The sequence below is a fragment of the Leptopilina boulardi genome, unplaced genomic scaffold (genome assembly GCF_019393585.1).
Source record: "Leptopilina boulardi isolate dan_hultmark-lab unplaced genomic scaffold, ZJU_Lbou_2.1 LbouV2_341, whole genome shotgun sequence".
Taxonomy (NCBI): Eukaryota; Metazoa; Arthropoda; class Insecta; order Hymenoptera; family Figitidae; genus Leptopilina; species Leptopilina boulardi.
This window is the reverse complement of record NW_026137909.1, coordinates 4,200,279-4,253,273: the sequence shown is the minus strand read 5'-3', so window position 1 is coordinate 4,253,273 and position 52,995 is coordinate 4,200,279. Positions and strand designations below refer to the sequence as shown.

The 52,995-nt window shown below is 23.4% G+C and overlaps 2 protein-coding genes and 1 non-coding gene across 5 annotated transcripts in view; 1 reads left to right on the top strand and 2 right to left on the bottom strand.

The window, feature by feature from the left end:
* The window catches only part of LOC127285780 (uncharacterized), a 5,410-nt gene extending 1,786 nt beyond the window's left edge, over positions 1-3,624 (top strand). The window contains exon 2 of the mRNA XM_051311960.1: positions 2,163-3,624. Within this exon, the coding sequence (XP_051167917.1) occupies positions 2,201-2,512 (312 nt within the window). The 5' untranslated portion in view covers positions 2,163-2,200 and the 3' untranslated portion in view covers positions 2,513-3,624. The remainder of the gene's footprint in view (positions 1-2,162) is intronic.
* An 884-nt stretch (positions 3,625-4,508) lies between these two features.
* Positions 4,509-52,414, bottom strand: LOC127285737 (uncharacterized). 3 transcript variants are annotated; one of them, XM_051311876.1, is made up of 16 exons: positions 52,264-52,414; positions 31,597-31,754; positions 31,412-31,525; positions 31,163-31,279; positions 30,811-30,991; positions 26,766-30,613; positions 26,299-26,459; positions 23,738-23,949; positions 21,088-21,615; positions 13,998-14,143; positions 13,766-13,891; positions 13,556-13,683; positions 13,309-13,453; positions 7,269-7,654; positions 6,980-7,199; positions 4,509-4,814 (listed from the first exon to the last, which is right to left on the bottom strand). In XM_051311876.1, the coding sequence occupies exons 2-16, from the start codon at positions 31,672-31,674 to the stop codon at positions 4,713-4,715; spliced, it is 6,492 nt and encodes a 2,163-aa protein (XP_051167833.1). In that variant the 5' UTR covers positions 31,675-31,754; positions 52,264-52,414; the 3' UTR covers positions 4,509-4,712. The 3 variants fall into 3 exon arrangements, with proteins under 3 accessions (XP_051167833.1, XP_051167834.1, XP_051167835.1); XM_051311877.1 differs by lacking the exon at positions 52,264-52,414 and adding an exon at positions 43,418-43,504; XM_051311878.1 differs by lacking the exon at positions 52,264-52,414 and adding an exon at positions 37,022-37,206.
* Positions 14,460-14,578, bottom strand: LOC127285869 (5S ribosomal RNA). The gene has a single exon (XR_007843659.1). It is a non-coding gene; the product is annotated as a 5S ribosomal RNA (ribosomal RNA).
* Positions 52,415-52,995: the final 581 nt, after the last annotated feature.

The window sequence follows — 52,995 nt, the reverse complement described above, 5'->3', positions numbered from 1 at the left end:
AATTTTTTAACTAATTGAATTTCAGATTTTAATTAAAATTTTCGTAAATTAGAATTTTTGTAGATATTTTATAAGCTTAATAGAATAATTAAACTTTGGAGAATTTTGAATTGGAAATTTTTTTAAATAATTGAATTTTCGAAAATCTTTATTAAAATTATTAAAATTAAATTATTCAACAATTTCAATTTTAGTTAGAAAATTTAGAAATAACTGTATTTTAGAAGAGTTCGAGTTAAATTTTGTAGAAATAATAATTGACATTTTCAAGAAATTATAAATTGAAACTTTCATTTGGAATTGGTGAAATTTTTTTAAAAAGCTTCAGACAATAATTGAATTTCAGTGAATTTTCAATTAAAAACTGTTTTAAAGCATATGTAATTTTCGAAGAATTTTTTTGAAATTATTGAAAATAATTGATTTTGCAAATAATTCAAGTTAATATATTCTCAGGCCTCGGATCGACTTAAAGGCACAAAAAAAGTCGTTTTAGTCGATTTATATTCTAAAAAAAAGTCGAAAAAGTCGATTTTTTTTTATTTTAATAAAAATATTTTACAGATTTTTAAATCAAATTTTTTTAAAAATAATAATACTTTTGGAAGGGTGTAAAGTTGAAATTTTTAGAAATAATTGAATTTTAAAAGATTTTGTTAATTTTCAGACAATAATTAAATTTTACGAAACTAAAAATAATTTATCAAATAATTTCAGATAACATTTTTTAAATGTAATTGAATTTTCAAAGATTTACAATTGAGATTTTAAAAAATTAATTGAACTTCAAGTGATTGTTAATTAACAATTTTTGATGATTACACTAAACAATTTATTAGAAATTGCGAACAAAAATACAATAATTTGAAAACCATTTTTAATTGAAAAATGGTTTCAGATTTTCATAGAGTTATAATTGAAATTATTAAATTTCAAAAAATTTTCGAAGGTAAATTTTAGAATTAATTAAAGTTTAGAAGCTTTTAAATTCAAATTTTTGAAAATAATTGAATTTTAATTGCAAAATGGTTTCAGAAAGTTGAATTTTTAAAGAATATTATAAAAATAATTAATTTACCGGAGAGTTATAATTGAAATTATTAAATTTCAAAAATTTTTCGATTGAAAATTTTAGAAGTTTTTAAATTCAAATTTTTGAAAATAATTGAATTTCAATGGAAATTTTGAATAATAATTTAATTTTAGTTAATTTATGGTTAAAAATTTTGATAATAATTAATTATGAATTGAAATTTTGGATAATTATTGAATTTTTAATTGATTTTGAATTGAAATTTAGGGTAATTTTTGAATTTTAGTTGATTTTGAATTGAAATTTTTGAAAATAATTGAACTTTATTTGATTTTGAATTAAAAATTTTAGGTAATTTTATTTGATATTTTTTTTAAATTATAAACAATTGTTAAATTTCATAAAAATTTTAATTGAAAAATAATTTGAAATAATTGAATTTGTGATGAATTTCATTAAAATTATTAAAAATAATTAATTTAGTGAAGAATTTTAGTTAAAAATTTGTTAAATAATTGAAATAAAGAAGATCTGAAGAAGATCTACATTTTATACTAAAAAAAAATATATTTTATTTAAAAATTTGTTTAAAAAATGTAAAAAAAAAAGTCGAAATAGTCGCATTTTATTAAAATAAGTCGAAAAAAGTCGTATTATTGAAAAAAAGTCGAAAATAGTCGAAAAAGTCGTATAATCCGAGGCCTGTATTCTTTTTAATAATTCAATTTGAAAAAAAGTGGAAATAGTTGTACAATCCGAGGCCTGTTATTGAAAACCACTTCAAATATTTTCATTTGCGTCAGGGAAAAAATTTTCATTTTGAAAAAAAGTCATAGTTTTAAATTTCATTATCAGTTCTAAAAGGAAGAAATAAACAATTTATATTAAAGAAAAGAGACATGGTTTAGATAAAATAGATATTTTTCTTTTTAGAATCGATATGAAATTTTCAAATAAAAATGAAGATAAAAAAGAAAATAACGATAAAAATCTAATGAAATATAAAGCAGGACGTTACAAAATTTTAATAACTTTTCTTTTAAATGTTTTAAAAATCTTTTTAATTTTATTATTTTTGAACTTCACATTATTTTTTTATGACTATTAAAAAGAAAAATTAATATTTCAGAGGGATCTTCCAACTAATAAATAAGCAATTGATTGAATATGGAACAGAACAAACAAATTCAACCTATCATTGTTACATTAGAGGCAGTGAAGCCAAATTTAATTCCATATTTACCAGAAAATGATGTATTTAACAAGGAGCAAGAAACATCGATAAGAAAATATTTACAGTCCTTTTTGTCAAATACAGGTCATGGTTTAGACGATGTGGGAACTAGAAAATTAATCTACGAGATTGCCGTATTAAATAATTTACCAATTCCTCCTTCATGGAAACAAATAGAAATGGCGTCGCGCGATTGGCTTTTAGGATATCAATTACGACAACATTCTTTAGTGACGATTGAATAAACTATTTTTTAAGTAGAAAATTTTAAACGTAAATATTTTTCTTAATTTATCGCTTTTCAATTCTAAATTTTAATCACGTCGTTGAGTAAAAAAAATTGTGTTTTTGTGGGTATAATTGAAGGGTAGAATGACAAAAGGGGTCAAGCGCCAATTTATCGAAAATGAGGTTTTTGCATAAAAAAATCAAGAAAATTCATTTACACATTTCTGTAGAAGGATTTCCTTTTTTATTGCGTATTTAAATCAGTTTTTCATAAAAATTAAATTAATAAAATAGCCTCAAATTTACTTTATTGCAACCTGATTGAAAAACAAAAGAAAGTGGGGAGTCAATAATATTATCAAAATAAAAAAAAATATTATTTTTTTAGGTTTTATTTTAATATTTTATTTTAATTTTATTTTAATAATATTTTAATTAATAAAATTAATAATAATAATAATGTATTTTCAATTTTAAACAATTTTAAAATCATTTTGTTATTAATTTTTAAATATTTTTATGGTTATACTAAATGAACAATTGAATTTAAAGATGAAAGTATTGCTCAATTCCAAAGCAAGCAATTAATTCTTAATTTTCTTGAAAACAAACAATTTTTTAAAGGAATTTTTTTTTCTATTCTTTTCGTCGATTCCATAGAAAGAAACTAATTTTCCAGTTTTTCTTTAAACTGTATATTTTTTTTATAATTAATGTTTAAAGAAAATGTGCGCAGTTGATATAACCTCAAGGAACCACAGTTTTTTTTAATTTTATCGTTAATATGTAGGTTTATTTCAACAAATTGTTGTTTATTTATTAAAACATACTAATATATCGAAACGGTTTTCTCAGTTTTTTTTTAAATGACCTGCAAAATTTTTAAAAATGTTTTTTTTACTTCCTGTAAAAACAGTGAATTGGCGCTTGACCCCTTTTGTCATTCTACCCTTCAATTATACCTCGTATTTTCAAAATTCAAAATGGCGGATCCAATATGGCGGACGCCTTTTGTAAAAATGATCAATTTGCCTTAAAACAAGTTTCACAGTGAATATAATCAATTTTACAAAAGTCGTCTGACATATTGGATCTGCCATTTTGAATTTTGAAAATCTGACCTCAGATTTGTAATCAGCGATCCCAAAAACCCTCGAGTAACAATTTTCAAGCCAAATTGATCTTTTTTTTGTTCTCAGGGTTTCGTATACCCTACTATGAATTTGTAAAAAAAAAAATCTATTTAAGCGCCATTTTGCGGCCGTCATTTTTAAATAAAATAAAATAAATACTTCTACCTTGAAGCTTGAAAAAATCGTGTTTTTTATTAAAAAAGTGCCTGCCATTTGTTTATTTATAAACATACGTTAATTTTCAATGCGGAATTCGAAAGAGCGATTCTTAAACTATAAGAAATGGATATTGCAAATTTTTTTTTCTTTATCTTTTATCATTAAAAACAAGAGTCAAATTTCATGGACAAATTATGTACATTTAGTCCTTAATTTAAAAAAAATAAAGACGAATAGATTTACAAATTTTATTTTGTTGAATTAAAAAATATATATATATATTCACAATTTTTTGTAAATATTTGACTATTTCCAAATATTGAACAATCAGTGAACAATAAAATAATTTACATTTTACAAATTACATATTGTTATTTAGAGAGAAACGAATAATCACAGAAAGAACAATAGAAATACTGAAAACTTAACATCTGAAATTACAATTATATACTTATTATAACTGCGAATAAATATAAATTAATGTTAATATACTTAATTTTAATTTTAACAAAATATAAAGTACTTATTAGACAAAACTGAGATCGAATAAATAACTTCTAAAGTAATATAGAAAAACTTTAGTATTTATTAAGTATTTATTCCGAAAAAAAACAAAAATTTATTTTTTATATCAAATGCAGACATTGGTTTCAGTTTCTACATTTTTTCTCTTTCTAAAATATTATTAAAAGCGAACATCGTAAAAATTAATCTCACTGTATCGGAAATATATAACATATATTTCTATATATAGACTTTCTATACTTAAAATCTATATTTACATAAAAAGAACCGTATGTTATTAACAATTATATTGGCTTTTAGGTGTCGCGTAAGTACAATTTCTTCGGGGAGAAAAAAAAATATATATATATAAATAATACTTAAAAAATGAAATAATTCTTGGTATTTAAACTAAACTTATTTATTTAAGAAGGTATCTTCTCAATTGTTCTTTTTCTTCATAAACACTGATGTGAGCGATATTTTTCGTATTATCGATTAAATCGTGCCATTCGCAGTCGCCCTGAAAAATAATAAAAATTCCAAATCTTTAGTAACTCCATTTTACACATTTTTTTGCATTAACCCATTAACAACCGCCAGGACGAAAAATTTACCTTCACTTAGCAGCTGTTATTTTATATGAAAAAATAATTCAAAAAATACAGGATAGCCCATTTCTAACGTAAAATTTATCGCTCTTTTCGATTCTGAAGTCCAAATTTAATTATAATTAAAACCTTAATATTTATAACAATTTTATTGCAAAAAAAACATGATTTTCTGCAAAAAAATTTTTATTAAAAAAATATTTTGACATGGAAAAGGACAGTTAATTTGCTCCGATAACCAAAATATCGCGTCCTCGAATACCCAGCTACAAAACTATGTAGTTGTGAATTTCAAAATTTAAGATGGCGGACGACAAAATGGCGATTTTCCACTAAAAAAGATTTAAAAAATACTATTTTGCAAAAAGTAATATATTGATTAATTATTTTTATTTCTGCACTATATACTTATGTTTTTGGGTCACTAAACACGAATACGGTATAAGTTTTCAATAATTCAAAATGGCGGACAATTTTTTCAAAAACTCAATGGATTTATCTGAAATTTGTTACTCGGGGGTTTTTGGAGTCGCCGGTTACGAATCTGAAGTTACTTTTCAATAATTCAACATGGCGGATTTGAAATAGCCTACAAATTTTTAAATTCACCGAATTTGCTTGAAAATCAATACTTATTGAGTTTTTGGGGTCGTTGATTTCGAATTACTTCACTTTATATTGAAATCGAACACATTTTTTATTACTGATCTACTATTTTATTACTGTAATTCGAAATCAACGACCCCAAAAACTCAATAAGTATATTGATTTTCAAGCAAATTCGGTGAATTTTAAAATTTGTAGGCTATTTCGGATCCGCCATATTGAATTATTGAAAAGTAACTTCAGATTCGTAACCGGCGACCCCAAAAACCCCCGAGTAACAAATTTCAGATAAATCCATTGAGTTTTTGAAATAATTGTCCGCCATATTGGATCCGCCATTTTGAATTATTGAAAAGTAACGTCAGATTCGTAACCGGCGACCCCAAAATCCCCCGAGTAACAAATTTCAGATAAATCCATTGAGTTTTTGAAAAAATTGTCCGCCATATTGGATCTGCCATTTTGAATTTTTGAAAACTTATACCGTATTCGTGTTTAGTGACCCAAAAACATAAGTATATAGTGCAGAAATAAAAATAATTCATCAATATATTATTTTTTGCAAAATAGTATTTTTTAAATCTTTTTTAGTGGAAAATCGCCATTTTGTCGTCCGCCATCTTAAATTTTGAAATTCACAACTACATAGTTTTGTAGCTGGGTATTCGAGGACGCGATATTTTGGTTATCGGAGCAAATTAACTGTCGTTTTTCATGTCAAAATATTTTTTGAATAAAAATTTATTTCCAGAAAATCATGTTTTTTTGCAATAAAATTGTTATAAATATTAAGGATTTAATTATAATTAAATTTGGACTTCAGAATCGAAAAGAGCGATAAATTTTACGTTAGAAATGGGCTACCCTGAATTTTTTGAATTATTTTTTCATATATAATAACAGCTGCAAAGTGAAGGTAAATTTTTCGTCCTGGCGGTCGTTAATGGATTAACGGGGCACTCGCAGTTGTAACTTTCAAAAAATTGATTCTTTTTTTCTTGCATTTTCTTAGAGTATATAATATGTAGTTAGAAATATGTCTACAAAATTTTAAGATGATGTGATGAAAATGAAGCAGCTTCATCTGCGGAAGAACTATTATATGGACACGGAATTGATGATTCTATCTGATTTCCAAAAAAAATACCGATCAAGAAAATTTTTATGTTTACATGTTTGTAAATTGTTTTTTATTAATAAAATTTCTACTTATCTTTTTTTTTACTTTATTCATATATCTACTTTAGCTAATTTTTATTTAACCCTAAAATAAAAATATAATTTATTTTAAACTCTAGTTTTTTTCTTTCAATGATTACTATTCTATAAATTTTCATTTAAATTACTTTTGAAATTTTTTAATTTATTTATTGCTGAAATAAAGTTCAATTAATAATATTCATAATAAATAATAATAATAATAATAATCACTTTTCTAAATAAAAAAAGATGAATTTAAAAATTAATTTACCTTATACTTTCCAATTCTTGCAAATCGACCAAAAATAATTAAACAATGTTTTGCTCTTGTTACAGTTGAATACAATCTTTGCATTCCTACATAACTAACAAGATTTTTATTTCTCACACAAGATGCAAGAACAATATCTGCTTCATAATTTTGAAACTTATCAATAGTTCCCACTTCAATTTTCATAAGTTGCCTTTTGCCAGGTAAAACATTCTCTAATCTAAAAAAAAATAAAATTTTAAACTTCAGAGGCAAAAAAAAAAACAAAACAAAAAAAAAGAATTCTCACTTATTTTCAATTTCTCTCTCGACAAGTTCTTGAACATCAGCGTCACAAATAATTATTGCAATAGAAATAATTCTAGACAATCTTCGCAAATCACCATAATGTGCAATACAATGCATTAAAGTTGCAGCGAAAGTTGCCTCGTCCATGGCCAAATCTTCAGTGTGATTTAAATTAAAAACCGAAATTGGATTCAATGGAAATTTTATTTTCTCCTCCACTGTATTTTTTAATGTATTTAATTTAAAAATTTGACTATTTATTAACCATCGTTCTATTATGGGTGTTATTCTGTACTGTGTTTTTAAATTTATTACGGGATGTAAATAATCACAGTTACTTAATAGGCGATGAAATAAAGAATTTTCCCATCCACATCTTTTTAGACGCTGCAATTAAAATTAAAATTTCACATAATAATAATAATATTTCACGAATGCCTTTAATTTTTCATTTTGGAAAAAAATGTTCTTTTTTTAATGCAAAATTAATAATTATTATTAATTGCTTTTTGTTTTACAAATAATTATACAGTGTTTCCATGTATCAGGAAATTTCAATTATTTTAATTTTATTATTTCAATTTATTTTCAATTAAAACTTTTGCTTCTATTTATTGATAGAAATAATAATAATATAATAATAATTAATTATTTCTATTATTATTAACAATTTATTATTAGAAATTAAATAAAATTTATTAATTCCTTAATAAAGAATGTTTCACATAAATATTTTCAATAATTTGTCTTTTTAAACCACCCGAATTAAACTGAGACAAATATTCAATATTTCAATTCAGTTTTAGAACAAATTTTGAAAAATAATTTAGTTACATTAACAAAAAAAGAAAATTTTTCAACTCTGATTTACGAACATTTTTCGAATTCAGAATTTTGGAAAATGTTTTAAATAATTAAATTTTCCAAGAATTTCATTAAAATATTATTGAAAAAAAAAAATTTTAAATGCAAATTTGTGAAATAATTGAATTTCAGAAGATTTTTAATTAAAATTTTAAAAATAATTAAAATTGGAAAAGTTTGATTTAAAATTTTTATAAATAATTGAATTTTAGGAGATTTTCAATTAAAACTTTTATAAATTTAAATTAATTAAATTATTTTACAAACTAGCAAAGTTAAACGTGCGCCAAATTGAGTATTTAATTGTTTGTTATAAAGAAATTAAAGATTAATATTATCAAAAATAATTTAATTTATTAGAATATTATTACATATTAAATGATAATAATGAAAATTATATGTTTATAGGCCTCAATTATACGACTTTTTCCGACTTTTTTCAAAAATACGACTTTTATCGACTTATTTTAATAAAAAGCGACATTTTTTTTTAAATTTGAAAAAAAATGTAAATAAAATACATTTTTTTAGTATAAAATTTATATCTTCTTCAGATCTTCTTCTATTCAATTATTTAATAAATTTTGAACTAAAATGATTCTTGACTAAATTAATTATTTTTAAAAATTTTAATGAAATACATCAGAAATTCAATTATATCAAAATTATTTTTCAATTTAAATTTTTATGAAATTTAATAATTGTTTATAATTTAAAAAAAAATATCACAATAAAATTGAATTATTTTTTAAAAATTTCAATTCAAAATAAACTTAAATTCAATTATTACCCGAAATTTTAATTCAAAATCAATTAAAATTCAATAATTATCCAAAATTTTCAATTTAAAATTTAATTATTTACCAAGTTTTTAATTTAAAATGAAATAAAATCCAATTATTTTCTAAAATTTCTATTCAAAATTAATTATCCAAATTTTCAATCAAAAATGAACTTAAATTAAATTATTATCCAAAATTTCAATTAAAATTCAATTATTTTCCAAAATTTTCAATTCAAAATGAACTGAAATTCAATTATTTTCCAAATTTAAAATCAAATAAAATTTCATTATTCTCAAAAATTTGAATTCAAAATTAATTGAATTTTCAATAATTTGAATTTAAAAGCACCCGTGTGGAAAAAGCCACGATCTTGCCCTCAAGAGTTCGGGGCCCCCGGCGGGGGCCCATGAGGGCTGATCCATATGGCGAATCCATGAGGGGCACCGTAGGGGCCCCGCATGGATCGCCCTCATGATCGATTAACAAAATTTTCTAAGTCCAAAAATCAAATATTTTTTTATCACCAAAAAATTAATGTTTATAATGATTCAGAACAACGAAAAACGCGTTTTTAATAAAAATATATTTACACTTTTTTTGAAAATAACACTCACACTTATGGCAAAATAGATGAGGGCCACCGTAGGGGCCCGCATGGATCGCCCTCATGATCGATTAGCAAAATTTTCTAAGTCCAAAAATCAAATATTTTTTTATCACCAAAACATTAATGTTTATAATGATTCAGAACAACGAAAAACGCGTTTTTAATAAAAATATATTTACACTTTTTTGAAAATAACACTCACACTTATGGCAAAATAGATGAGGGCCACCGTAGGGGCCCGCATGGATCGCCCTCATGATCGATTAGCAAAATTTTCTAAGTCCAAAAATCAAATATTTTTTTATCACCAAAACATTAATGTTTATAATGATTCAGAACAACGAAAAACGCGTTTTTAATAAAAATATATTTACACTTTTTTGAAAATAACACTCACACTTATGGCAAAATAGATGAGGGCCACCGTAGGGGCCCGCATGGATCGCCCTCATGATCGATTAGCAAAATTTTCTAAGTCCAAAAATCAAATATTTTTTTATCAACAAAAAATGAATGTTTCCAATGATTCAAAACAACGAAAAACGCGTTTTTAATAAAAATATATTTACATTTTTTTTGAAAATTCACCTGAGATGATTCATGATAATAATCATAAAGCATATAATTAATTATATTTTATAAATTGCATTTGATTGGAAAATATAATTTAATATCTTAACTTTAACTAAATGATGTTAAGCACTTTTCTTTGTTAGGTATTTTTCAAGTTTAAATAGCATCAAGAAGTTAGCATTCGTTTTGAAGTAGCGTGCGTAGCGTAGTTGGTAAAGCGTTAGACTCATAGTCCGTAGGTCGTAGGTTCGATTCCCCCCATGCGTTAGATTTATTTATTTCTCAGGTTTGCGTTTAATCATTAATTCTATGTATGAATTAATTGAAAAATGAAAATATCGGTTAATAGTATGCATAAATTACATATTTTTTTATTTTTTAATTAATTAATTTATTATTACTTTTAATTATATCCGACAGTTAATTAATTAGAACGTTAATTAATAAATTCAATTTGAGTAAGAATTTAATTTAAAATTGAATAATTATTAAATAAATATGTTATTTATTCATAACTTAAGCTTATTTATTATTAATTAACTTTTATTATTAATATTATTGATTAAAAAACTTTATGGCAAACTTGAGGGCAAGATGAGGGCAAACGTGAGGGCCCATAAGGGCGCCCGTAGGGGCACCCTCATGGATCGCCCATGCGGGCGCCCTCATCGATGAGCATGTCGTTTCCATGAGGGGCCCCTATGGATCATCCATATGCGGCCCTCATGGCATGAGGGCGATCCATAAGGGCCCCCGCTGGGGGCCCACATCACTTTTCCACACGGGCATCTAAAATTTTATTATTTCTAAAATTTTCCATCGAAAAATTTTTTTTTTGAAATTTAATAATTTCAATTATAACTCTAAGGAAATTTAATTATTTTTAACTATTTTAATATTATTCTTTGAAAATTCAACTATCTGAAACCATTTTTCAATTAAAAATGATTTTCAAATTATTGTATTTTGTCCGCATTTTCTAATAAATTTTTAGTGAAATCATCAAAAATTGTTAATTAACAATCACTTGAAGTTCAATTAATTTTAAAAATCTCAATTGTAAATCTTTGAAAATTCAATTACATTTAAAAAATGTTATCTGAAATTATTTGATAAATTATTTTTAGTTTCGTAAAATTTAATTATTGTCTGAAAATTAACAAAATCTTTTAAAATTCAATTATTTCTAAAAATTTTCAACTTTACATCCTTCGGCAAGGATTATTATTAAAAAAAAATTTTTTTATTTAAAAATCTGTAAAATATTTTTGTTAAAATAAAAAACAAATCCACTTTTTTTTGGAATAAAAATCAACTAAAACGACTTTTTGTGTCTTTAAGTTGATTCGAGGCCTGTGTTTTTATAATTAATATTTAATAGGTATTCGTTTGCCCCTGGTACCTTAAAAATTAATTTTGAAAAATAAATATTTTTTTCAAATCACTATTTTGTACGAAATTTCCTGGCGCATTTTTTTTCTCATCATAAATTTTTTGTATTTGTATAGAATTTTTGAATGAATATACAACTTTAAAAAAAATTTCGTTGGTAAACGTTGTGTACTTGAGCTTCGTGAATTGAATTTTCGAATTTGGAATTTTAAAGAAACTTATTCCGAAATTTGGAAACACAATTATACAACTTTGGCAAAAAGGAGAAAAAGAATTGTCAAAATTTGATTTGTCATAAGATTACTATTAAAAAAAACACGTAAAATCAGAAAAGTTTAAATAATTGAATTTTTATGGAGTTACTGTTAAGATTTTTAGAAATAATCAACCAAGAGCAGAGAAACAGATCTAGTAATCCGTTATATCAAGGGTATCCCCACTATCACCAAGAAACAACATCCAATGTAACATCTTGGACTATAAAATTTGTTCTCAACTTTTACTACCAGAATGTTCGGAGCCTTAATACATAAATATCTCAAATTTAAGCTTTTCCATAATTTTTGTTTTTCAAGATATTTTTATTTTAACTGATACATGTCTCTCCAAGTCTTTCTGTTTTATTTTAACAACCATTCCCTTAATTTTATTTTTTGAGATTTTAAATATTATAATTTTGTTGTATAAACATTAATTAAAAAACGATTTAAATAATTTAATATTTAAAAAATTAGATATTAAAACTGTTGAAATAATTAATTAAACAAATTATTATAAAGATAAAAATTTGAGAAAAAAATGTTTAATTGAATGAACAATTCACTTAATTATTCAATTATTAATTGAACTTAGAAGAGTTCGAGTTAAAAATTTGAGAAATAATAATTAAATTTCCGAAGATTTTAAATAAAAACTTTCATAAATTTTAATTGGTAAAAATTATTGTTTTCACTAACTTTAAAGAATAATAGAATTTTAGAGTATTTTTAATTAAAAAAACTTTTATTTCCCTGAATTGTCGAAAAAATTTATTAAAATAATTATAAAAATTAATTTAGCAAAGAATTTTAAATAAAATTTTTAGAAATAATTGAATTATAGAAATTTTCAGAGAATTTTCAATTGAAAAATGTTTTAAAAAATTGAATTTACGATTTTTGAAATTTTAAATTAAAATTTTAATAAACTTGAATTATTGGAATTTTTTAAAAATTATATAAACAAAAAATTTAATTTTAAAGAATTAATAATTAAAAATGGTATTATGTATTTTTTGCAAAAACTTGAATAAAGTTATTGGAAATAATTAATTGTAAAAGAAATTAAAGTTAAAAATTTGGGAAATAATTAAATTTTGGAAGAGTAAGAGTTAAAATTTTTGCAACTAATTGAATTATAGGAGATTTTTAATTAAAATTTTCATAAATTAGAATTTCTGTAGATATTTTATAAGCTTTAAACAATAATTATACTTTGGAGAATTTTTAATTGGAAAATGTTTTAAATAATTGAATTACACAAAAAAAAAAATCGTGATTAAAATTATTAAAATTAAATTATTCAACAATTTCAATTTTAGATATAAAATTTAGAAATAATTTTATTTTAGGTGTTAAAATTTTGAGAAATAATAATTGAATTTCAGGAGATTATTAATTGAAACTTTCATTTTGAATTTGTGAATTTTTTTTGAAAAACTTTAGACAATAATCAGGAAAAAAATTTTAATTTTGACTGGAAATCAGGGAAAAACAAAATAATATTTTTGTATCAACCCTGATTATTATTATTATTATTATTATTCAATACTGAAAACTTACCAAGGGAATGTCTAATGCCGGAAATTTATACTTATCACCCATTAATACTAACGTATTTCCTTTGAATGCAACAACTTTTAAAGTATCTAATTCTTGAATTTGTGCTGCTTCATCAACAATACAAACAGGAATATTATAATTTCTCCTAGAAAAAATGAAAAAACCAATTATTTTATTTTTCACATTCTTGTGTAAATTTTTAATTTTTAGTAAAAAAAAAAGGAAAAAAGTATTTTTCAATAATTACTGAAAATTTTCCATTACTGTGCCAGACAGATTTTGAATAGTTGAAAAAATTAAATTTGCCCCAGCTAAAAATGTAATTTCCGCATCGTCAATCAATTCTTTTTTTTCCATAGGAGTCATATTTTTCACCTTTGAATAAAGAGAAGAAAAGAAAAATTATAAATTTCTTTCAAGAGTGATTTTTTTTTTACTCTTAATAAAAACAAATTACCATTCTGCCACTTTTTCCAATATGATAGTACTTATTGAGAAGTCTCATTTGTAAATATACACTCGAACAACTTTTTTCTTCGAATCTTACCCTTAAATTTTTAACTTGTTCTTCAATAAATATTGCCTAGAAGAATGTTCAATTTTTTTGAATTATTCATTAAATCTTTTTCATTTTTATTCAAAATTATTTAAATTATTTTTTATGTCTTAATTTTTTTTTTTAAACATACCTGTTCCTGTAAGGACTTGTGACCCATTGATTCCTGATATTTATGAACATCTGATTCAACATGATGTTTAGCAAATCGACTTAGACTCGATTCTTTTGTTCGTTCACGTTTTCCCTCGTCAGGACCAATTACAACCATTCTAATTACTGTAAATTTTAATTTCATTAAAATAAAACATAAGATGTTGAAAAAAAAATTTAAACAACTAAAAATCTGTGAGTTTATTTCCAAGTTAATTTGCAATTAACAAATAATGCAAATTATATAAAAATATATAAAATTAAGAGCGAGAATTCAAATCTAATTAAATAAAATCATACTTTTTGTCTGATTTTGAATTCTTTTTTTTTAATTTTCAATCAAATGCGAAATTGCATTGTGTAAAAAATAATTAATGAGAAATTTAAAAATTTTTTATTTAATAAAAATAAAAAACTTTAAAAGAAGGAAAAGAAAAAAAAATGTCAACATTACGCGGTATTCCCAAGCGGTCACCCATCCAAGTACTAACCGCGCTCAACGTTGTTTAACTTAAGTGATCGGACGAGAACTTGTTTTTTCAACGTGAAATGAACGTTGACGAATATTATGGTTTAAGACTCACTGTAATTGAGAATTGACAATTGGGGCGTGGTTTAATTCAGTGACGATAAAAAAATCCCACAATATCGAAAAATACAAACGTGATATCTAACATATTTCCAATAGCGTCACCGACACCGAAAAATTTATTTACACTTATTTTCAAAAAAAAAAATCAGAATCCTTTTTAATATTCCTTTAGAAAATCTTATATATTTTACCGTTTCAACATGTTTTTGCAATTTTAACCCAAAAAAGGACTATTTGGCAATTTTATTTATTTATTTACACAATTTCCCAGAGTCCGATATGTATGGACTATGACGGGTAACGAAATACAATAGCAGTTGAAAAGTATTAAATTAAACAATAATTTTATGCAATTTTTTCGTATTTTTGAATAAACACCTATAAAATTATACTCTTCTTTTGAAAATTTACACAAAACAATTTTCTTTTTAAATCAAAAAATTTTATTTTACGATTTTTAATAAAAAATATTTTTTAGCCATTTTTTAAAATGATTTTTTGAAAAATTGTTGTTTATCTTAATTTAATAAATACAAGAAATTGACATTAAATATTACATTTTTATAATTTTAAGATTTAACAGGCTTCACAGTATTTCCACTATTGTTCCTTTATTTAAAAAAATTTTCCCTTTTTTTGACTCATTTCCTCTATTTTATAGAAAAATGTGATATTTCATAAAAATCCAAATTTTAACCAAAAAAATTACAAGCCTCGAATTGCACGACATTTTTTGACTTTTTTCAATGAATGCGACTATTTCGACTTATTTTTTAAAAATATTACTTTTTCGATTTTTTTCAACAAAATATATTTTTATAAAAAATTTTTTCTGAAAATTTTATTATTTAAAACACTTTCTGAATACAAATTTTTCTAAAATTCAATTATAGTCTCAATCTTATAAAAAAATATTCAGCAATTTAAATTTATGAAAATTTTGATTAAAAATCTCCTGAAATTCAATTATTGTTTTCAACAATTGTGATTGCAACTATTTTAACAATTTTTAATTAGGGTCAGCCGGGGTAAATCCGAACGCTTTTAGTAAGTTTCAACAATAACATAAGTTTTTTCTTTTAAAAGACAATACTTCCGGTATTCTGATGCATGAAGTTGTTACTTTACTTCCATAGAACAATTTTATGGGGTAGCCAAAATTTTTGATAAATTACAATCGCAGGAAACTTAGCGTTCGTATTTACCTCGATACTTTGCAACTTTCCTAAAATACCGGGGTAAATACGAACGCCACTGTATTTCAGAAAAATCTTAGGGAAAATAAATTTAAAGTATTGCAATTGTTAAACTTACATAAAAACTCAAAAAAATACGATAATAAACCTATTATGTAATAATGCATCATATATAAATACAAAAATCAAACAGGTTAAAAATTAAAATGCATTACACAATTAAAACCTTCACTAACTTTATCAAATCATAACGGATTTTTGCAAAACTTGGTACAGAAAGTATTTTGGAGTGATTGAATGTAAATACAAAAATAAAAGTCAAATTTTTTAAATTCAAAATGGCGGACTTTCCTAAAAGTTATTTTTAAAAATGATCAAATTTGCTAACTCCAAATTCGTAATCAGCGACCCTGAAACCCCCCAAGTAACAATTTTCGAGCGAATCCAATGAATTTTTTAATTCTCGTCCGCCATTTTGAATTTTGAAAAACTGACTTTAAATGGGTAATCAGCGACCCCAAAAACCCTAGAATACCAAATTTTATTAAGATCCTGAAAAACTTTTATCAACAAACCATTTGGCAAAAAAAAGTGGAACACTCCTTCGAGAGAACAGAGATTAAGTTTCTGCTTATTAATTACTAACGAGGATACATATAGAAAGAAAAACTTTTTTCTATGTACTTTTATAATGTTAAAATAATAGTGTAATCAAATAAAAACAAAATTATTGAAAATACCGTTCGGATTTACCCCGGTTTTCCAATTTTCCGGGGTAAATACGAACGGTCTGATATTATTAATAAAATTTTACAGAAGGCAAAAATCAAAAATAGCTTCTGTTCTAGTATTCATAACAAACAATTATAAATAATAAAATGAATTTTTAGCTTCTTTTTCTTCAAATACGAGACAAAATACTGAAAAGAGTGTCATCTTTGATTTTCAATCTTTTTTGCAATACTCGTTATCTTTGTTTTTTTGTTGCTAATTAACAAATGAAAAATGGGATAATACTTAGAATCTCTTGAAGAGGATCTGAGGCTGACCCTATTTCAAATTTTTAACTTAAATTATTTGTTGAATTAATTTTTTCTGATAACTTTAATCAAAGTCTTCAAAAATTCCAATAATAAATACATTTCTGAATTAATTTTTTTTTTAAATTCAATTATCTTCTGAACTTTGCAATAATCCAAAATCGATTACTTCGAAAATTTTTTGTTTTAAATTCTTCGCTAAATTAATTATTTCAATTATTTTAATTCAATTTTTCAAAATTCAAATTTTTTTATTAAAAATTCTTTAAAATTCAATTACTGTTTAAAATTTTGTCAATAATTTTCAGCAATTCAAATTATTGATAACAATTTCAATTAATAAATTAATTTTTTTCAATAATATTTTAATCAATATCTTTCAAAAATTTAATTATTTAAAACATTTGCTAAAATTCTGAATTCGAATAATTTGTACAATGACTTGGAATTTTTTTTCCTTTAAAGTAAATTTAAATCATTATTTTTCAAAATTTGTCCTACTTAATTGAAATCTTGAAAATTTGTCATAGTTTAATTCTGAAGTTTAACAAAAAAAGTTGATGGAAATGTTCCTGTGAAACATTCTTATTATAGAATTAGAAAAAATTTATTTAATTTCTAATAATTAATGTAAATAATAATGAAATATTTATTAACTAATAAAATTTATTAAAAATAAAAAATATCGACTTATTCGATTTTTGTTGTATTGAAAATCGACTAAAACGACTTTTTTCTCTTTCTAAAGTCAATCCGAGGCCTGAATTAGGAAAATTGGAATTCTTTTTTTAAAGAGAAAATTAATTCTAAAATTTAATTTAATAAATTTAATTTAAATTAATCAGATTTGTATAAAACATTAAAAATGATATTAAAAAAAAAATTAATTACTATACTAGGGAAAATCTCTCCTTTAATTCTTACTTTTCTCTATGAATTTATCATCTTTTAAAAAATTTGGAAAAAAATGTTGTGAACTGGTATTTCAATAGTCAAAAATTTTATTACAAAATAATTATAAATTGTTTAAAAACTATGAATGAATAAATATTAAAAATTAAATTATACAAAGTAATGAAATTAAAACTAGATAAATTGAATTTCTGAAAATAATAGAAAGAGAGAGAAGATATCTTTAGATTACACAATGAAAACATAAACAGGAAAAATAATAGAAAGAGAAGGTAGATATAAATACGAATTAAGAGAATTATTAATTTAATTTAAATTTAAAGTTTCTTTTTTATAAATAAATAATTTATATGGATTATTATTTAAAGAATAAATTTATTTTATATTTTTTCTTTAAATTATTTGGAAAATAAAATAATAAAAATTATTTTATAAATTGCTGAAATTAATAATAATTGAATAAAATTTTATGTTGCATTAAAGTAAAAATTATTTAAAAATTAATGGTAAAAGTTAAATAATTTTAGAATTATTATTTTTTGAGAAATTAAAGTTTTTAGAAAATGAAAATCAGTTAGAGAAAAATGATTGACAGGTAGACAATGGCATTGTTCTTGGCGAACGTTAGAAACGGAATTAGAGAGAGAAAAATATCTCTGTCCTTTGAAAATAATTTAAATGTAATTGGCTATTCGAAAATAGACGCCGCGAAAAATCCAAATAGAAGGAGAAATTGGCGGTAAGAAATACATGGGAGAAGCGCCTTGCGTAAAGTGGTGAAGGAAACTCGCGGATTTTCGCTCAATCAATTTGAAATTCCTTACTCACACACTTGCACATTTTGAATTTTACTTACCCCAGAAAATTAAGGGTAGGGACGCAACTATATAAGCCGAGTAAATGCACGTTTCTGTCTCTTTTGATCTGAACAGTTTATACTGGTAAGAGCTTTCTTTTATATTTTAATATAAGGAAATTTCAGAGTAACAAATCTACAAAGTCAAGTCTTTCAAACTTGAGAGTTGCAGATTGTTGGGGGCTTTCTAACGATCTCTACCTAAGCGATCTGCATCTCTGGGCGAGAAAGATTTCAAAGATTAAATCGTAATTAAAAATAAAATTTATTTTGAATTGTTATATTTGAGAGACCAATTGTTAGGGGCTCTCTAACGATTTCTACCAATACGATTGGTTCTTCTCAAATTAACAATTAACAATTGTCGAGGAGGAAAGTCTATTGTCAGGGGCTTTCGAAAGATTTCTACCAACACAACTGACTTTCCAAATCTTCAATCAAATAAATTATTATTTAACAAAACAACAACAATATCAACAAACAATTCTTCTAAGTCAAGCCACGGAAAATCAATGGTCAGGGGCTTTCTAACGATCTCTACCAACACTATTGATTGTCCAAGAGTGGTATCAAAGATTAAATCGTAATTCTTGTTTAATATTCTTATATGCCATGTGCATTGCAATAGGCGATCCACATGACAATTTGAAAGATTAAACTATAGAGATGACCCTGACAACCCAAAGAAATAGCTAGAATAGGATATAATTAATTTATTTAAATTAATTATCTAGTAGGGTTTTTCAGTGATAAATCCATTGAAATTGAATGTATACGTCATAGTTTGACAATATATTGTTGAATTATGATAGGTCATTAAAGTTTAATCTTTTTATACCAACAATAGAAAATTTAAAAATAGAGTTAGGAGAAACTAACCCTAAAAGTTTTGTTAGGTAAAGTTTATAATATCTTTAAATAATTTATTTCATATTTTTTTTGTAGATTTTTCAAAGCTATAAAACCAATATACAAACTTCATTAACAAGTGATATAATCACTAAACCAAGGTGTGTTAATATTTATTTTTATTTGTTTATAAATATTAAATTAAATCCAAGTAAATTTTATTCTATTCAGAATTGAGAGAAGTAATAAGGAAAGACCCACAGTCGTTTTTATAAACAAAGCAGCAATATTATCAGATTGATTGTTATTTTCAGAATTTAAATAAAAATAATTAATTCTTTATTTATTATTTATTATTATTTTCTTTAGCATAAAATTCTTTGAAACAATAAACAGTCAATTGTTTAAACAAGTAAAAGAATTTTAAAAGTTAATAACAAAAGCTAAAAAAACTAAATAATTATTGGAAAGATTCCTCTAATTTAGTTTGAAAAGCGACAAATAACTTAAAAATAAAAGAGAAGAATATAAAAATATAGATATAGAATTTGGTAAAGCAAAAAAAAAAGAATAAGATAAATACTAGCGTATTTCCATTCATAAATTTTACTACGTGTTTACAATCTTATCTGGTAATATAGTTAGCACGTGTCTCATTATATTGAATAATAGAAATTAAGAATATAATGTCCCTTTAAATTTTGACAATACCATTGTTTCTTTTGTATTAAAGATAATAGAATGTGGGTGATACTTCCCTAAACATTTATGTTTACCATTTATCGACCACATGTTTGAACTCATTTGCTTCTCAGAATCGATGTATCACGTAAATTTAATTAAATAAGAATAAGAAATTACATAATATATTAATAATCCCCGGACTGAGAGCTTATGAATGCTTCAGTTGGTTTCCATACTTTCTATGTTTTAAGATGTTTTTTATTCATCAAGAAAATGGATGGTCTCAAAATTTTCACCGGTAGTGTAATTTAAAATAACTTTAAAGCATTTTGGTTAAGGAAAATATACATTTAGATTTTACCCTATTTTTCCCTTTTTTTCAAATAAAATTTCCCCTATTCCCTTTTTTTTTTAGTAAATTTTATGCTGTGAAGCCTGATTTAAAGGACTTAATTTTTTTAAAAAGAATTTTGAATAAAATCTTTGAAAATTGAATTATTTGAAAAAAAAATTTGTTAATGAAAACAATTTTAAAATTGATCATTCACAATTTTGTTGATATTTCTGATTGATCCACTTTAAAATTTTCGCCCAAATCTTTTTTTTAAAAAAGTTCTTTGAAAAAGACAATTTGATTAAAAAGAAAATTATATCATTTGTAAATTTGCCTAATTAGAAATGTTAAATAATTATTTGTTCGAATGAAAATTCTCTTGAATGAAAATTCGGTTAAATAAGAGTTCTGTTTAGTAAGAATTTTGTGAAAAATTAATTCAGTTGAATAAAATACTGTTAAATGAATATTCGGATAAATAGAAATTAAATTTGATTAAATATAAATTCGATAATTTTTAATTGAACACCTCAAAAATTCTAATAAATTCAATGTTGAGAATATTCATATGTTTCGAAAAATGAAGTAAATTAAAAAATATTCTCACCTTCCTTCTCCAGTTGTAATTCTTCAATTCCTTTACTAACTTGAGTTAAAAGCCAATCAATATCAGCGTCAGACGCTGCACAGACCAAAAGTCGAAAATTTGCTTTTTCTTCTTCAGTCCTAAGTGCGGCAAAAAGTTGAAAAATAATATTGACAATAGCATTTGATTTTCCAGTGCCAGCAGATCCTTGAACGAGGCATACATCGGGTTCATTATTCAAATATGAATTCATTACTTTTGCAACCACTTTCAATTGTTGATTATCGAGTGTGTCTTGATAGACTAAATCAGTTTTATTGAAAAAATCCGATGCCAATGGTTTTTGTGTTGTAAATTGCATTTTTGGTTGTAATATAAATGGAAGTAGTGGCGATGATTCTAAATGTGAAATTGCTCTAACTTTCTCAAGAAAAGATCGAATATTTACAATTATTTTTACCTCAGAAATAGTGCTATTGTGTATATTAAAATCTTGTTCTTTAACTGACACTAAATATGTTACATATTTCCATAAACTGCAATCTGGTTCTGTTAGTTAAAAGAAGAAAAAAATGTATTATTACATCATATTTTATCTAAAGTTGTACCTACCACTCAAACGGGACTAATATGGTACAAAAATCACAATTTTTTTGGTTCTATGCTTAAACAAAATTTTAATCTTTATAGTAAAATGTTCTGAACTAGTTTTTCTATTATAGAATTTTTCAATTTTTTTTTTATTTTGTAAAATTGAAAAATTTAATTTTAATAATTTTAATAAAGATTTTCGAAAATTCAATTATTTAAAAAAATGTCCAATTCAAAATTCTCCAAAGTTTAATTATTCTATCAAGCTTATAAAATATCGAAATTCTAATTTACGAAAGTTTTAATTAAAAATCTTCTGAAATTCAATTAGTTGCAAAAATTATTTGGATAATATTTCTCAAATTTTTAACTTCAATTTCTATTTAAATTAATTATTTCTAATAACTTTAATCAAGTTTTTCAAAAATTCAATTACATAAAACATTTTCAGACCTCAGATCGTCTTTAAGGCACAAAAAAAATCGTTTTAGTCGATTTTTTTCTTTTAACAAAATTGAATTGGTTAATAAATATTTTACTTCAAATAACTAAGGTTATTAGATATTAAATTCATTTTATTAATTCTGTAACGAGAATAATTCTATAAAAATATTATCAAGAAAATTTATTTCGAATATTTCAGAATCGAACTAAGATAAATTGATTTAAGCAATTTATTCTAATTTAAAATTTTGTCATAGTTTTTAGTTTTGATTTTTAAATAAAAATTATTTTTAATTAATAATTTTGGAAAATTTAAAGTTGAAATTTTTATAAATAATTGAATTTAAAAAGATTTTGTTAATTTTCAGACATTAATATTAAATTTTACAGAACAAAAAAAATAATTAATCAAATAATTTTAGATAACAATTTTTTTAAAATAATTGAATTTTCAAAGATTTCCAATTTAGATTTTTGAAATTAATTGAACTTCAAGTGATTTTTAATTAAATTTTTTTAATGAATTCACTAAAAACAATTTATTAAAAATTGCAGATAAAAATACAATAATTTAAAAAATTTTAAATGAAAAACGGTTTCAGATAGTTGAATTTTTTAAGAATATATTATAAAAATCATTAAAAATAATTGAATTTTGAGTTATAATTAAAATTATTAAATTTCAAAAAAAAAATGTTAGATGGAAAATTTTAGAAATTATTAAATTGTAGAAACTTTTAAATTGAAATTTTTGATAATAATTGAATTTTAAAAGATTTTGTTAAATTTCAGGCAATAATTATAATAAGAGAATTTTTTTTTAGTAATTTCTGTTGATGAAGAATTTATTAAAAATCACATACAAAAATTGAATTGCAAAATTGTTTTCAATTGAAAAATGCTTTAAGATAATTTAATTATCGAAGAATATTATAAAAATCATTAAAAATAATTGAAATTTTTGTAAATAATTAAATTTCATATGATTTTGAATTAAAATTTTTTTGTTAATTTTATTTGTTAATTTTTTAAAAATTATAAACTATTAAATTTCATAAAAATTTTAATTGAAAAATTGTTTTGAGATAATTGAATTTGTTGAAGAATTTCATTACAATTATTAAAAATAATTAATTTAGTGAAGAATTTTAGTTAAAAATTTGTTAAATAATTGAAATAAAGAAGATATAATAAATATCTGCATTGTATACTAAAAAAAAATGTATTTTGTTTAAAAATTGAAAAAAATGTAAAAAAAAGTCGCATTTTATTAATGCTTTTGTTAATGATAAATTGTTGTTAATTAATGTTTAATTATGTTAATTTAATTTTTTTCCCATGCTACTCATCTTTAAATTTCAAATTCCAAGGTAAATATTTAAAATTTTATAAAAAATTGCCAAAAATTGTACGGTTAACAAAAATCATAAAATTTTTTCAAAAAAATAGTTCGTAACAATTTTTGGTGAAATATAATAAGCATTAGTATTTTTTTTGTTTTTTTTTTTTGAAATAAATAATTTAAAATAATATTGCCAAGCAAAATTTACCAAAAAATTGAAAATAAAAAATTAATGTTTGTAAGTAATAAATATTAAATAATAATTATAAATAATTGTTTTATTTAAATATTTACCTTCAATAACTATTTTCTCCATATAACCAAAAATTTCCAATTTCTTAGAATTATTGCTTATCGTTATTAAGAGTAAATCTCCAACAGCCGGAGGGATAACATCTGTTGTGATTGGTACATTAATTTTTAAATATAAAGGCACTAGGTAGAATTTTGAATCTTTGATTTTTATTTTCTGACCAATATCCGGAAGCATGCGGCATTTATAAAAACTAGAAAATAAATTTTATTTTCAAAAGTTTATAAATCGATGTAAAAAGAAAAAAAATATATATGTACGTTTCTGTAATAATATTATAAAGAAAATTTATTTCGAATATTTTAGAATCTAAGACAAATTTTCAAAAAATATTAATAAATTTCTAAAAAAAAAAATCCAAGTTCCATTTAAAAATTTTTTAAATACAGGCCTCGGATCGACTTAAAGGAACAAAAAAAGTCGTTTTAGTCGATTTATATTCTAAAAAAAGTCGATTTTTTTTTATTTTAATAAAAATATTTTACAGAATTTAAAATCAAAATTTTTTTTAAATAATAATACTTTTGGAAGGTTGTAAAGCTGAAATTTTTAGAAATAATTGAATTTTAAAAGATTTTGTTAATTTTCAGACAATAATTAAATTTTACAAAACTAAAAATACAAATAATTTCAGATAACATTTTTTAAATGTAATTGAATTTTCAAAGATTTACAATTGAGATTTTTAAAATTAATTTGAACTTCAAGTGATTTTTAATTAACAATTTTTGATGATTTCACTAAAAAATTTATTAGAAATTGCGAACAAAAATACAATAATTTGAAAACCATTTTGAATTGAAAAATGGTTTTAGATTTCCATAGAGTTATAATTGAAATTATTAAATTTCAAAAAATTTTCGATGGAAAATTTTAGAATTAATTAAAGTTTAGAAGCTTTTAAATTCAAATTTTTGAAAATAATTGAATTTTAATTGCAAAATGGTTTCAGAAAGTTGAATTTTTAAAAAATATTATAAAAAATAATTAAATTACCGGAGAGTTATAATATTGAAATTATTAAATTTCAAAAATTTTTCGATAGAAAATTTTAGAAACTTTTAAATTCAAATTTTTGAAAATAATTGAATTTCAATGGAAATTTTGAATAATAATTTAATTTTAGTTGATTTTTGGTTAAAAATTTTGATAATGATTAATTTTGAATTGAAATTTTGGATAATTATTGAATTTTTAATTGATTTTGAATTGAAATTTTGGGTAATTTTTGAATTTTAGTTGATTTTAAGGTCAGGTCCAAGTGAGGCAGCGCCATCTACATTGAAACTAAAATTTTAGAAAATTTTCAACAGCCGTTTCTTGAAAACAAGATGGTAAAATGCTTTTTCCTGTATGGATAATTGATTATTGGGAAGATATACACCAGCTAAAACTTTTTTTGAGTTAAAATAATAAAAAAAATGTCATGTCAATAAATTAAATATGAGCACTTTTTTCACAAAAACTGTAACAGTACTTTCTCAGAAATTACAATCAAAAATGCAATTTCCATTTGGAAAATTAATAAACGCTAAAAAATACACGACCTAAGATTTACCAATCACGAAAATAACAAAAAAAGTATTTTAACATAACATATTTTACTCATTATGACAGCCGTTTGGCAGGTTATATATGTCACCAGACGTTTCGCAGTTTTGCCGAAAGGAGGAGATTGGCGCTGTTGCTAACCACCTGAAATACATAATCTACCAAAGGGCTGTCACAATCAGTAAAGCAGTATCAATATGTTAAATATTTAATAAAATTTTTTTTTCTTATTTTCGTGATTGGTAAATCTTAGGTCGTGTATTTTTTAGCGTTTATTAATTTTCCAAATGGAAATTGCATTTTTGATTGTAATTTCTGAGAAAGTACTGTTACAGTTTTTGTGAAAAAAGTGCTCATATTTAATTTATTGACATGAAATTTTTTTATTATTTTAACTCAAAAAAAGTTTTAGCTGGTGTATATCTTGCCAATAATCAATTATCCATAAAGGAAAAAGCATTTTACCATCTTATTTTCAAGAAAAGGCTGTTGAAAATTTTCCAAAATTTTAGTATTAATGTAGATGGCGCTGCCTCACTTGGACCTGGCCTTAAATTGAAATTTTTGAAAATAATTGAACTTTATTTGATTTTGAATTAAAAATTTTTGGTAATTTTATTTGATATTTTTTTAAAATTATAAAAACAATTGTTAAATTTCATAAAAGTTTTAATTGAAAAATAATTTAAAATAATTGAATTTCTGATGAATTTCATTAAAATTATTAAAAAATAATTAATTTAGTGAAGAATTTTAGTTAAAAATTTGTTAAATAATTGAATTGAAGAAGATCAGAAGAAGATCTACATTTTATACTAAAAAAAAATATATTTTATTTAAAAATTTGTTTAAAAAATGTAAAAAAAAGTCGAATTAGTCGCATTTTATTAAAATAAGTCGAAAATAGTCGAAAAAGTCGTATAATCCGAGGCCTGTTAAATACTACTGAATTATTATTTTAACATTTTTTTTTGACATTGACACCACGTACCTTCCAACATCTGCCGCCATTGCATTGAATGATTCTTGCATTTGTGAAGTAAGTACATAAAGAATTAATTTAAAAAACATTGTTTTATATTCCATATATTCCTCATAATTTAATAGAAGTTGTTTCCTAAGATACAATTCAGGAATATCAAGCGCATTATTCTGAAAAAAACATAAATCATACATAATTATTGTTTTTAAACATTAATATTAATTTTAGATAATAAAAATTAACTTAAGATGTTTTAATTAATTTAATCGATATTAAAAAATTGTATTTTTTCAAAATTATACTTTTTTGTTTTTGTAAATATTTTTCTTAATTAATATACTGAATACAGATTTAAAAAGTACAGAAAATTTTTAAAATTTATACATTAAAATTCCTGTCTTCATAGATAAGTGAGAAATCTACATTTTTTAAAAATAAATTTCGTTTTTTCTTTTATTAGAACAATAATAATTTACCTTAAAAAAAACTTGTGGACCCCATGAGAAAATTTTCATCAACACCTGATCACCCAAATCCTCTGATTCAAATTCCGTTGGTAATTTCTTTTCAATTTTTATTGTTGGTTCATTAATTTTTTCATTATTTCTATGTTCTTTTCTTTTATCATTTTCTCCTTTATCTCTATTCATTTCTCCTTTATCACGTTTTCTTGATCTATCGTCACGTGATTTATGAATAGGATTTTTAATAATATCAGGTTTAGCTTTCATTGTTTCCTTAATCCACGTTGCAGTTCGTTTATTTTTCTCCTTAATATCAACAATTTCCTTGCTTAATTTCACTCGATTTTCATTATTACCGCTTTGTATTTCATCATTTTTGCCCAAAATTTTATCATTAGGCGATAATTCTGTATCTAAATTATTATCATTGCTAGTACCGGCAGTAGGATTAGTTTCCGTTGACGATACTCCTGGCATATTCATTGGAAATGCCATTGGAAATGATGAATTTATTCTCGGATCCAATGATTGTTGAGTGCCATAGGGAAATTGATACATACCAGGAAAATATCCACCAGGCATGAAGAAATAATTCATCATTCCACCTGCTCCAATATATGGATACGCTGTCGCGCCTGCTGTTGGTATTTGATTTGGAATCATCGATGGAACCGAACCGGGAATCATTGCATTTGGAATTTGATTTGGAATCATCGATGGAACAGATCCTTGCATCATCGGTGAAATTGTACCGGGAATTAATGGAGGAACTGAACCGGGAATTAGTGGAGGAACCGAACCGGGAATTAATGGAGGAACAGAACCGGGAATTAATGGAGGAACCGAACCGGGAATTAATGGCGGAATTGTTCCTGGAATTAAGGGTGGAATCGTACCGGGAATTAACGAAGTTTTATCAAATTGTCTCGCTAATCGAGGATCAGACGGAGCTGTTGTTTGCGTTCTAATTCCCTGAGGTTGTGTTCTTAATTCATTGAAAATTGGATTCACAACATTGGCATTGGATTCTTGTGTTCTTAAAGGGGGTTCGGTTCTAAAATTTTGTACTCGATTTCCATATTGTCTGAATGTTGTAAGTGGAACAGTTTCATCGCCGTGATTCGTTGATTTTTCATTATTTGATGATGATGATGATGGTGGTCTTGTGTCCAAATCCTTTTTTTTGTTTCTATATTCTGCTAATCCAATTTTTTTCTTTTCAATTGGTTTATTCGTTCTAATATCGTCTGATGGAAATCTTTCTCGGGAAATATTTTCCGAGGGTTTATTTTTTGTGATATTCGATCTGTAAGCAGAAGGTGGTGGTGGTGGTGGTGGAAATCTTTTTCCTGTATCAATTGTTCTGGTAAATCTCTCTCTTGATTCGGGAAATTCATCATCGACGAGAACTCTTCCTCCAGTGTAATTACGAAATCTTGAATCAATTCTTAACGTGTCTTTTTCCATTGATTTTGAATTTTCGTTATTAAAATTAGAACACGTTGCTTCTTGATGATTTATTGGAAATTCATTTGTAATTGATTCCGTGGATTTTTTTGAATGTTCTTTATTAATTTGCCTCTCTTTTTCATAATTTTCTCGTCTTGAATCTTTTTTCTCGTCTTTTTTTCTTCTCTCATCTTCTTTTCTTACTTTTTCTTCATCGTACTTTCTTCCTTTTCCTTCGGATTCTTTTCTTCTTTTTCCTTCGTCTTCTTTTTTTCTTCTCCCTTCTCTTTCCGATTTCTCTCCATTTCTATAATCTTTTCTTCTTCCTCCTCGTTCTGAATAACTACTACTTCTTCTTCTTCTTCTACTTTCCGTTTCTTTATCCCTTTCTTTTCTATTTCTTTCCTTTTCTTTTTCCCTACTGTCTTTTTTTCTACCATCACTTTTTTTTTCATTTGATAAATCATTACTTAATTTTCCACTCATAGAATGTAATTCACTATTAATATTATTTACAGAATTTGTTTCAGGTACTTTCACAGCCGTTTGAGAAGATTTGGAAGTGTTGAGATTTTTATTTGTTAACATCGTATCGTCATAATCATCAGTTGAACAATCACTAAAATCTGAATCGTATGATGTATTTAAATTTCTATTCTCATTGAAAATAACAGATTTCTCTTCATTTATTTCAAAAGAATTGGAATAATTTCTTATTTCATGATCAATTGGTTCTTGTTTAACATTATCGAAATTTAATAATGAAGAATAATTTTCAATTGTTTCCGTTGAATCATTTCTTTCTCTTTTAATTGGCCTTGTGAAATTTTCATCAATTTCAATATTTTCTTGCTTTATTCTAAAATCACTGATATTCTCATTGGAATCACGTCGTCTTTTTTTCCTAATTTCATCGTGATTTTTATTTCTTATTTCAATATTATTATCTTTGGTTTGATGATTATTATTATCAGTCTCAATATTAAATGACGAATCAATTATTTCATCTTTTATTCTTATTTCTGTATTTGAATTTTCCGTTTCTTGTTGAAATCCAATAAGATCGTTACGTATTCGAAGAATTGACGTTGTTAAATTATTTATTTCTGATTCATTATTTTCAATAAATGGTTTTATTTCGTGTTCCTCGATTTCAATTTCCATTTCATCTTCCAATAATTGAGGAACACAATTTTCTGTATTAATAAATAATTGTTTCTCTAATTCCAAATTTTTGTCAACTTGTAAATTTTCATTTGATTCCAATTCAATTGTAGATAATAAATTTGTTGATTGATTATCGGAATTTTCTTGTTTTATTCTATCGAGTGGAATTTTATTTAAATTCAATTGAAATGGAGGATTTTCATCGAAAAGTGTTAAATTCGTCGCTGGAATATCGGGATTTTCAACTTTTATTTCCATTTGAATTTCATTTGTTTCCAATGGAATTGAAGAATTTTCAACGAAATGATTTAAATTTATTGGAGAAATAGTGGAATTTTCGACATTTATTTCTGAATTCATTTGATTTGATTTCAATTGAATTGAAGAATTTTCGTCGAAAAAATTTAAATTCGTCGCTGGAATATCCGGATTTTCGATTTTTATTTCCATTTGAATTTCATTTGATTCCAATTGAATTGAAGAATTTTCAACGAAATGATTTAAATTTGTCGAAGGATTATTGAAATTTTCGACATTTATTTGTGAATTCATTTGATTTGTTCTCGAATTAGATAAAGGATCTTTAGCAAAAAAATTTACATTTGTCGATGGAATATCGGGATTTTCTATTTTTATACTTTCTTCAATAACTTCCAATTGAGATAATGGATCATTTGTAAAAAAATTTACATTTGTCGATGGAATATCGGGATTTTCAATTTTAATTCTCTCTTCTAAAATTTCACTTCCCTCCAATTGCGATAAAGGATCTTGAGTAATATTAATTTCATTTGTTGAAAAATTATTTGAATTTTCTAATTCTACATTTGATTGTAATTCTGAAAGAGGATCATTTAAATTTTCTTTTTTTATTTCCTCCATTTGAGATGTAGTTAAATCAAATGAAGGATCTTTTGTAAAAAATGTTAAATTTGTCGGTGGAATATCGGGATTTTCAATTTTTATCATTGTTTCTAGGGAATTTTCATTTTGTTCTGAATTTATTGTTGTTTCTTGTAAACTGGACAAGTTTGGTAATGGTAAAACAACTGATGCCAATAATGTGGAAGAATTTGTTACTGCTCTTAGTGGAAGAAGTGATGATTTATCATCATGTTCGTCAATTGAAATTTCCATTGCATCATTTAAATTGGAAATTTGATTAGATAAAGGAAATTGCAATTGTTGTGAATTATTTTCATTTGAAAAATGTTCGCAATTTTTTTCCATAGCGTGTATTACATCTGTAATAATTAATTCACATTTGAAAAAAAAAAAATTAAAAACATTGTCAAATATTCTATATTTGATAAATTTTGAAACTTAATTTTTTCCTAAACATTGGAATATGAATAATCACAATTTTTCAAAAAATTTTTTTTTTTTTAAATGTAACTCCAATATATTTTTAATTAAAATTCTTTAAAAAAAAAATACTTACTTGTTATTTGATTAGAATTGACGTTCGTGGAAGAAAATGAAATTTTCGACATTTCTTCATTATTCTCCATTCGATTCTCAAATGACATTGGTTCCGATTTAATATTAATATCGCCATCTTGATATGTTGTACAAGCATTTAAAGCATTAATACAAGATTCTGATTCTTTAACTTCAGATATCTAAAATAAAATTATTTTTTCAATTAAATAATTTATTTTTCTAAATTTCCATTAAGATTTTTATTAACAATTTAAGAAATAAAATGTGAATATAAATACAAGAAATAGCTCTGGATGAAAAATTAAAAAAATTTTTCTATTACATTTTTTTTATTATTATTAAATCATTACCTTAATTATAAGTAGATATTTACATTCGTTGCCAATTTTTACGATGTCGCCATTATTTAAATATTCAATTTCACCTTTTCTAATTTGTTTCTCATTAATAAATAACGTTTTTCTAGACTGTAGAATTAAAGAAAAAATATTATTATCTTTATATTATTTTGTTTTAAATAATAGAAAAATAAAATTCAAACCTATTTGTAAAATTTTAAATTATTTTATAAATAATAAAAAAAAATTATCAAAACTTACTGTTAAGACTTCAACAGACAATCCATTTTCATTATGATTAAAAACACAATGATATTTAGAGATAGATTTATTCTTAATTCTAAATTTATTATCTGATTTTCGTCCAAGGGTATACTAGAAAATAAAATAAGACAATTATTTTTGAAAAAAAATAGAAAAAAAAACATAATTCTACAAATAATTACCGATTTTTGTTCAGTCAATATTAATGGGCATTCAGAAAGATTTCCATTTTCATTTATAGGATGTAATTTAATTTCCATTTTTTTCTTTATTTTAGATACAATTTCAGTTTAATTAATTGAGTTCCCATTTCCTAACTTTCCATCTCATATTTCTTTACCTAAAAACAAAAAAAAAAATCAAAAATTAATTCGATTAATTAGTATTTAATATATCTATAATTATTTTATCAAATAATTTAATGTTTAATAAATTAAACATTATTTTATGATTTTTAAATAAAAATTTTTTTTAAATAATAATAATTTTGTAAGAGTTAAAGTTAAAATTTTTTATAAATAATTGAATTTCCAAAGATTTTGTTAATTTTCAGACAATAATTAAATTTTACCGGAACTAAAAATAATTTATCAAATATTTTTAGATAACATTTTTTAAAAGTAATTGAATTTTCAAAGATTTACAATTGAGATTTTTTAAATTAATTGAATTTCAAGTGATATTTAATTAAAATTTTTTGATGATTTCACTAAAAAATTTATTAAAAATTGCGGACAAAAATACGATAATTTGAAAACCATTTTTAATTGAAAAATGGTTTTAAATAGTTTAATATTCGAAGAATATAAAAATAGTTAAAAATAATTGAATTTCAGGATAATTATAATTGAAATGATTAAATTATTAAATTTGAAATTGTAAATAATTGAATTTTACTTGATTTTGGATTGAAATTTTTGAAAATAATAAAATTTCAATTGAAATTTTGGATAATAATTTAATTTTAGTTGATTTTGGATTGAGAATTTTGATAATTAATTTGGAATTGAAAATTTTGAGAATAATTTAATTTTAGTGACCTAGATTTACTTTTAAATTGATGATTTAAAAAAAAAAACATTCAAATAAGCATACAGTAACCTTACAGTACTATATCGTTCTAAGTGGGTTAATTTTGGATCATTTTAGAATTTTTATTTTTTTTTTAAATCAAAATTTTTTTCAAATCTGCGCGAGAGATTTTCAAAAATTGTTAAGAAAGTTTGGAAAAAAATTGTAAAAGAAGTACAATTTTGAAAATTTTAATTATTTTAAGACTTTAATTTCTAAAATGGTCAAAAATTAAAATTTTCTTTTCTTTAACCACCTCACAGTGGTCCTTAACACACTTTAACCCAAAGGTCCTTTCAATGTAAAATTTCTTTCATACCTTGATTCTTGACACTTTTCTGAGTATTTTGCATAATAAAAAATTCAAAATCAAGCCGTTTTTTAAAAAAATCGATTTTTAGGTAAAAAAAATGAATTTTTCATTTTTTCGTGAGATAAAAATAGAATTTAATGTTCTTCAAATTCACTAAAATTCAATTATTGTCTCAAGTTTTTCAAAAAAATTCACAAATTCCAAATGAAAGTTTCAATTAATAATCTCCTAAAATTCAATTATTATTTCTCAAAATTTTAATTCCTACAATACAATTATTTCTAAATATTTCATGTAAAATTAAATTTGTTGAATAATTTATTTTTAATAATTTTAATCAAGATTTTCAAAAATTCAATTATTTAAAACATTTTCAAATTCAAAATTCTCCAAAGTTTAATTATTGTTTAAAGCTTATAAAATATCTACAGAAATTCCAATTTACGAAAATTTTCATTAAAAATCTCCTGAAATTCAATTAATTACAAAAATTTTAACTATTGCTCTTCCAAAACTCAATTATTTCTCAAATTTTTAAATTCAATTTCCTTTTCAATTAATTATTTTTAATAACTTTAATCAAGTTTCTCAAAAATTCAATTACATAAAACGTTTTTTAATTATAAATTCTTTAAAATTAAATGTCTGTTTATATTATTTTAAAAAATTTTAAATAATTCAAGTTTATTAAAATTTTTATTGAAAATGTTTAAAATCGAAAATTCAATTTTTTAAAACATTTTTCAATTGAAAATTCTCTAAAATTCTCGATAATTCAATTATTTCTGAAAATTTTATTTAAAATTCTTTGGTAAATTAATTTTTTTAATTACTTTAATAAAGTTAATTCAATTGAAAATTTTTTTCCTAAATTTTTATCTATATAATTCTTTGTTTAATTATTTATTTCAACAGTTTTAATCCAATTTTTCAAAAATTCGCAATTCCTTAAATTTGTTATTTAATTAACGTTTATATTTACAACAAAATTATAATTTTTGAAATCTCAAAAAATGCAATTATTTCCAAAAATCTTAAGTGTAACTCCATTAAAATTCAAATATTTAAAAGTTAAAACATTTCAGTTGAAAATTCTCTAAAATTCAATTATTGTCTGAAATTTGTAAAAAAAAAAATTCATTAATTCAAATTTATTAAAGTTTCAATTGAAAATCTCCTGAAATTCAATTATTTTTACAAATTTTCAACTAAACTCTTTCAAATTTAATTATATTTTTAAAAGTTTTATTAAATATCTTTTGAAATTAAATTATTTCACAAATTTTCATTTAAAATTAATTCCTTTTCTCAATAAATTTTAATGAAATTCTTAGAAAATTTAATTATTTAGAACATTTTCCAAAATTCTGAATTCGAATAATGTGCATAAATCAGACTTGAAAATATTTCTTTTTTTTTTAATTGGTAATTTTAAATTATTTTTTAAAATTTGTTCTGAAACTGAATTAAAATAGTAAAAATTTGTCTCAGTTTAATTTGGTAGTTTAAAAAGAAAAATTGTTGAAAATATTTCTGTGAAACATTCTTTTTAAGGAATTAATAAATTTTATTTAATTTCTAATAAAAAATTGTTATTATTATTATTATTACATCCTGCGTTATCAATTTTAAAATAAAACGAAAATCAATGTCAAGCGGAATCAACAGCACACCAGAAAAGAAAACAATAAAAAGTCAATAAATAAAATAAAAAGTAAAATAAACAAAGTCAAAAATAAAATTGTAAAAAGACAGATGAACACACAAAATATAACATAAAACTGTAAAAAGAGTAAAATAAATAATAGAAAATTGTAAAAAGACAATAAAAGACAAAATAAATAATAATAAAAAAAATAACAAATTGTTAATAATAATAAAATATTCATCAACTAATTAAATTAATTAAATCGACTAAAATGACTTTTTTTTTCTTTCGAAAGTCGATCCGAGGCCTAAAATTATAAAAATGTGAGACAATAATTTTTTGAAGCAAAAGTTTGAATTGAAAATTTCAAAAACTATAACTTTTAGTAGCATTTTTAGAAATTTGTTATTTTTCCAGTACATTTCGTAAAATTTCTTGACTTTTCCCTAATTTCCCTGACCAATCTCACTTTCTCTAAATTTCCATGATTTCCGTGACCAGTGTCAACCCTGTTTTTTTTTTCTAAAAATTCACTAAAATAAAACTAATTTTTTTTTTGAAAAGTAAAATATCTCTTTACTATACATTTGAAAATGTAAAATTAACACTATTCAAAACGGTGAAAATTCGCATTATGAATATCTGGCATAATATTTGTGCTTCGGCCAGCATCCGATTACTTATTATCTTTTTTTCTTTTGATTATTTTTATCTCCCGTAAAATTAATTATTTAATGTTTATTTGTTTAAAAAACAATTTGCAGATATATTCTACTATTACTTTTATATTAATAAAATTTATATAACTTTCAAGCGGCTTTTTAAAATATAAATTTTATTGATTTTATATTAAAAATATGATTTAAGATATATTAAATAATATAATAATAATAATAATAATAATAATAATAATAATATTAATAATAATAATAGAAATAATAAATATAATTATACGTTATTAAGAGTTACAATGGTGGAGGTTAGGTTTTGGTGGATTGAGAAGTTTTTGAAACTCGTAGTTAAGGAAATATTAGAGTAAAATAAAGGGATTTGTCAAAGTGTCTATTTACTATCTAAATTGCTTTATATATGCAAAGGTCTCAACAAAATACAAAAAAAAATGCAAATAAGTTAAAAAGATTATAATCTTGTAAAACGTGTCTCAACCCCAAAGGAAAAAATTAAGTAATAAATTTTTTTTCTATAATAATAAAAATAAAAAAAAAATGAAGCTGGATACTTTTTTTCTATCTTTAATGTATTTTCATTATAATAATAAATTATATAATTAAATATATAAATTATACAATTAAAATTATTAAAAAAAAAAATTAAACTCACATTTCTTGTGTATATTATTTTCTCAATGTCATAATAACAGACACACTTCTAGGAAATACGTTTATAAAAATATCACGTAACTTTCGTGTTTATATACAAATAACGAAGCGAAACTCTGATTACGATAATAATTTCTTCGAAACTCTCAAGAGTCTAAGTCCGAAATCGATTTCAGAAATTTGTATATAAAAAAAAAAAATTTTAGAAATAATAAAAAAAAAATAAAAAAAATGTGTCAACTTTGAAGTTTATTGGTGAAAAGATTAAGGAAGACTGTTGTCGTCGCCGGTCAAGGAAATTTTTTTTTATGACTGCGCGCCAGACATATGATATGATACTAATGGGATGTGGCCAGTTTAGTATAGCTAAACCAATCAGAAATCATCAACAATGTGAATAGTGGGAATAAGTGTGTGTTAGGTTTTTTTTTTTAGAATTTTATTGTTATTGCAAAACACTTTCAAATTCTTCTCAAATTTATATTTTATGGGTGTAATGTAATATGTAATATTTGTAATATTATGTAATATTATGTAATATTATGTAATATTATGTAATATTAATGTAATATTGTAATATGTAATATTTTTATTAAAAAAAATTTTGTATTACAATTATTTTTTTTATTCTATATGGAAAAAAATAATAACAGCATTTTATTTTCTTATTGAATGAAAATTCTCAATTTATTTAGAAAAATAAGTAAGAGACAAATGTAACCTCAAAATTCAAGGTCATAGGTGTAAAAAAATCGCTGAGTTTGAGGTTAAAATTGATGAACATAACCTCAAAAAAAGAAAAATTTAAGGTTTTAAATTCGATCCAATTTTACCGACGAGTTCTATGAATAATAATAAATCTTTTTAGTTCTTGTGAAAAGAAAACTATATTATACAGTATACTATCTGTATTTATATACAGATAGTTATTTTCTCCGGAACTAAAAAGATACGATTATTATTCGTAGAAATCCAATTTTAGTTTGACAATTGACGAAGAGAAAAAATTTATCATAAGAAAGTAAAAGTTAAGTTAAGAAAGTTCAACCCATTTCATCAAATTTTGAAAAATTAATTTTAATCATTTGCATTTGTAGAAACCAATTTTTAGTTTGAGGTTATGTTAAGGAGTTAAATGCTCTTTTTAAATTTATAAATTTTTTTAGTGTGATTCCATTTTTATAAAATAAATTATTATTATTATTTATTATAAAATATGATCGAATCATATTTACCAAACGAGAAGAATCTCAGAAAGATACAACACCTTTGAATGAACTGAAAGGACGATAAAGATGCTTTGTTAATACACGTCTAGTTATCTTTTGTTTTCTTTGCAACTCTTAGTCATCATAAATGATCTCCTATCTCTCTAATGGCATAATATAATAACGAAAACGCTATGCAGCACACTTACGTTCTAAAATGTAAACACAAAGATATCTTTGAGATTTCTGCACACAATAACCCCACTCTCTAAATCTGAATTAGTAAATAAGTTTACTAATTTGAATTAGTGACTCACTTTTTGCTTCTGAATTAGTAAAATTTTACTAATTATTAGTAACTTTTAATAACAATTAGTAAAATTGTACTAATTCAGAAGCAAAAAGTGAGTCACTAATTCAAATTAGTAAACATTTTTACTAATTCAGATTTAGAGAGCAAGTATACCAGCCTATTTTAAAACATCAAAAAAAAACTTTAATTTCTGTATTTAAAACAAAATTTACCAACCAAAAAATATTCAACTGATTCTTTAAGGGGAGATTACGGTGATTTTTTTTTCAAAAACTCAAAATTATTTTTTTTTCATTTTTGATTTTTTTTTGTCTATATAAGAGCTACTTGACTAGGCAATAACTGCTACTTGACTGGCAATAGATTACTTGAAAATGATATTTTAGAAGTCAAAGAAGGCCCTATGTATGTAGCCGGTATAGCCGATTGAGTAAGAATCACTTTTTTTGCTTAATTTCTACTTAAAAAACTTTAAACGCCTTTTTCTCAAAACTGCATATTTTCAACTTTGTCACACACTCTCATTTTAAAACTATTCAATCAAATAACTTCAAATTTAGACAGTATATTTCTTGCGTATATAGTTTTCGTGTAAACAAGGATTTTTAAAATCCATTAATATTTTTAAAAGTTATAAACAATTAAAGTTGCGAAATTGTTCTTGAAAAATGAAAAAAGTCTGCCAATAGGTTTTTTTCAATGAATATTTTTAATTCTAGTTTACACGATAGCCAAAATAGTACAGATTAAGAAAAATTTTGGTTTTTTCATTTTAAATTAACTGTACCAGAAAAAAGTGTGACAAACTTTTAAAATCTACCACTTTCGGCAGCCATTTTTTATTAGATTGTTTAAACAAAAAAGAAAACGAAAAATGATTTTCGACTCTTTAAAATTTATATTTTATCATAAGAAAATTGTAACTAATAAATATTTTTTTTTACTATAAAAAAAGAATCTTTGAAAAAAATCTCAAAAATCACCGTAATCTCCTCTTAAACATAAAGTTATGAATATTTTTTTTTTTATGAAACTTAATAATTTTTAAGAGGATGGACGTTCTAATATAACCTCAAAACTAAAAAGTGGTTTTTAAAAATACAAATTATATTAATTAAATAATTGTTTAACATACATTAAACAAATGAAAAAAAATTTACAATTATAGAAAATGTTTCACTGAGTAAAATAAGCCAAAGTTTATAAAAAAAAATTGAAGAAAATTGCGATTTTTATCTGTTTTGAAAAACCGTTTTTTTAAATTAAAATTCAAAGGTTGTAAAAATAAAAAAAAGGTTCTCTTGCAAAACGAAAAACCTAGTCATCTATAGAGATAAAACCAGATGTGACAAACGAATACAAAATTTTGACACATCTGCTTTACCTTTTGATGATAAAATCTTTTTAAGGTATTTTTCGTTGCAAGAGGGTCAATTTTTATGATTTTTTACGATCTTCATATAATCTTCCTCGTATATACAGTTGAGTTTATACTAAAGATAGGTAAAAAGAAATAAAATTTTTAGAGAATTTTCGTTCCTTCCCACCAGAATTGTATACAAGAAAGTACAAAAAAAACTATCGGAGAACTAACGGTTTCGAAATTTTTTTTTTAAAAATTAAAAAATAAATATATAATTTATATATTATCAAAAGATTTATTTCATTTTTATTGTCAAAAGAAATATTGCTTCTGAAATAAAATTTTGTAAAATCAAAATAAATGAAACAAAACAAAATATTGTCAAATCAGAAAAAATATTTTTGAGAAAAAAAAATTACAATAGTTTTTAATAGTTAAATGTTTCATTCTGATAGTATAATTCTTTTATTTATGAAAGGAATTTAATTAAGAAGACAAATGGGTTTTTTATTAAAAAAATTTTTTTAATAAGCGCTAAAAATTTTAATATTTAAAATAAAAAAATTTTGGTGGTTCGGGGGGGAAGGGTTGTATAAAGGCCCCATAGTTTGCTCTCGATTTTCGATTGCAGAAATTGTTATAAACAATGGTCAAAGTTGGTGAAACGTGATTTTTTGGTGCTCTTTGCTTTCCTTTACATTTTGGAGGAAAAAATTGTAATTAAAAAGAAAAGGTATAAAAAATATCTACAAAATGGTGGGTGAAAAGTTAAAAATCGGATTATTTGTTTAAAAGTTATTGAATTTAAACCATTAAAAATAGCACTTTTTTAATTGTTTAATAAATTTGTTAATAATTATCCGATTGGAGTGAAACTTTATGAAAATGTGCCCCTGGCAATATTGAACAAAATGAAAAAACTTCGAACTCAATCCGGATGAATAGTTTATAAATTATTCCATTTGTTAATTAAAAACATGTTGTTTTTCAACATAATTTCTACAGAACGATACAGAGCGAATTCAATTTTTTTTTCTTTCATTTTATTCTTGAAAAGTGATACTATCATGTACATAAAAAAAATCATCGAATTTCATTATTTAATTGCATAGTTATCGATAAAGAAAAAAGGGTACTTTTTTTTAGTTATAAACAATTGCAATTACTTGGACATTTTTTATTTTGTCGAGTTGTAATAAACGCCATTGAATTTCTTTTTTCTTTACAAAATTTTCAAAAAAAAAAAAAAGAAACACGATGTAGCTTAAAAGGGAGGGGGAAAATGAATTTTTTATTTTCAAAAAATTCCTGACCCTATAATTATTATTATTTTTTTAGTCAAATTTACAGTACTTAAAGCTTAATTTACGTACTATAAGATAAAAAATTGTAAACATTGTAGGAAATTTTTTTCTTATTTATAAAGTGGACTAAAGGGAGTTCATCATATTTCCTTGCTCCTGACGTCGGAGTGGGAATCTTTCTTTTTTTGATTTCATGTTATTTTTTTCTCCTCTTTTTAAAAATGGAATTATATTTTTAATAAAAAAAATTTTTTTTTTATCACTTTTTGTCTTTATTGACTGGCCTAGTTAGAATTTCAAATAAAATTTTTTTAAAAAATGGTTTTTTGGAATAAAAATTTATCACTAGTTTAGAATTCGAATTTTCCGAAATGCTGTTATAGCGAATAAGGACAATTTTGGTTTTAATCTGAAGTCTCCTTATTCTTATACGTTGTGCTTTATTTGGAGCACGATACATTTACTTTTAAAAAAAGTTTCGAATTGCATATATCATTAGAAAAAAATTTCGCATAATTGGAAAAAACAAATTTTTACTATGGAAAATGTAAAAAGTTTTTGTTGACAATTTGAAGGAGTGAGAAAATTCTTTTTTAGGATTATTGGGAAAAAGGTCCTACAATCCTTTTAAGTAAAAAAAAATCGTTTTCTAAATTTTTTTTTCTAAGAAATATAGCCAATAACATGAAAAGAATTGTAATTTGTAACGTTACTTTTTCTGTAACCAAAATCAAGAAAACTGACCATCTTGTACTACCATAAAATCATAAATCTATCATATTTAAAATTTAAAAGACCTTCGTGCCAGATTTCCAACAGGCTGAGGGAGGGTTTTTTTTTTTTTAATGGTTTCCTGACTTTTCATTGCAAAATAAAAAATTTTTGTATTTTCAAAATTATTTATATATGACGTCAATTACAGTATATAAATGGGGTAAAATTCCTGTAGCGTACTAAGTGAAAAAAAAGTTGATCGAATCGGGCTGTAACTTGCACATAGTTTAGCCCTAGGGGTGAGTACTTTAACGACGAAGTATTAGGTTTTTTCAAAAACTGAAGAAAAGGGAGGGGGTTGGATTTTTTTGAAAAATTTAAACAGTGAATTTTTGAAGACTTGTAACTTTTAAACAGAAAAATGAAAAAAAATTGTTAGGTTTTTTCAAAAACTGAACGAGAAGGAGGGGGTTGAATTTTTTTGAAAAATTTAAACAGTGAATTTTTGAAGACTTGTAACTTTTAAACAGAAAAATGAAAAAAAATTGTTAGGTTTTTTCAAAAACTGAACGAGAAGGAGGGGGTTGAATTTTTTTGAAAAATTTAAACAGTGAATTTTTGAAGACCTGTAATTTTTTAACAGAAAAATGAAAAAAAAATTTTAATTTGTTTTCGAAAAGTTTTTTCCTGCTATTTCGAATGGTACAAAAAAATTCAAAATTTTACCCTTTTTTTGAAAATCAAAATTTTTTTTTGACTTTTTTTTAAGATCGGTCTTTTTTTTTCTTTTTTTTACAAGTTAAAAATGTGTACTTTCACCACAAAAAATATTGAGATGTTCCTTTTTCTTACTTTCGAGATATTAATTAATTAATTAATGCTAATAAAAATTGAAATATTTTACAAATAAATAAAGTTATTGCAATTCTGAAGCTATACCAATTGAAAGCTTACTTAATTCCGCATCCAACGAGCCTAATATGAATCTATTTTGAATTAGTGGATTTTTTTATAAACAATTGCAATATCATTTTTTATTAAAATAATTAACTAAAAATTGTAATTAATATATAAGTAGATGAAAAAAATTTTGACATATATGTTTTCCAAAGGTTTTTTCGTGCTCTTTCAATTGGTGACGAAAAAATTTCAAAAAAATTCAAAATTTTACCCCTTTTTTTAAAAATCAAAAATTTTTTTGACTATTTTTCAAAATCGGTCTTTTTAAAAATTTTTTTTAGATACTTTCAACACAAAAAATATGGAAATGTCCTTTTTCGTTGTCTTCGAGATATTAATTAATGTTAATAAAAAATAATATATTTTATAAAAGATTAAAGTTATCGTAATTCTGACGTTACCAAACGAAAGTTGACATAATTCCGCATCCAACGAGCACTATATGACTTATGTATTTTTAAAATTAAAAAAAAAAAACAAATGAATGATAATGGTAAAAGGTTATGTTTGAAGAATAACTGCTTGAAATTCCGTAAGCTGTACTAATAAAACTAAAAAGAGTAATTTAAAAACTAAAACCACCACTTTTACAGATAGGGGAAAAAATTATTTATTCAGCAGAGATTGCAGTGCAAAAAATTAAAAATCAAGTGTCCATTTTTGAGAAAACTCACTTTTTAAATTTAATTTCAACTTTTTTGTTACTTCCGTTATGGGTACGTTATTTTTGAGCACATATTTGAAAAATTTGAGAAATAGTAAACAAATTTCATATACAGCATAATTTTTTATTCATTAGTACAATAGATAAAAAAAAATGTTTCAAAAATACACTGGCTTTGATGACGTTAAATTTTCAAAAATCATAACTTTCTTCATTTTTATCAAATAAAAAAAATACGTATTTTCTTATTTTTCATATAGATTTCGAAAAAAAATTTTTCGGGCAAAAAAAAATTTGAATGAAAATTTCCCGTGGAATACCCCATAAATTATAATTTAATTCGAATGCATAGATTGCATTAAGCAAATTTTAATGTTCGTAGATGATAATTTATATAAAAATTTGAAAATGACAAATTTAATAAAAAAAATTTTTTTTGAATTTCAATATTTTATATTTTGCACAAAAAAAATACCATAAAATCTAAAAGACCCTTGAAATAAAAATTAATGGAATATACCAGAAATATTTTATAAGAAATTATGTAAATTATTATTATTTGTAAAAGGTGACAGTTTTGTAAAATGCTCGATACTTTGTATATCTAGAAATTGAAAACAAAACAAAGAATTGACCTTCAAGGGATAAATTTACTTTAGATATACTTTTGTTCCTGGAAAAGATACGAAGTGCTGAAACAGCACATATTTTTCAATTTTCAAATGCTCATGAGTTAAAAGTTTTTAATTTAATTTCAAATATTAAATTAATATTCCAAAACGTAAAGATCTTAATTTTACTTAATATATGAACTTAAGTGCAATTTTCTTTTTATCATATGAATAATTTACAATTATAATTTACTTACTTTTACATAAAAGTTAATTTTATTTCTTCATTGTCATTATTAATAACAATAATTTAATAATTTGCACTTTTGTCTCTTTAACAGACGCGATAAAATTAAATATGTAATTGTCAATCTTTTGTATTTTTAAATTGTGATTTTGTTAATAAAAATAAGGCTAATTTAAAAAAAAAATAGTTATTTTGAATAATGTTAGTAAAGACCCATAGTAAAAGAAAATAGATTCTATAAACGCACCTCACAAAATAGATTTAACAGAACTTTTCGATGTGTCTACGAAGAACACGTGTTGTCTACTGCGGAACAAACGGATCATGCTTCATGCCATCACCATGCGAAGCAGTTTAAAAGTGACGCATGCGTATTAAAATCATCACAATGAGTTCAACCGAATTTATTACAGTACCTTGTAGAGTTCTAAAATTCTCGATAATTAAATTATTAGCTATAATAACTAATAATTTATATTATATATTTTTTTTTGCTTCGGGACTTTTGGGAAATCTGTATACAGATACCTTGGCTACCGCATGCCTATAGGTTATGTGGGGTTGATAATAAAATTATATGAATTTTTCTAAAAGATAAAAAAATTATATTATTAAAATTGTTTATAAAAAAAATGTAGTTAATTAAAAGATTGTTATTTAAATTAAATTTTACATACAATAAATTATTTATTTTCTAAGATTATTTTTCATGAGATTATATTTTATAATAAAATTAAGAAAGTGTCCAATTTATTCAAGAGAGAGACGAAAAGGTTGATGAAATCGAAAGTAATAATTTATGAATAAAATGTGGCGTTACAATAGAAAAGATAACTGAAAATAAAAACTTTTTTTTGAGAAGCTATGCGGACTTATTTTTGGGAAAAATTTATTTGAAGAGGTTTAATAATATTAAAAAATTTAATAGAAAAAGTTCTTTTCACTTGTCAGGCATTTAATTTCGCGTACGATTCCTAAATTTTTTTCATCACTTTTAATTTTTTTTCTATATCATATTATATACATATATATTTCAAAATATTTTGAAAAAATAAACTTTTCGTTTAGTTTTTTGTTATTGAACAAATTTAACAAATCTAGTTGGAAACGAATAAATTTTTTTTCAATTTTTTATATTTTCAGACAAATGTTTTTGAATTTTATGAAAAATTAGCGGAATAGGATACCCGCAGCACTGAAACTTTCCTAAAGATTTATTTGAAATATTCAGAATATTTAATTGCAATGTTCAGGAAAGATTCGCTCCAAACATTTATTCAAGTGGGACATTTAAATCTTTACACAATTTTCACTAAACATTTCCGAACATTTCAAATAAATCTTTAGGAAATCTTTAGGAAAGTTTCGGTGCTGTGGGGGACGTGGGAGTAAAACATTTGCATTTTTTCATGATACGCTCTACTTTTCTTATTTATTTAAATTAATAAGACAAAGAGAAAAGTTGTATTTGGTTACCGCAAAATGCTTTTTAAGAAACATCAAAAAATTATTCGGAAGGGATTTTTGCAGACTAAGGAATTATGATATTACATGGTGAGGACAGCAAGTCTAAGTCCGCGTTGTTAAGCCAAATTTTGCTTACAATTAGAATTATTTGTTAACTCTTTGTTCTTTAGCGTCGCGTGAGAGTGGAAGCTAACTCAGCGTTTTCAGTTTAGAATTCCATAAATTCTTGTCTCTATATAACTTCTTTATATCGAAACAAGAAAAATTAGTTTTTCTGTGAGAAATCCTTTACAAAACAAGCAAAAGTAAAGCCTAATCAGGGTTGACACGAAAGATTGATTTTAAAATTCCATGTCTTTTCCAGGTTTTCCTGGCTATTTAAAAAAAAAATTCCAAATCCAAATAATAAATCTATTTTGATGAATTTTTAGTCACTTACATTAATTTCTTCCAAGAAACCGAAAAATGAAATCAGCACGTTTCAAGCCGGTCAAAAAGTATAAAAATTTTAAACTCAATGTTAATTTTAAAAATACATTATACCTTATAGAAAATCATAAAACTTTTTTAAATAGTATTAAATAAATGTCACACGAGGAATTATTATTTTAAAACTACCTGTAAACTTTTTATTTTTATCATTGAAACTAGGAAAACCTGATTAATGTCATATGTCACCGTAAAGTTGCTAAACCTTGCAGCTGCATTTTTGTAACAAAGTCCTTTATTTTTTTTTGACTTAGTTCTGTATAAAATCTATATTATAGTCGCGACATAACTAGTTCGGTATATTTAAAGAAGCGGAAGAACGTTTATGATCTCATAAATTATCCCTTAATTGCTTTCACGCCATTTTAATGCTTTTACGCTAATCCTAAAATTGTATCGAATCTGGGTAATAAAACCCATAAAGTCAACTTTTCTATAATTGGATTGTATTGTTCCACTTATATCAACATTGGTTTTTCTCCGAATTCTGAAAAACTGTAAGATTGCTTTTTCGTACATTTGCCTATGATTTTTTTTTATTACCACAATTTTTGGAATTTGAAGGGGAAGTCACCCTAATCCACAACGATTAAATAGTCACTTTTTAATTAAGAGGGTGGAAAATGCAATACACTTCTGAGAATTCATCTACGAAATTTCATATTCATATACGAAATTTTGTAGAAGTACTGTTACAATGCCCAATTTTATACTCAAGTTTAACTTAAAAGAATCCCAGTAAATGAAAACTAATTAAATTGAAATGAATGCACCCTGGGCTTTAGTGAATCCCGCTTCAGTCTGATCTGGATCGTTTCGACGAATGGTGTGTCAGGAATCGTATGTCTATTAATGTAAACAAAAGCTTTGTTATTTCCTTTTCTAAGCAAAAAACTTTGATATACTGTTACACTGTTGGTCGGGATTGCCTTTCCAGAGTGACTTGGGATTGCTTTTGTGTAAAACAATTTTTGTTTTAATAAACATATATCTGAAGTAGTGTCAAAAGCTTTAAGATCATTAGGTTTCGTTATGAGGTGTGCTTCAGTTTTCCACCACATGATTATACATTAAAAGTATTAAATTCGAATAGCTATTTTGCAATTCTCCTGAATTGGATAAACCTGTCTTCAACTTCCAAACGATCTATTCGTACTAATTCAATGAACAAACTTTTAAGCTTTAATTTTTTTTCAATTCGTCAGCATAAATTCAATAGACAAGTTGGTCATTTTTTTTGATTTCTCAACCGATGAAAACTCATTGGTACGAATTGAATTGAATATACAAAGGGCTTCACTGAACCTTGCTTAGCGACAAATACAAATTAAAATTATTTGGGTTTTCATAACGGTCAACTAAACTCTCCGGATTTTTATTTATTTATTTTATTTAAAACTAAAAGTTTTAAGATTGTATTTTCAACAACTTATGTATTTTGTAAATGTGCTCAGATATCCTAATTATTGTTTTTTCTAAAGATAATCCTGCTTTAATTTATATGCTTTGAAATCTTAATATCTTATTTGTAACCTTCTTACAATTCTCGAATCACCCTATCTTCTTCCAAAACTAGATCTCTACCTCAGTACCCTCGGTATACACCTACCTGTAAGAAAGTTCGACGCCAGAGAGATTAAGATATACTCTGTCGCCCTAATTTTACGTCTGCAATTGTTTCGTACTTTTCTACCTAATGTTTCCTATCCTTTTTTATTTTTCAAAGGCTTAATTATATAATCTCCGTACCGCCAGTTTTCCTTCAGTTTATCTTTTTCGTTCTGAGTACAACACTTTACTCTTTGAAATAAAAATAAATATATTGTACTCGTAACCTAACGTGTTCTCTTCTTTTCACACTAGTCACTAAAAACTTCTTCCACAATTTTTATTTTTATTCCACGTGAGATTTACATATGATAGTTTAAATTCGGTAAATATATTTTTTTTCGATCTTTATAGAAAAAAAAAGGTTTACGTATTTTTTTAGCAAATCGACTTAGACTCGATTCTTTTGTTCGTTCACGTTTTCCTTCGTCAGGACCAATTACAACCATTCTAATTACTGTAAATTTTAATTTCATTAAAATAAAACATAAGATGTTGAAAAAATTTAAAACAACTAAAAATCTGTGAGTTTATTTCCAAGTTCATTTGCAATTAACGTATAATGCAAATTAAATAAAAATGTATGAAATTAAAAGCGAGAATTCAAATCTAATTAAATAAAATCATATTTTATGTCTGATTTTGAATTCTTTTTTTTAATTTTCAATCAAATGCGAAATTGCATTGTGTAAAATAATTAATGAGAAATTTAAAATATTTTTTAATTAATAAAAATAAGAAAAAACTTTAAAAGAAGGAAAAGAAAAAAAAATGTCAACATTACGCGGTATTCCCAAGCGGTCACCCATCCAAGTACTAACCGCGCTCAACGTTGCTTAACTTAAGTGATCGGACGAGAACTTGTTTTTTTTTTTTTTTTTTTGCGTTTGTATTGTTTATTTATTGCCAAAATCAATAATAGTACAAGGATGACGAGAACTTGTTTTTTCAACGTGAAATGAACGTTGACGAATATTATGGTTTAAGACTCACTGTATAATTGAAAATTGACAATTGGGGCGTGGTCTAATTCAGTGACGATAAAAAAATCCCACAATATCGAAAAATACAAACGTGATATCTAACATATTTCCAATAGCGTCACCGACACCGAAAAATTTATTTACACTTATTTTCAAAAAAAAAAAAAAAAAAATTAGAATCCTTTTTAATATTCCTTTAGAAAATCTTACATATTTTACCGTTTCAACATGTTTTTGCAATTTTAACCCAAAAAAGGACTATTTGGCAATTTTATTTATTTATTAACACAATTTCCCAGAGTCCGATATGTATGGACTATGACGGGTAACGAAATACAATAGCAGTTCAAAAGTATTAAATTAAACAATAATTTTATGCATTTTTTTCGTATTTTTGAATAAACACCTATAAAATTATACTCTTCTTTTGAAAATTTACACAAAACAATTTTCTTTTTAAATCAAAAAATGTTATTTTACGATTTTTAATAAAAAATATTTTTTAGCCATTTTCAGTATTTCACAGTATTTCCCCTATTTTTCCTTTATTTAAAAAAATTTTCCCTTTTTCCCCTTTTTTTCGACTCATTTCCTCTATTTTATGTTAAATCTAGAAAAATGTGATATTTCATAAAAATCCAAATTTTAACCAAAAAAATTACAAGCCTCGAATTGCACGACATTTTTTGACTTTTTTCAATAAATGCGACTATTTCGACTTATTTTTATAAAATATTACTTTTTCGATTTTTTTCAACAAAATATACTTTTATCAAAATTTTCTGAAAATTTTATTATTTAAAACACTTTCTGAATACAAATTTTTCTAAAATTCAATTACTGTCTCAATCTTATAAAAAAATATTCAGCAATTTAAATTTATGAAAATTTTGTTTAAAAATCTCCTGAAATTCAATTGTTTTCAACAATTGTGATTGCAACTATTCTAAAAAAATTTAATTATTTCAAATTTTTAACTTAAATTATTTGTTGAATTAATTTTTTCTGATAACTTTAATCAAAGTCTTCAAAAATTCCAATAATAAATACATTTCTCAATTAAAATTTCTTTTTAAATTCAATTATCTTCTGAACTTTGGAATAATCCAAAATCGATTACTTCCAAAATTTTTTGTTTTAAATTCTTCGCTAAATTAATTATTTCAATTACTAGCAAAATTAAACGCGCGCCAAATTGAGTATTTAATTGTTTGTTATAAAGAAATTAAAGATTAATATTATCAATAATAATTTAATTTATTCGAATATTATTACATATTAAATGATAATAATGAAAATTATATGTTTACAGGCCTCGGATTATACGACTTTTTCCGACTTTTTTCAAAAATACGACTTTTATCGACTTCTTTTAATAAAATGCGACATTTTTTTTACATTTGAAAAAAAATGTAAATAAAATACCTTTGTTTTTAATATAAAATGTAGATCTTCTTCAGATCTTCTTCAATTCAATTATTTAACAAATTTTGAACTAAAATGATTCTTCACTAAATTAATTATTTTTAATAATTTAAATGAAATACATCACAAATTCAATTATATCAAAATTATTTTTTAATTAAAATTTTTATGAAATTTAACAATTGTTTATAATTTAAAAAAAATATCACAATAAAATTGAATTATTTTTTAAAAATTTCAATTCAAAATAAACTAAAATTCAATTATTACCCGAAATTTTAATTCAAAATCAATTAAAAATCCAATAATTATCCACAATTTTCAATTTAAAATTTAATTATTTACCAAGTTTTCAATTTAAATGAAATAAAATTCAATTATTTTCTAAAATTTCTATTCAAAATTAATTATCCAAATTTTCAATCAAAAATGAACTTAAATTAAATTATTATCCAAAATTTCAATTAAAATTCAATTATTTCCCAAAAAAATTTCAATTCAAAATGAACTGAAATTCAATTATTTTCCAAATTTAAAATCAAATAAAATTTCATTATTCTCAAAAATTTGAATTCAAAATTAATTGAATTTTCAATAATTTGAATTGAAAAGCATCTAAAATTTAATTATTTCTAAAATTTTCAATCGAAATTCTTTTTTTTTTTGAAATTTAATAATTTTAATTATAACTCTAAGGAAATTCAATTATTTTTAACTATTTTAATAATATTCTTTGAAAATTCAACTATCTGAAACCATTTTTCAATTAAAAATGATTTTCAAATTATTGTATTTTGTCCGAATTTTCTAATAAATTTTTAGTAAAATCATCTAAAATTTTAATTACAAAACACTTAAATTTTCAATTAATTTCAAAAATCTCAATTTTAAATCTTTGAAAATTCAATTAAATTTAAAAATTGTTTTCCAAAAATTGTTTGATAAATTATTTTTAGTTCTGTAAAATTTAATACATAATTGTTTGAAAATTAACAATATCTTTTGAAATTTAATTATTTCTAAAAATTTCAACTTTAATCCTTCGAAAAGGATTATTATTAAAGAAAAAAAATTTTTAATTAAAAATCTGTAAAATATTTTTGTTAAAATAAAAAACAAATTCACTTTTTTTTGGAATATAAATCGACTAAAACGACTTTTTGTGTCTTTAAGTTGATTCGAGGCCTGTGTTTTTATAATTAATATTTAATAGGTATTCGTTGGCCCCTGGTACCTTAAAAATTAATTTTTAAAAATAAATTTTTTTCAAATTACTATCTTGTACGAAATTTCCTGGCGCATCTTTTTTCTCATCATAAATTTTTTGTATTTGTATACAATTTTTAAATGAATATACAGCTTTAAAAAAAATTTCGTTGGTAAACGTTGTGTACTTCAGCTTCGTGAATTGAATTTTGTAATTTGGAATTTTAAAGAAACTTATTCCGAAATTTGGAAACACAATTATACAACTTTGGCAAAAATGAGAAAAAGAATTGTCAAAATTTGACACGTCATAAGATTACTATTCAAAAAAACACGTGAAATCAGAAAAGGCCAACTTCATGTTAGGACAGAAGGACAGACCAAGCATTAAATTATTTGATAATTTTTAAAAATTTGATTTTTTCGAGTTTTTTTAAAATACATTTAATTTCAATGACATGTAACTCTAAAAGCATTGAATTTACGAATTATGACCAAGATACAAAAAAGTTTCAATTTTTCATCTACTTTCAAAATATGTTAACGAAAACAAATTTTTTGAATTTGTTTATAAAAAACAGCGATTTTTTATAAACAAATTAAATTTTTTTTAATTTAGGGGCTATTTTAAAAAAATTTCTTTTTATTTTTACACATATGAAAGTAAGAGGAAAATTTTGTAATAAGTTTTGAAGTGGGCCTGATGATCCTTTTGTTTATATAATTTGTTTAAAAAAAAAAATTTACTTTTTTTCGTTTTTTTTTATTTTTCGAAATGAAAACTGTTTTGGGCACTAGGATCTTTTAGTAAACTCATAAAAAAGCAAATTAAAATACATTTTAATTTGAAAAATAGAAAAAAAAACGAAAAAAAGTAAATTTTTTTTTTTAAACAAATTATATAAACAAAAGAATCATCAGGCCCACTCCAAAACTTATTACAAAATTTTCCTCTTACTTTTATGTGTGTAAAAATAAAAAAAAAATTTTTTTTAAATAGCCCCTAAATTAAAAAAAATTTAATTTGTTTATAAAAAATCGCTGTTTTTTATAAACAAATTCAAAAAATTTTTTTTCGTTAACATATTTTGAAAGTCGATGAAAAACTGAAACTTTTTTGTATCTTGGTTTTAATTCCTAAATTCAATGCTTTTAGATTTAGATGTCATTGAAATTAGGTGTATTTAAAAAAAAAACTCGAAAAAATCAAATTTATAAAAATTCATAACTCGAAAATTTGAGCACTTATAAAAAAAATAAAAAAATAAGTAAATCTTTTTTTTTCTATATAAAGGTCGGAAAAAAAATATATGTTTACCGAATTTAAAATGTCATATGTAAATCTCACGTGGAATCGCCCATATATAAGTAATAAATACGGACAAACTTTAGAAGTAAAAAGAATAAATGAAAACCATTATTATTACTAATAATAATAAAATACGGGGACGAAACATTTTGAGGTTATTTTTTTAAATCTAAAAGCACGTGTAAATATTTCGTAATTAAACTTAAAAAAAAACAATACATTTTACGAATAACTGAATGTCAAAAGATGTGAATACAATAAGAACTGAAATTATTCTTGATATCTAATAAGTTTAAATTTTTTTTCAATTTTATTTTGTCTTAATTATTGCGTAATTTAATCAAATGTATTTTGCGCACTTGTAATAAATCAATTTAAGCAACAGGTGTCTATATAGTGTTACCTCTATATATATGAAAATAAAACTTCAAAATGTACGACTTCTTAGATATATATGCATCTATATAAATAAGAAGTACATTTTAATTTTATTTTCATTAAATCCTTTAAATATATTAGTCCGTGAAGCGTTAATGTTAAATTTAAATGGACGAAACTTTAAAATAGAAAACAATAACAAATGACGTTTAAATTATACATACATACCTCTTTTTATAACAGAGAATGATGACTTACGAAAATATGTATTTTATAAAGATTAAGTTTAATTAAATGTCACGAAATAGTATAATTTACAATTATATATTAATTTAACAATTGTTTTTTTTATAACACTACACTATAAAGTGTGAAAATAAACAAATATTTTTGAAAATAATTTTATCAGGGATGAGAAACATGTACGGTTAAATTTTTTTCAAACTTTTATAATTAAGAGTTTATCATATTTTGAAGTGAATGTGAGCTTTTTAAAATGGCCACGTATATAGAATAAGCGTTGACAATCGGTGAAAAGTGTTTATAATAAAAGTGATAGAGATAATGCTATTTTTTTTGTTTCTTATTACACATATATATAGTTTATACTTTCCGCCGAAATTAAATGGCACCCTTGACGGCACCTTTAAGGGGCTCTCACACCTTTTTGGCTGCCTGAATGCCTGCAGGTTACCATGGTAACGCACGGGTTTGAGTGAGACAGACAATTTGAATATTCAAATTTTCTATCGCACTCACTCTCATGCGTTGCCATGGTAACCTGAAGGCAGCCAAAAAGGTGTGAGAGCGCCTTTAAGGCCAGGTCCAAGTGAGGCAGCACCATCTACATTGATACTAAAATTTTCGAAAATTTTCAACAGCCTTTTCTTGAAAACAAGATGGTAAAATGCTTTTTTCTTTATGGATAATTGATTATTGGCAAGATATACACCAGCTAAA

What these genes read in the sequence shown, in the direction of transcription:
- LOC127285737 (XM_051311876.1), bottom strand. Translation starts at nt 31,674, where the DNA reads ATGGAAATTAAATTACATCCTATAAATGAAAATGGAAATCTTTCTGAA. An exon ending in TGTCTGTTGAAGTCTTAACA is followed by an intron (nt 31,280 to 31,411) that starts GTAAGTTTTGAT and finishes TTAATTCTACAG; the next exon opens with TCTAGAAAAACGTTATTTAT. An exon ending in ATTACAACTGGAGAAGGAAG is followed by an intron (nt 14,144 to 21,087) that starts GTGAGAATATTT and finishes TAAAATTTACAG; the next exon opens with TAATTAGAATGGTTGTAATT.